Source organism: Castor canadensis, chromosome X, assembly GCF_047511655.1.
Source record: "Castor canadensis chromosome X, mCasCan1.hap1v2, whole genome shotgun sequence".
NCBI classification, from domain to species: Eukaryota; Metazoa; Chordata; class Mammalia; order Rodentia; family Castoridae; genus Castor; species Castor canadensis.
In genome coordinates this window covers 49,856,507-49,928,595 of record NC_133405.1, presented here as the reverse complement: position 1 = coordinate 49,928,595, position 72,089 = coordinate 49,856,507, and the positions used below count along the sequence as shown (strand labels likewise).

The window sequence follows — 72,089 nt, the reverse complement described above, 5'->3', positions numbered from 1 at the left end:
AGTGACGTCAGTGATGGGAAGAGAGGTTAAAGTGTTCTACCTATTGCTCTGGGTGACTATTCCGTGAATGATAGTTTTATGAATGTCCTTTTTATCAGCAGCTCTCTTCTGAATACTTCTTTTAATGGGCTAGATAGCAAAATCAATACTTGGAAATGATGGGGAGGAGGTTTTAAAAGACTTGAGGAAGGGAAGATGACATTTTAAAAAAACAGATACTGGAAACTGAAAAGAATAGGAAATACAGTGTTTCTCTTATTCTCTTTTATTAGTGCATATTAATTGTACAAAGTAGTGAGTTTTATTATGACATTTTCATACTTACATACATATATATGTGGCACTTTGATCATATTCCCCCCCACTAACCACATTTATCCCCCCCTTCCCCTTCCCCTTCCATTCCCATTCCCTAATATTCCCCCTTCTATTTTGTGTCTTTTTAAAAGACACAAAACATGTGATACTTATCTTTCTTTATTTGATTTATTTTGCTTAACATGATGATCTCCAGTTTCATCCACATTCCTGCAGACAATGTGATTTCATTCTTCTTAATGGCTGAGTAGTACTCCATTGTGTACATATACCACATTTTCTTTATTCATTCGTTCATTGATAGGCAGCTAGGCTGATTTATCTTATTCTTTTACAAAAACTTCTCACTTTTTCTAATTTATTATGATTTTCCTGCCATATTTAATTAACTTTAATATGCTACTTATATGTACTAATCCCAAATGCTTAAACTGTAATACTGTTTAATGTTTAAAAATACATTCTAAATTCAAAATTAACTCTTAATAAACCATATAATTATGACAATTGCCACAAAACATTACTTATTTATTATTTCATCTTTAGTTTAGTAAAGCTGAAATACTTCATAATTAGAAGAAAAGATATTGAGTGCATACAGGGATTTTATGATGGCCTTAATTATTTTTCCTTCAAATTTTTATATAGTTTCATTTATTTTCACAAAAATTAATCCATGAGATGAAGAGGAGGCAGTGGCAGGGATGGTAGGTGGTTTGGAGCTGCTGGGCCACCATTGTTTCCAGAAAGGGTTTGACTGAAGGAACCTCTGGAACAGCTAAGATAGAGCATCAATCAGAATCAAACTCTGCCACATCCTGGACCCCTAACCCATGGAAAGCCTCCCTACTCCATGCCATTTCTCCCTGCTGGCAGGTTCCAAAGCTGTTTGCATGAATCTGCAAAACAAACAGCTATAAGGCAATGCAACTGCCGCCTGGTGAAAACAACAAGACTGACCACCCTGCATGAACTGGCAGAGTTACCTCAGCTCCCAATTACAACTTGCCCTGTGGACAGAAGGAACCAATGACCATTCACAAGCCAGAACACATCAGCACTCCCACTTGGATGCCAATACCAGATTTGGAAGCCTAAGGAATAACTCCAGAACTTTTACAAACAGACTGAGCTTTTTGTTGTTCTGTACCTGGTGTTCTTGGGTTTTTTCTATATTATTAACATCATCATCACTATTTTCTTATCCCTATTCTTACTCACCTTCATTTTCCCTCAATTCCTGTGCTAAAATCCATTGTTCTACCTCCCAACTACTCTTTCTAATCCTTTTCATCCACTCTCTCCCTTGTCTTCACCTCCCACTACTGTCCTTCCCCAACCTGTCACCACACTACCCCTCCCTCCTACGCACTCACCACCTGCTGACTAGCCTACTGTACAAACTGTACACAACCCCAGCCCCCTGCAATCCCTGACACAAACACCCTCCACTACAACAACAAAAATACAACCAAACACACACAAGGGCCACAAAACCAAGCAGCCTCCATACCTTTTCCCCCACCCTCCACTTTTTCCTGCCCCCCTTTTTAGTGCCACCATCATCAATTACCCAAATTTCTATATCTAGCCTAATAACCATTACCCCGCCCCAACTCACACTGTTTATAGATATTATCACCAAGGGCTTTTCTATATAATATGTAAACAAGTGGTCTGGCATTGAACCTGGGAATTTGTTATTACTAAATTATACCTACAGGCCAGGGTCAGAAAGAGCACATCAACCTAGCTAACAAGAAGCCAGTCACAACACAAAATTAAATCAGGGGAAAGAAAACAGGCAATTTATACCACCAACCACCCTATCAAGAACATAGCTGCACAGTACCAAGTGGAGTAATAGGAATAAGAAGGGATGGAAACCACTCTCCTCAAAAAAATAATTCAATAGACAATTCAGTGAGAAATGAAGAAGATGGATACCCAGTTCTTGACCCCAACAAAACAATGATAAATGTCACTAAGAAGTCAGTGACACCCACAATAACACCATCAAAGAAGAAATCCTGAAAAAAATCACTGAGAAACTCATGGAAAAGATACTAGACCTGGTTAACCAGAATGTACAAGATGCACTCAAGAAATTTCAAGACACAAAAAATAAATAACATGAGAAGACACAGAAACAAATAAATGAACTCAGAGAGGATTTCAACAAATACCAAAGTGAAACAAAGGACAGTATAAAAAAGAGATATATGAAATAAAGAGGACAGCACAAATTGTAAAAGAGGAGTTGAACAAAGATGTGGAAAACCTCAGAAAAAAAAATCAAACAGAACTCCTGGAAATAAAAAGTCCCTTTAGTCAAACAAAAAACACAGTGGAAGGCCACTGCAGCAGACTAGAACAAGTGGAAGACAGAATCTCAGTGCTTGAAGCTAAAATAGAAACTAAAGAAAAAAACTGAAGAAATCTTACTCAAACAACTCAAGAACTGTGAAAGGAATATGCAAGAACTCGGTGACTCCATCAAAAGACCAAACCAACAATCATGGGCACTGAAGAAGGAGAAGAGGTGCAAGCCAAAGGGATACATAACATATTCAATAAAATAATAACAGAAAATTTCCAAAATCTTGAGAAAGTTTTGCCCATTCAGGTACAGGAAGCCTCCAGGACACCAAACAGACTTGACCAAAATTGTATATTATCATTAAAACAATAAGCATAGCAAACAGAGAAAAAATATTGAATGCTGTAAGAGAGAAAAAACAAATAACATATAAAGGTAAACTCATCAAAATAGCACCAGATTTCACAGCAGAAACCTTAAAATAAGAAGGGCATGGAGTGAGGTATTTCAGGCACTGAATGAAAATAATTTCAGCCTTAGGGTACTCTACCCAGAAAAACTATTATTCAAAATAGATGGAGCAATAAAAAATCTTCCATGATAAGCAGAAACTAAAACAATATATGACCACCAAGCCACCACTACAAAAGATTCTTCAAGGGATTCTGCACACAGAAGATGAAAGCAAACAAAACTATGAGAGGATGGGAAGTACTAACCACAGGAGAAGAAAAGACAAGGAATCAGAGAGTAACATTGATTCAGCTACACACAATTAAATCCTTATACAACAAAAACAACTAATGGCAGGAATCACCACATATCTATTAATATTGACACTGGATGTCAATGGGCTCAACTCCCCCATCAAAAGACACAGTTTGGCAAACTGGATTAAAAAGGAAGATCCAACAATCTGTGTTTACAAGAGACCCACCTTATTGACAGAAATAAACACTGGCTTAGGGTAAAAGGCTGGAAGAAGATTTACAAGCCCATGGCCCCTGAAAACAGGCAGGAGTAGCAATACTTACCTCAGACAAAGTAGACTTCAAACTTACATTGGTCAAACAACACAAAGAAGGACACTCATACTAATAAAAGAGGAAATATACCAAAAGGAAATAACAATTCTCAACCTATATGCACTTAATGTCAGTGCACCCAATTTCATCAAACATATACCAAAGGACTTAGAAGCACATATAGACAACAACACAGAGGTAATGGGAGACTTTAATACCCCTCTATTACCAATAGATGGGTCACCAAAATAAAAAAATCAACAAAGAAATTCTAGAATTAAATGACACCATAGATCAAATGAACCTAAATGATGTCTACAGAATATCCAACAACAGCACACTATACATTCTTCTCAGCAGCCCATGGAAATTTCTCCAAAATAGATCATTTCTTAGGGCACAAAGCAAGCCTTATCAAATATAAGAAAATAGAAATAATCCCATGCATTCTATCTGATCACAATGCATTAAAACTAGAATTCAACAACAAAAGCAATAGCAGAAAATACTCAAATAATTGGAGGCTGAGTAACATATTGATCAACGATCAGTGGGTCATAGAAGAAATAAGAGAGGAAATCAAAATGTTCCTGGAAGCTAATGAAAATGAAAATAGAACCTACCAAAACCTATGGGACACAGCAAAGGCAGTCCTAAGAGGAAAATTTATAGCCATGAGTGCATATATCAAAAGCATATATTAAAAGGACAGAAAAATTTCAAATAAACAACCTAATGCTACATCTCAAACTCCTAGAAAAGCAAGAGCAAGCAAATCCCAAAACAAGCGGAAGGTAATAAAATAGGGACGGGAATTTATGAAACAGAGACCAAAAAACCATTCAAAGAACAAATGAAGAAAAAGCTAGTCATTTGAAAAAAATAAACAAGATTAACAAACCTCTGGCAAATTGACTGAAATGAGGAGGGAAAAGACACAAATTAGTAAAATCAAAAACGAAAAAGGGGAGATAACAACAAACATGAAGGAAATCCAGGGAATCAGAGACTACTTTGAGAACCTATATTCCAATAAATTGGAAAATCTTGAAGAAATGGACAAATTTCTAGATACTTACGATCATCCAAAATTGAACCAAGAGGATATTAACCACCTAAACAGATCTATAACACATAATGAAATTGAAGCAGCAATAATGAATCTACCAAAAAAGAAAAGTCCAGGACCTGATGGATTCTCTGCTGAATTCTACCAGACCTTTAAAGAAGAACTAATACCAACACTCCTTAAACTTTTTCATGAAATAGAAAGGGAAGGAACACTGTCTAACTCATTCTATGAAGCCAGTATTACACTCATCCCAAAACCGGAGGACACATCCGAAAAAGAGAACTACAGGCCAATCCCCTTAATGAACATTGATGCAAAAATCCTCGAAAAAAATATAGCAAACTGAATCTAACAACATATCAGAAAGATCATTCAACATGACGGCTTTATCCCAGGGATGCAGGGGTGGCTCAAGACGTGCAAAACAATAAATGTAATACAGCACATTAATAGAAGCAAAGACAAAAACCTCTTGATCATCTCAATAGATCCAGAAAAAGTCTTTGATAAGATTCAACAGCATTTCATGATAAAAGCTCTAAGAAAACTAGGAATAGAAGGAATGTACCTCAACAATATAAAGGCAAAAATGACAAACCTATAGTCAACATCATACGTAATGGGGAAAAACTGAAACCATTTCCCCTAAAGTCAGGAACAAGACAAGGATGCCCATTCTCCCGACTCCTATTCAACATAGTCCTGGAATTCCTAGCCAAAGCAAAAAGGCAAGAAGAAGAAATAAAAGGAATAGGTGAAGAAATAGTCAAAGTATCCCTGTTTGCAGACGACATGATCCTATACCTCAAAGATCCAAAAAACTCCATACAAAAACTCCTAGACACCATAAACAGCTTCGACAATGTAGCAGGATACAAAACCAACTTACAAAAATCAGTAGCCTTTCTATATACCAACAATGAACAAATTGAGATAGAATTTAGGAAAACAATTCCATTTCCAATAGCCTCAAAAAAAATCAAATACCTAGGAATAAACTGAACAAAGGATGTAAATGACCTCTACAAGGAGAATTACAAACCACCAAAGAAAGAGATAGAAGAATACTACAGAAGATCAGAAGATCTCCCATGCTCATGGATTGGCAGAATCAACATAGTAAAAATGGCTATACTAACAAATGCAATCTGCATGTTCAATGCAATTCCCATCAAAGTCCCAATGACATTCATCACGGAGATTGAAAAATCAACCCTAAAGTTCATTTGGAAACACAAAAGACTCCAAATAGCCAAGGCAATACTGAGCAAAAAGAGCAATCCTGGAGGTATCACAATACCCGACTTCAAACTATACTGCAGAGTCATAGCAATTAAAACACCATGGTACTGGCACAAAAACAGATGTGAAGACCAGTGGAGGAGAATAGAAGACCTGGAAATGAGTCCACACAGCTATGCCTACATTTTGACAAAGGCACCAAAAACATATGATGGAGAAAAGACAGCCTTTTCATCAAATGTTGCTGCAAAAAGTGGATATCTGCTGGAGGAAAACTGAAACTAGATCCATGCCTATCACCCTGTACTAGTATCAACTCAAAGTGGATTAAGGTCTTTAACAATAGATCTGAAGCCTTGCAGTTAGTACAGGAAAAAGCAGGGAATACTCTGGAAGCAATAGGTATAGGCAAGGACTTCCTCAGTAGAACTCAAGTGACCCAGCAACTAAAGAGAAAGGATGAACAAATGGGACTACATGAAATTAAAAAGCTTCTGCACAGCAAAAGAAATGGTCTCTAAACTGAAGAGACCACCCACAGAGTGGGAGAAAATATTTGCCAGCTATACATCAGACAAAGGACTGATAACCAGAATATACAGGGAGCTCAAAAAACTATAATCTCCCAAAATTAATGAACCAGTAAAGAAGTCGGCAACTGAAATAAACAGAACTTTTTCAAAGGAAGAAGTCCAAATGGTCAAAAAAACACATGAAAAAATACTCACCATCTTTGGCCATAAAGGAAATGCAAATCAAAACCACACTAAGATTCCACCTCACCCCTGTTAGAATAGCACCACCACCAACAAATGCTGGTGAGGATGTGGTGGGAAAAGAATCCTCATACACTGCTGGTGGTGAGAAAGTAAGCTAGTAAATCCACTTTGGAAAACAATATGGAGGCTTCACCAAAAAACTAAACATAGATCTGCCATATGATCCAGCAATCCCACTCCTAGGGATATACCCAAAGGAATGTGAGTCAGGTTATTACAAAAGCACCTGCACACCCATGTTTGTTGCAACACTATTCTCCATAGCCAAACTATGGAAACAGCCAAGATGCCCCACTACTGGTGAATGGATTAAGAAAATGTGGTATGTATACACAATGGAATTGTGTATACACAATGAAATTTTGTCATTCACACGTAAATGGATGGAACTGGAGAACATCATCTTAAGCAAAGTTAGCCAGGCTCAGAAGGCCAAAAATCGCATGTTCTCCCTCATATGCAGATTATAGATCCAAAACAAATGCAGTAATATTATTGGACATGGGTCACACACTAAGGGGAAAACACGCACAGGGGGAATAGGGAAAGGGAAGGAAACCTAAAACTTGAAAGTGTTTGATTTGCCCACTGTAGAGAAGCTAATACAGTAATCTTCAACTGGCAGAGGCCATTATGGGAAGGTGACCTTGAAGTAGTGAAGAGGTCTGGTAGAGATGAATTAATGTGGGTTGTAATACACAAGTGCATGGGGGCAATGTTAGGAATCTCTCTGTATAGCTATCTTTATTTCAAACTAGCAAAAATGCAATTGTCTTTTATGTTTTCTCTTCAACAAAATCGGAGAACAAGAGGGCAGACTGTTTGTGGAGAAAGGTGCCCCAAACAATATATACACATGTAAGTTAATGTAAAAATGATAAAATAAAAAAATTAATTCATGTTGGTTGTACAAGTTAATGGGTCTCCCAGTGACATTTCCAGTATGCCTGTGTTGTACTTTAATCTATTCTCCATTCTGTACTACCCTTTATTGGCCAGTCTCTGTCCCCTCTTCCCTAATGGCACCTTTAATCTTTTTTCTTTTCTTCCTTTTGTTTAGTTTCCTATGAGAGAAAACCTGCAATGCTTGTCTATGTCTGGGTTATTTTGCTTACCATGATAATCTTCAGTTCCATCCATTTTCCTGCAGATGACATGATTTCATTCTAATTAATGGTTGAATAGGATTCCATTGCTCTATTTTATCATTCATCTGCTAGTGTTAAACTCTACATTTAAGAATTTTTAAAACATACACAGGTATTTGTTAGCTTCCTTTTTCATTCTTCCCAAGTCCCCCAAATAATTTTTTAAATATCAGAGAAAATGACTAGATTATAATCACAAAACAAAATATTAATGTTGATATTTAAAATTACTAGAAAATTATTACACTCTTAAACTTCGCTCAGAAGAGTTAAATGGGAAAAATTAATAGGTCTGCATAATTTTGCAATATCACCTAAGTTTTTATAATATGCACTACTTATAAATTTGTAAAAATTATTTATAATATGCACTACTTATAAATCTATGTTTATAATTGCATAGGTTCAAGTTTCAATGCAGATATGAAAAACTTCAGGTTCTGCAGATTGAACCTAGGTCTTTGTTTATACTAGGCAAACACTCTACCACTGAGCTACACTCCCAGACCTATACTGTTATCAGAGATAAAACATGGGCAGTATTGAGGTTTAAACTCAGGTCCTTGTGCTTGCTAAGTAGACATCCTACCACTTGAGCCACGCCCCCAGCCCTTTTTTGCTTTAGTTATTTTTTGAATAGTGTCGTGCGTTTTTGTCCAGAGCAGATCACAGTCTTCCTATTTACACCTCCCATGTAGCTGGGAGCACAGGCACATGCCACCACACCCCAGCCTTTTCAGTTGAGATGAGAGTCTTGCTAACTTTTTGCAAGGGGTGGCCTTGAACCGTGATCCTCCTTATCTTTGCCTCGCAAGTAGCCAGCATTACAGGTTCAAGCCACCACGTTCAGCGTGAAAATGTACTCTTTTTTAAAGAACTTTGAATCTACAAATACTAAATATAAATATATTGCAACTCTCAGTACAGGAAAAAATATTTTGTGTGTGTAGACAAAGAATGCACATTCAAGTAATATAGCAAAATGTAGTAAATTCTTATTTATAGGTGAATCTGAGTGAAGGGTATATGGATGTTCTTGACACTTTATTTATACTTGTAATGATTTTATAAGCTCATGATTATTTCTAAATAACCAGTTAAAATGAGGAAAACAATGTAGAGTTACACAATAAGTGGAAATTGACAGTGTACCTGGAAATGAATAACATGTCTTGGATAAAAGTGTGGGGAAATAGTGGTTGTTTATTCCCTTTTCAGGTTAAAAGCCAAAGCTATATACTGAGTTACAAATTTTTGTGAACAATAATTTCTTCTGAAAATTAGCCTTAAATATAACTAACTGCTGTTCCATTTGTTTTTCCATTCCTTGTGCAGAGTATGCGTTCTACTTCCTTGAATCCACAAGTATAGTCATCTGTCAGCATCCAGGGGCATTTTGGGGGAGCAGTACTGGGGTTTGAACTCAGGGCCTCATGCTTGCTAAGGCAGGTGCTCTCTACCACTCGAGGCACTCCATCAGCCCTTTTTTGTGTTAGGTATTTTTGAGACAGGATCTTGCTTCCACCACCACCACCCCCAAGCTGGCCTCCAACTGTGATCCTACTGATCTTAGCCTCCCAAGTAGCTAGGATTTCAGATGTCAGCCACTACACCCAGTCTCAAGTCCTTTATTTTTAACATGGTGCAATTTGCCTATAACCTCCCCTCCCACATAATTTAAATCATGTCTATTTTATAATACCAAATACCAGGCGAATACTCTGTAAATGATTATTATACTGTATTACTTAAGGAATAATAAAAGGAAAAGGCTGTACAGGTTCAGTACAAGTGCTGTTTTCCCCAAATGTTACCTATCCACAACTAGTTGGATACAAGTATGTATAACCTGCAGGTAGGGAAGGCTAATAGCACCATCCTAACACACCCAGATCTTCAGATGTGGATGCTCATCTGTAGCTTTAGACAATCACTTTCTGTTGACCTTGGTGGCCAAAGCTCTCAGATATCATATAGCCAACTACTGTTTTTCGTTTCTATGGCATTCCATGAGGAATTCTCATTGCTAGACACAATAGGTCATTATAAGGGACACATTTGGTTTAGTAAGAGGCGCAAGCGGAGGGCATTATCATCTATAGGGGGAGAATTGCAACACAGGTCATCCCAGAACTACTCAGAATTTCAGTGAAATGAATGGAATGAGTTGGTGGAGTGGCTCAAGTGGTAGAGCATCTGCATAGCAAGCATGAGGTCCTGAGTTCAAACCCCAGTACTGCCAAAAAAAGAATATATTAAATAAACTACAACAAAAAATCTATAAGCTTACCAATGTTGTATAAAAATAATATGATCAAGAAAAAATTTTAAAATTAAGATAAAAAAATGAATGCAACAATGTGATTCTGTTTGAGAAATCTCAGTTCTGACAGTAGTTATAACAGCAATACATAATACAAACTCATCAAATGTTCCAGTTGAAAGTAATTTTTATTATTGTTATTATTACCATCATTGGCATAAATTTCATTAGCACAAAACTAAATCCACTATTAAAAGAAAACAAAACACATCCAAAGGGCATGTGTCTTGTGACACTGAGTCAGTAACATTATTTTCATGTACAGGGGACAGCACCTGAGGATATTGACCATTATCACAGCTTTATAAATCAATTCAATAATTCACCAACATTACTGAGCACCTAGGCACAATGGAGGATTTAAAAATGCCTACAAGAATCCCTGTTTTCAAGAAGTTTACAGTGTAATGGGGGTACTGAAGAATAGCAAGAACACAGGGCCACATGGGATGAGTAACATAAAGGAATCAGTATCATTTTGGTATGCTATTAGAAAGGGGCCTTCCAAGAGACTAATGTCACATTCATTTGGGGGAAATAGAGAAGAGGCTCCATAGAGAACGTAGAATATGAGCCAGACTTTGAGGAAGTGGAAGGATTTTGGTAGACTAACCAAAAGAAGGAGACTGAAAGTGAAGAATTGTGTAGACCAAATTATGGCCATAGGTAAGTTCAGGGCATGTTTGGGGGAGAACAATAGTTCATTTTGGCTGGCATATGGCATTCACGTAAGTGGAAGTGGTGTGATGTGTTAAAAGTTATATGGGGGCCATATTTTCAATGGTTCTGAATGACAGGCTAAGATTTCTGATCTTTCTGTCATAGTAACTATGTTTAGTCACATCAATAAAATATACAATCAACTGTGAAGAGATATGGCCATTTCGCTTCCAGATTTCTTAGGGAAACTTAAGTGGTTTTTAAGCAATGTAATCACCTTGCTACAAAAAATGTCCCAGCAAATAACACCAAGAAAACTAAAGCAAAATTTTCTATTTTGCATATAATTAAATCTTAGCCTTAGTCTTTATTTTTTCCATCCAGGGAACACATTTTTTCTCACTCCCATCTCCAGCCTTGCCAGTTCTTGTGGCACCTCCATGAGTTGAAGCAAGCCAAATTTAGGGTTTCTAGTCATAGCTTCTACCCTGAAACTAGGACCTATACCCTGAAGTGAAAGTGATTGTGGCAGAGACTGTGAACAATGTTATGAAAATGTAGCCATATGAGAAGTTTTATGGAATCCCCATCATCAGAGTCAAAGAATAATTCTTCAAAATTAGAGTTTCACTCAGTTTGGTCTGGAGGATACCTGGAGAGATCCCAGACTCATAGTTCCTGTGTAAGGTCATCTTTTAAAGTATCTTCTTATTAAAGAATTCCTTAAAGGAATGACATTTCATCTGGATTACAAGTTAATAAAGGGCTCCTGGCTCTGAGGCTACTGAACCTGTGTATAGACTGTGGTGACTTTCTCTTTCTGAGCAAGGAATCCTGCTGGGCTTTCTCTGTGCCCAACATGCTGGTAGCTGGGAACTTTTCCTAGGCGATGACAGTTTACAGATGCTAAAGATTGTATTAGATAACCAAGCCAAAGAAGGAAGCTATGAAGAATCAACAAGGGAAGATTTAGCCCAAAGATAGCATGGCCACACTTCCTGAAGTTAGTCAGTCTTTCAGCTCTTTCTTGGAGTAAGACTTCCTCTGTAGGAAGTCATGGATAGCAGTAGTGAGGCCCCATGTCACACTGGACCTTATGATAACCAAGGAGCCTCCTCGGTAGATCAAGAGTACCTTTCGACCCCGAGTGTCCCACAAATCCCGGGCAGAGGCCCACAGGCTTGGCATTCTCTGCCAACCAATATGGGACTGCATATTGGCAACCAGAACAATCAGAGGATACAGAACTAGGCAGGTGATTGTTCCATTGACACTACCAGACACCAAGGCAGGAACCCAATGGGGCAGGCCCTGCTGAGCCAAGCCATCCTGGATGGGATCCTTGAAAGAGAAATAGAGAGCACTCCCCAGGCTGTTTCTGACAAGGACAGGCCAGAAACCACGATAATAGCCTAGTGACAACCGCCCCCAAAGCCCGTAAGAGTTGAATTCCTTGAGAATGCTGAAGGTGCTGGGGAAGCGAGCTTGCTTCCGACCATCCTGAAGCACATTTTGTACTCTTTCAAAGGGACTGAGTGCCACAGCTTCCACCACACCAGACATGAGCCCTGCAGCCCAGCGGTGTCCCAGGGGGTGTGGCCCAACAGGGGAGAGAGAACACAGCAGGCTATCATAAGTCCCAAACAATAGAGTCCCTTGCAGTGTCTTGGAGAGAAGAGGAGGGTAAATACCCCGGTAGAAGTATTGAGGACCTTCATGCCAAAGCTGCCTCATAGCCTCTGATACTGCCATAGCATGGATCTGCTGCCGGAACACAACCTTATAGATAGGAAAGGTCAGAAAAGTAGACATAAAGTTGGAAATGGCACCAAGGGTGTAGGCCTGGGAGTGCCAGCTTTTCTTTCCTGGAACCTCTGCTCGTGTCCTGTGCTGAAGCTCCTTCCCAGCAGAGTGGTTCTGCTCCCCCATGCTGAAGGTAATTGGATGCAGATGGAGCAAACTGGCAAGAGGGGGGAAAAAGAGGTTAGACTGACCATTTAAATCTGTTGGCAAGCATTTTCATTGCTTGGTTAGAAACAAAGCCCCAAGAAACTCAGCTAAACCCTTTGGACCTGTTTCTGAGAAACAGATACATCCTTAAGAAATTAAGAATTCATCAACCTTATGAAAATAAAGGCAGTTAGTTTCTCTTGAGTCACCTCTACAGTGTTTTGCTGACACAGAAAATATTCCAATATTCAAAGGATTTCAGCTGAAAAACATAAAACTGAGGAAGGCTCCAAAACCTATTGCATTTAACTTTCACAACATAAACATTTACATTTTATCAACTACTAGAGTAGTAAGTGGCTATGCTCTTTCCAAAATAATTTTTTCTTGTGGTGCTAGGAATTGAACCCAGGCCTCACACATGCTAGGCATGTCCACTGAGCCACATCACCAGCCCCACAAAAAAAATGTTTTTAAGCCAGGCGCTGGTGACTCATGTCTATAATTCTAGCTGCTTGGAAGGCAGAGATCAGGAGGATCACAAAGCCAGCCCAGGCAAATAGTTCAAAAGACTCCATCTTGAAAAAAAAACTAACACAAAACAGGGCTGGTGGAGTGGCTCAAGTGGTAGAGTGCCTGCCTAGCAAGCATGAGGCCCTGAGTTCAAACCCCCAGTACTGCCGAAAACAACTTTTTAAAATATTCAATAGTTGTAGTGTGATCCTTTCCCTAAAAGTTGGTAGTAAGTTTGGGAAGGGGAGACTTCCTGTTCCTGTCAGAATAGACATGAAATTGCCAGGTGCCGTGCCCATCCTGTTCGGTGTAGGATGTTCAGTGGCATGCATGACTTCTACTCACTTCATACTAATAATGCCAGTCCAAATCTACCCAATCTGAAAATCAAAAACTAAAAAAATCCAGACATGGCCACACATCCGCTGGACTGTAACTGCTCCAGGTTCAGAATCACAATATATAGGGAAAAGGCAGTGCAAAGACTCCAAACTATTGCTCCCATCCCAGAAAGGGACAGATGACACAGGCTGGGCTCTGAGGGAGGAGGAGAAGCCAGGTGCTACAAGATACCAGTGCAGCCTTTTCCGGGCTGCCACACCCAGAACCTGCCTTGGAGTGCTTCTTCTAGAATTGCCCTCCTCAGCTCTGCTTCCCCTGGCTTCTTTCCCTGTTCCATCCCTACCTCTACAATGTCACTTTACAACAGCCCTCTTCTCTGGAGCCACACTCATCCCTTGGTGGAGGAGCCCCCAGCAATCCATGTTGGCCTTAAGCCTCAGCCTCCTTAACCCTCAATGCCAGGGAGACTGGGAGGGCCTGCCTGCCTGCCCTGGACCCTTTAGCTGAAAACTTTCCAGGACCACAGGCTTAAGAAGCCCACTCCCTGCACCCCTCTAGGGGCAACTCCATCTCTCCAGGGCCAAAGGGGACCCTTCCTCCACATCCAGGCAGGAGGCAGCTCCACTCAGGCCCCAAAGTCACAGGGGCCCAGAGCATTCCTCAGCTCTCCTACTAAAGGTCTTTGCCAAGTCTCACCTGGACCACTGTGGTGAGATAAATGTTTATCTCCTCTTCTACCTCAGAGAGCAGTAATGTTCCACTTCCTCCCCACCTTTTTTATAAACGTATGTTCACTAACTCCATGAGGCAGGCTGATTTAACAGAAAGACAGTGGCTAAGATTTGGTGGACTAGCATTATAAGGACCAATTCTCTTATCAACTTTCTAGGTGATAGTTAGAAATTTACTGACATCCTGGAGCCCCATCTACTTTAGTTAGAAAATGAGCAGACAGGGGAAAATACTCTGTTGGATCCCCATAACTGTACAGCGTCTTAGGGGATGGATATGGGTGAATTCAGATCAATGGTTGATAGAAGAATTTCACTTTTGTACCAGTGATTATTTCTGCCCTTTATGCAAATAATTTTGAGGAATTAAAGGTGAACAATCATCTAGAAACACCTTACCTTAAATATCTCATTCAATATTTTATAAATCTAATGCTTTCTGTTTTATGGGGGAAGACAGTCCACTTTTTCCTGTATGTTTTTCTGTTAAGATGTTTTGGTGACAGAAAGATCTGAGACTGGATTCCGTCTTCACCACTCACTCAGCTGTATTACCTCAGGAGGACATTTGTATTCATTCAGTCTTGGATTCTTCAGCTACAGTTTGGGAACAACAGGGCCTGTCACAAAAGGTTGCTGCAAAAATTAATAACATAAAATGAGATAATGTGGTTGAGAATTCATGACTTCTTGGCCTTAATACAAAGTATCAAAAAATGATGTTTCCCAACCTCATTATCTGTCTCCATAGAGCACATGTTCCTGCGGGTCAATCTCAGGCCACCCAGAACAAACCCTGTGAAACATCAGAAACAATCTGTCCCATTAGCATGAAAAGTAGAATGGCCTGGAGTTGATTTTGAGCAGTTATCACCTACACCCTCTGATCTGCCTACTATGTCTACAACTCAGTCAAATGAGCCTGGGGGATTTCAGACTCCTTTGGTCAGTTTAGTGCAGGTGGGTATCCTGGGTGACCGTCCCAAGATCCAGTCCCACATTTGTCTGTTCATTTGAGACATCCTCAGTCACTAGTCCTTTGGTCAGCTCACAAACATACATCGATCATCTACTAAATCAATATGGATAAGTCACTGTGGAGTTGGAGATGAATAGGATTTGATACCTGCTCTCAAGGATTTGGGAATTTAGTAGGGGAGACAACTCAACAATGAGCTAACCTGTAGTAGAACACAAAATAAAGGGTACTATAATGAATGTCAAAGAAAGATGAGCAATTTATTCCGCCTGGGACAGGAAAAACTCAATGTTGGCAGGGATGTGGAGAAAAAAGAATTCTTACATGTTGGTGGTAGGAATGCAAATTAGTGTAGCTGCTATGGAAATAAGTATGAAGGTTTCTCAAAAAACTAAAAATAGATCTACTATATGATCCAAGCTATTCCATTCCTGGGTATGTATCTAAAGGAAATGAAATCAACATACCAAAAAGATACCTGTATGCCCAAGTTCATTGTAAGTGGCGCTATTCACAATGGTTAAGTTACAGTAGGTGCCCATCAACAGATAAATGGATAAAGAAAATGTGATATGTACACTAATACTTATAATAATTATTCAGTCACAACGAAGAATAAAATCCTGTCATTTGCAGTTAATGGATGGAAATTAAGGACATTAGGCTAGGTGACATTAGCCGGGTATAGAAAAATATGTGGAAAGGAAAGGAACTAAAAAAATTGACCCAGAAGTAGAATAGTAATTATTGGGGATTGGGAAGGGAAGGAGCCTGGAAGAAGAATAGCTGAATATGATCAATGTACGTTGTATGGTACAAGAAAATGTTACACTGTACCCAATTAATATGTACTATTAATATGTGCTAATAAAAAACTCACTGAGCAAGGGTATCTGAAATGATCCTTAAACAATGGACAGGCTTTTGTTAGGTGGAGGAATGAGGATGGTCATTCTAGGCTAAGGAGGAGAGCTAAGACACAAAGGCTTAAAAGTACGAGTGGTCCGTGGGGCTGGTGGCAGACAGTAAAAGAGAAGAGAGCACTGAGGCTGACAGAGAGGAGTCTGTATAGAATGAGAGCTACATGCTGCTTGCCTCCACTGCATTATGTTGTAGGGAATAGATATGGACTCTGGAGTCAGACACCCTGGATTTGAATTTTATTCTGCCACTTCCTAGCTTTATGACCTTGGCCAAGTCTCTTCACTTAACTGAGCCTCAGTATCATTATTTGTAAAATGATTATCATGACTATTATGACGGTTGCATGAGATAAAGTACCTGGAATGTAAGTTGTTCCATAAGTTTTATTAGTAGTTTATTTAAATACTAGCAATTAAAGTAATACTACAATGAAACTGTCCCAAAGACTACTACTAGTCTAACATACTGGTTCATCCGCAGAATGATTCTTTTTTTTTTCTTTCCTTCTTGCAGTGTTGGGGATCAAACCCAGGGCCTCACAGATGCTAGGCAACTGCTCTACCACTAAGCTACATTCTCGGCCCTACAGAATGCATTAAATTTTTTTCCTTTGGAAAACGGTAGAAAAGAATTTTCATGAGCTGCGGAGTTCAACAGTCCTGGGCTGGAGTCCTAATGGCTCTGCTTACAAGTTATGTGGCCTTACACAAATTACTTAACCTCTCTGAAACTCAATTTCCCTCTCTGCAAAATGGGAATAACAATGTCTATTTCAGCAGGATTGATGAGAAGCTTAAATGAAATGACAGACAGAAAGTTCCTGGCAGAGAGGAGGCAGGAGGCCAAAAAGTAGCTACTATTGTTTCATCTGAAAGCTCTATCTCCTAACTGTCCAGCTTTTAAGGTTTATTTGTTGAAAATGGAAAATGTGGTCTCATTAGAACCATCATTTGGAACACACATGAGGTCAGAGATAAGGGATGCTAGGTATCCAATTGAAGCCAGCTTGTAAATTTGCAAATGTCTCTCCCAATCCTGCTCTAAAGAGACTCTTATACTTTCTTCTAATGGCCTAACTCCTACACCCTTACACAATCCATTTCCTTTCATTATTTTTGTAAGAACTCTGAGATCTATTTTTAGTACTATTTCATCCCATCCCCAACAGGTCCAAGTGCAGACACCTAATGTGGCAATGAAGCCAATAAAAACCCAAAACAATGGTCTACTGAGCACTCAGCGTCAGGTACTGAGGAGAAGAAGCAAGAGTCTGAAGGAAACCCAAAACCTAGTGCCAGCCTCACCCCAGACTTGCCTTTTCTTTGCCTCCAACGCTGTCCACCTTTCACCACCACCACCCCACTGTTCCATCTCCAAGGGGAAGATCATAACTCTGAGATGGAAGGTGCTTCCTCTCCAAATTTGGATTGTTTACTCCAAGGAATTCTAGATATTGAGCTTGTAAATAAGGCAGAAAAGAGAGGTAAAGTACCTCAGCCAGCGGAAGAGGAACCCAACAGCAAAGAGCATCAGATTGTTCACTTGCTTCCAAGCATCAGGAGTCAAGAGCAAGCCCCACAGGGGTCTCCCAACCACAGTCTACTTACAGGAAGTAATACCTGCTCTCTAAGAACCAGAAGTCAGGGAAAATGGAGCAGGTTTTCTAGCCACTAGCTTCACGGCCCATTCACTCTGGACAGCCCTGCATGCCGTTTCCATGGAGTTGCTACTTCTCTGGGGCCAGTGATGCCAAATCCAGCAAAGTAGAAGTCCCCTGAAGAGCTCACAGAAGGGCAACCTAGCAACCTATCCTTGAGCCAGGAAATGAAAGAGCTATATCAGCGGCAGAGAGCTGTAGTGTAGAGAGTTAGGTCAAATGGTGTTTCACTTCTCACACTTCTTCCTCAAGCAGGAGTTGAAGGAAGAAGATGTTATGAAGAAAGGTTGTAGAGTAGTGGTTCTTAGCTGTTTTAGGACCACAGGCCATCTGAAAATCTTCAGAACTATGGACTCATTAAAATGCACAGCATTAAATCTTCTTTGAATACAATTTCAGTTATTCTTTGGGCAGGTACATAACCTTTAGCATGATGTGGTTTGTTCAGAACAGTGGTTCACAAGCCCTTCTACACCTCAGAATCAACTATAGCAACAGTTAAAACACAAATCACACTCCTGATCCTTAGTCCTAGTAAACAAAAATCCCCAGAGATGAGGCTCAGGAACCTGTATGTCTAACAAGCCCTCCAAAATGATTCCAAAGCAGATGTCCTGGTACCCATACTTTGGGTACTAGGAATGAGTTCTGCATTCAAAGACTCATTCCAAAGTTTGTCTCAGCCTTGTAATTATAGGCAAGTCATTTCACTGAGTGAAATCGCCTTTGGGATCATAATGGGCTGTAAAAACAATGTTATTTTATCGACGGGAAGCTTGTTGCAGAGTAAAAGCTAGTGTAAAATGGGAAAGAAAATTTCCTCGGTTTCCTCTTCTGTACAATGGGTACCATAAAGATTATCATCTTCTTCACTCACCCCTCCCCCCACTGCCTCCTCACTCCCTCGCCTCAGCACTACCATCACATCAAGACTGCTGCTGAGATGATTTGAGGCTACCTACATAAAAACGCCCTCCAGGTAGCTCAGCAGGGCAAAGAGCTGCCTAAAACAGAACAAGAGTAGGGTGAAAAATCGGATGCTGTTGGTAATTTGCTGTATGATACAGTGCAAGATGCCAGATCTCTCTGTGGTTCAGTTTCCTCATCTGTAAAATGGAGATATTAGTCCTTGCTCACTAATTCTATATAGCCCCAAATTGATCCTCCCATCCCCACTCTTAATCTGACCGTAGAGAGAAGTGTTTAAAGGGGACAGCCTTTGAAGTCAGACATAACGACTTGAGTATGAGCTCTGCTCTGCACTTGCTGATCATACTATCTGGGTGCTTATGCCCCCCCTTTCTGTTAAATGGGTACACCGCTTTTCACAAGGCTGCCAAAAAAAAAAAATGAAACGTCCGTGCAAACGCACTTCCACACCGAAAACGCTCAGTAAGTGCTTTTTTTCCCTTTCCCTTCCCCCTATACAAAGGTGAAGAACTCTCATTGTTCGTTTGCTTTCGGTCCCACCTCGTGTTTAAGGCATCCAGTCTTAAAGCTCAGAGGAGAGCCGAGGCGGAAGGCGATAGGAAGAAGAGAACCGAGAGGAAGCAGCAAACTCACGGGTGAAATGTAAATGGGCCGGGTCCGTGCGTCCAAGCTGCACTTGACGCCGCGCGGGCTCCCGCGCTGGTCTGCCGCAGCCCCCGTCAGCAAGCGCCCCCCTCTCGCAGGCATTAGCATCAGGGACTAGGCTGTGCGGGGAGGCCGCCCCCGCTTCCCTCTGATTGGCCGCCCAGCCCCTCTCGTCACACTCTTTTGTCTCAATGGGCAGAGGCTAAAAGCAGTGCCGCTGCTGGGCAGGCGGAGCTGGAGGGCGGGGGCAGCCTCTGCTGCCTTGGCAACCGCGCTACCTTCATTGCTACCCCTCGCTGGGCAGGCCGGTGAAGTGGCTCGCGCTTGGTTCGGCAGCTCCAGGTCGCTTAGCTGCCGGGGAGGCGCCATCCTTTCCCCCTGCAGGGCCCCAGGGATCAGAAGGCAAAACAGAGCTGTCAGCAAAGCCTGAGCATTTGCTGCCCACCTCCGGAGCTTAGGTAAAGAAAGAGGGAGCGATTGCGTGACGCGGAGGGTGGGGGTGTGTGGGGGGTGAAACCCCACCAGTTCTGGGCGTCTGCTGACTAGGAGAATTGGTAACTGCGAAGGCAGCGGCCTGGCTACACTGGGGAAGGAGGTGGGGTTCACCTAGATGCAGCCGACAGGTACGATTTGTTAGGACTGGGGAGGGGGCGTTTTCAGGAAGGTAGCAAGAGGCAGGGGTGAGAATTGAACCCCCTTTGCATCGCATCTCTTCCTGGGAAAAAATACGGAGGTGGAAGGGTATCCAACTTCTGTTCCTTTTCTCCGTGGCAGACCATCAAAGAAGATTCCAAATTTTGATTTTGTACGGCTGATTGCAGAGCTGGTAGGCCGATGATTACGCGGGCGAAATACATTGTGGGGGGGGGGGCACTTTGGTTTCTAATTGGAAGGTGGGAGAGGGAATTTTCCTCCTGGAAACAGTGAATGGGGGTGGGGTAGCGGATGACAGGAGAGTCTGCTTCTGACATTTGTAACCCTTCCCTACCATTCTGTTCCTTCCTTCTGCAGTGGCGCAGCCCAGACGCTCTAAACACCAGGATCTGCGACCCTGTGGAACCGAGGTCAATCATACTCAGAACGAGAGCTCTCACACGGAGGGGACACCTGTTGCAGAGGCTGGACGTGTTAGCTTTCCAAGTCTTGTAAGAATCTGAGAAATAACGGAAAAGTTTTGAGAAGGGGGTATAGTCGAGACCCAAGACCTTGAGGTTAATAGATATCTTACTTATTAACATAAAAACGTGAATTTACACTATCGTGCTCTATTTTGAAAGCCTCATAGCGGCCCCAAAGACTATTTCATGTAGAGTTCTATTTTTAGAATAAATTTATTTATTTATTTATTTAGGCGGTGGGGGTGAAAGTAAGTTTGAACTCAGGGCCTCACGCCTGCTAAGGCAGGTGCTCTGCCATATGGGCCACTCATTCTGCCCTTTTTGCATTAGTTATTTTTGAGACAGGATCTCACTTTAACGCTGGCCGGCCTGGGCTACAATCCTCCTGTTTGGGTTCCCCGGTGCTTAGCTAGGATGGCAGATGCGCAACAGAGAACCCAGCCATTGGTTGAGATGGGATCTCAAGAACTTTTTGCCAGGGCTGGCCTCCAAGTTATGATCCTCCCAGTCTTCCCCTCCCGACTAGCTAGGATAACAGCCTTGAGTCACCCAGCCAGATTTATTTTACCTGGAATTCTTCAGTTGCTGCCCCTCCTGAAGAACAAGCAGGGGTTACAGTCTATGTCTGGGGATAGATGTAGCTCTGAAAAACATTCTGCTGGCATAGGGACCTTATTGCTCCTAGAGGTGGGAATTGCCAGTCTCCTGCTGAGTATTTTTAGGGTAATGGACAAATGTAAATCATACTGCAGAAAATTCAAGAAGGTAGAGAAGGTGACAGCAGACTGGTTCCCTATAGCCCCACTCCATTATTAGTTATTAACATTCTCCTCCCTTTTACAGTCCCTACTGAAATATAAGGAAGACACAGCCCGGGAACACTGCTCTGAGGATTTCTGCAGATTTGGATTTTTTTTCCTGAAAAACCTGAGATACCCTACCATTGTCAATCATGGCTAGCATCCTTGCACATGTGCATAACAGCCGCCAACAGAATGCACCCTTACCACGTTGGGCCCATTCCCTGTTGAGGTCCCTGGGTCTGAGTCTTGGTCCTTTATTGTTCAACCTGGCAGAAAGAAACATGAAATTGTTCTCTGGGAGGGTGGTGCCAGCACAGGGGGAAGAAACGTTTGAAAATTGGCTTACTCAAGTCAATGGGGTCCTGCCAGATTGGAATATGTCAGAGGAGGAAAAGCTCAAATGCCTGATGAAAACCCTTAGGGGCCCTGCCCGGGAGATCATGCGTTTGCTCCAGGCTGCCAACCCCAACCTTAGTGTGACCGATTTTTTGCGAGCAATGAAACTGGTATTTGGGGAGTCTAAGAGCAGTGTGACCGCCCATGGTAAATTTTTTAACACCCTACAGGCAGAGGGGGAGAAAGCCTCCCTTTATGTGATCCGTTTGGAGGTGCAGCTCCAGAATGCTATCCAGGCAGGCGTCCTAGCTGAGAGAGATGCAAACCAGACTCGCCTGCATCAGCTCCTTGTAGGGGCTGAGCTGAGTAGGGACCTGCGCTGCAGGCTTAAGCATCTTCTCAGGATGTATGCAAATGAGCAGGAACGCCTTCCCAATTTCCTGGATTTAATCAGGATGGTAAGGGAGGAAGAGGATTGGGATGACACCTTTACTAAACGGAAGCGGCCCAAAAGATCTGAACCAGTAATGGAGCGAGCAGCCAGCCCTGTGGCGTTGCAGGGGTCCCCGCCTAGAGCAACCAGCAGTGTTGACTGCAATGTGATAGAGATAGATGATGCCCTGGATGACTCAGATGAGGATGTGATCCTAGTGGAGCCTGAGGACCCTCCACTCTCATCTTCAGGTGCCCCTTCCCTCAGAGGCAGGGCCAGATCTCAGGACCAAGTGCTGGTCATTGATTCCCCCAACAATTCCAGGGCTCAGTCTCCTTCCCCCAGTGGTAGTTCTGGGCCTATGAATAATAGTCCTGGGGATATGCATAGAGCCAGGAAGCGAAAACACACAGTGAACTGCTCCCATTGTGGTCAGGAAGGCCACTCAAAAGAAACCTGTGACAATGAGAGCAACAAGAACCAGGTTTTTGAGAATCTCATAGTCACTCTTCAGCTGTCAAATACAGAGGAGGAGTCGAAAGAGGTCTCTCAAAATCATGATAACCCTTCTGAGCCACAGTAAGGTGCTAGCCCCATCCCTTAAATGAACCCTTAACTGTATTCAGAATTTGATGTACAGGAAAACAGGGATGTGTATGTGTGTGAGTGTGTGGGGAAAGCTTCTAACTGAATGATTTAATCCAAAAGGTTTTCCTTTGGGAAGGAAAAGCAGTCTGTGTTCCAGCACAGTGGTGAATGATGGCCTGACCTCCTTCCTTGTTTCTTTCTCTCCTTACTTAAGGGTCTTTTCTCTGCGCGTCTTTAATGACTTTATTCTGTTTATGAAAGGAGCATCTCTACTAAATGCCACAAGAAAAATACAAAAGCTGAAGTACAAATTACCTAAAAATCACACCTTTGTATAACAACCATTGTCAGCCCTTAAGTGAATGTCCTAGATATTTCCTTGTACCTGTGTGCCCACATATATAATATATATATGCATATGTATAGATAAAAGTGATCAAATATAAGTGCTGTTCTATAATGTGTATTTTCATCAAAAATATATCTTGTGGACTTCAATGAATATATATTATATATAAGCATCTAATTTAATGTCTGTGTGTACTGTTACTTTTAGGAAAATAAAGGAAAAAATAAATCTAATTGTAGCAACTATAATATGGGGTGTCATACAGTGAGGTGGAATTTTTATCAGCCTAACTTACAGAAAGAAGCTGAAATGAGCTGAATCTCTCTCCAAGAGCCTCTTATCACAACTGACCTGTCTCCTAGATCATAGAACCAACATCTGCACCAGTAGTTAATAATGCCCCAATGTTCTCAAATGTATCCTGACAAGTCTGATCCTGGGGAGGCGCCAAAAATAGAATAATGGGTGTTTCCAGGGACTACATTCCAGAAAAAATTGGGAATGTGCTCTTGGCCTGAGATTGGAGGGTGATGACATCTGACCTCTGTCCTTGAGGTACATTAGTTCCTTGTAGGCTCATTAGTCCCTATCTTGAATAGAAAAGATGGGGAGATGGTTTCATTCAAGGCAAGGAGTACCATAAGATGAGTGCTGAACTGAGGACCCAAAGAACTTTTTCCACAAGGCAATAGGAACTGCCCTGGGCAGTAGAATTGTAGACTGCAGGTTTCATACAGAATCTTGGGCTTATGTGGCCTGGGGTGGGGAGGGGACAGGTGTTGGGACTCTGTTAGCCCACTCAAAAGGGACAGATGACACAGGCTGGGCTCTGAGGGAGGAGGAGAAGCCAGGTGCTACAAGATACCAGTGCAGCCTTTTCTGGGCTGCCACACCCAGAACCTGCCTTGGAGTGCTTCTTCTAGAATTGCCCTCCTCAGCTCTGCTTCCCCTGGCTTCTTTCCCTGTTCCATCCATACCTCTACAATGTCACTTTACAACAGCCCTCTTCTCTGGAGCCACACTCATCCCTTGGTGGAGGAGCCCCCAGCAATCCATGTTGGCCTTAAGCCTCAGCCTCCTTAACCCTCAATGCCAGGGAGACTGGGAGGGCCTGCCTGCCTGCCCTGGACCCTTTAGCTGAAAACTTTCCAGGACCACAGGCTTAAGAAGCCCACTCCCTGCACCCCTCTAGGGGCAACTCCATCTCTCCAGGGCCAAAGGGGACCCTTCCTCCACATCCAGGCAGGAGGCAGCTCCACTCAGGCCCCAAAGTCACAGGGGCCTCAACAATCTTAGAAGTTTATACCTCGTTATTCCTCTCCACCTCTCCCCAGTCAACCCTTGGATAAATGGTCTATGCTAGATTAAAATGTCATTCTGCTTCTCAATTTTCCTGCTCACCTTTTCTCAGTTTTACTGTATATAAATGCTATTGAATGATTACCCTTACTTATAATTTATGCTGTCATAATTTCATTCATAAATGAGGTAAAGTTAAAAAAAAAGTGTTATACCTACCACTGCTCTCCTTTTTGCTGGAGATAACTGAGGTTCAGTATAAATCACTGCTTTGAAAACCTGCTCTATAATTCTTTCCCTTTTATTCCTTCCCCATCCTCTTCTCTCTTGTGTAAACTTGATGTTGTCTGAGTTTTTATTTCACCAAAAATGAGGCAAAGCTGATACTTTCTATTTCACTTTGCATGACACTGGCTTTTCCATTATTCAACAAATATATACCAACCAGGCATAGTGATGCATGCCTATAATCCCAGGACTCAAGAGGCTGAGGCAGGAGGATCACAAGTTTGAGGTCAGCCTGGGCTATATAGCAAGACCCTGTCTCAAAAACAAGGAATTATATATTTTCTTTAACAGGAAGGCATGAAGACCTAGGCTGACTAGTGTGGTTAAGCGTGATTAAGTGAAAGAAGTGTTTTATGGAATTTTGTGTCATTTATAATTACCAGTTTTTTCTTTCCATTATTCCTTTGCCTTGTCAGGAGAAACTAGCCTTTGAATGACCTCCTTTTATGGTATTTCCTTCCTTCTTGATGCTATTTTCCCTTGTTTCTATGACACCAGTCCATAGCTTCCCCCTCCCAGATCCTTTTGGTGCCTACTTCTGAGTCTCCTTTTGTTTCCTGACCTTAATGTGGTAAAAATTAAACTCATCAGAATTGGTTTTCTTAAAGCTTATGTGCCAGGCTCAGCTAAACCCTTTAAATGCATTAGCTCTTTACTCCTCATAGAAACTCACTTAAGATAGGATTACTGTTAACATTCTGTTTCTGTTATGGTTTGGGTTTTAAATGTCCCACAAAGGCCCATATCTAAAGGCTTGGGCACTAGCTACTGGGTGATGGTGGAACCTTTAGGAGGTGGGACCTAGTTGATGGAAGTTAGGTTGTTGGGAGCATGCCCCTGATGGGAGTATTGTGATCAAATGTTGGACCAATATAAATCTTTCTTCCTTTGATGTTTTTCTCAGGTATTTTATCATAGCAATGGAAAGCTAACAGAATTTCTAATTTTCAATTATTTTAATTATTATTGACACATATTTCACATGAACAGGGTGGAAAGTTAGGAAGCTTATTTAGGGTTATGTAGGTATTTAATTGTGGAACCAAGGATGAGACATGGGACCAACTGAGCCCAGAGCCTGTGTCCCATATTTGTGTTAGTTCTCATATGCACAGCATCCTGTGATGTGTTGTTATATGGAGATGTATGAAAAAAGCGAGGTCTATAAACATTAGCCAACTGTCATAGCAGTAAGTGGTCATGTGCCACACAAAAGGATGGAGTCTTTAAGTGACACTTATTTGACAAAGGCTTTTCTACCTTTCTTTTTCTCTCTGTTTCTGTAATTCCTCCTGCTTCCTGGCAACCGTCCCCTCCTCCCCTTCTTAGCTGTATTATCCCGTTCAGTTCAAGTACCATGTTTCCAGTCTGGGTCTGTGTTTTGGTGCAAATGGTTATGAATTTAACATATGCAAGAGGAGACAGCTGCAGAAGTCAGTGAGGGGAAAGATGAATTACTCCTTTGGTGGTGCTGAAAAGAACATTATTACCTGACTGGAAAAATGATCAGTTTACTTTTCCTATGACATTATACATGCATTTCACTTAAGTTTCAGAAATAAATGTAGATTTTATATAATTGCATACTGATTCTTTAAAATATATTTTATTACCAAAACACAGACAGAATAAGTTCTAGTGTTCCACAGTACAGTGGAATGACTACAGGTAGCGATAAGCTGTTATATATTTTATTACCAGCAGAGAGGAGCACCAAGGATCCAAATACAAAGTGTCAAGGAGATGGAAACACTAATTATACTGATTTGATCAGGACATATTATATTCATGTACCTCATAACATGTACAATTGTTATGTGTTAATCAAAACTTTAAAAATGTCTAAAGTGATATAAATGCTAGCCATCCTGACTTGATCATTACATGTTATATAGATGTATTGTATATCCAAATATACCCCATAAATATGTATAGGTAAAATAATTCCAAAAACAAATTGTTATGAAAGGGATAAAAAGAATCAAATGTTCAAAAGCAACTCTTTTAAAAACTGAAGCAAAATACATTTTTATTAAATCTCTAGATTGAATAGCACTTTCTATGATTAAGAGTGATGATACGAAGTATAAGGGAAAAGATCAATAATTCAGAATACAGCATTAGCAGAAATAAACAAATAGCAAGCTGAGAAATGTTGGCAACAAAGAAAGAGAAAAGGGAGTGGGGTTGGCAACAGACAGAAATAACAACAGCAAACTTGTACTTAGATAGCAAATATTTATTAAAGTCTTACAAAGTACCAGACATATTCTGAGAGCTCTATATGGTTTTATATATTTCATTCTTACAGTGAACGTACAGATCAATCCTAATATCTCCACATTCTAAAACACTCTGAGGAAAAACCGAGAGAAGTACATAAAATATAAATATGTACCTTAAGTTTTTACAATGCAAGCCACCACAAAGATCAATCAACAAACACTTTTGTAAATCCCTGTGGGCCTCTGCTCAAGTACAAGCTCTTTCTTCTTCCCAAAAAGGAAGTCACACTCATGACAGGTTAGGCTGTAAACTTCTTGTTTTATTATATGGCTTTACCACTCAAATATGGATCCACAAACACTATAGTTTTGGTTTTGAACTTTATATAAATAGAATGATAATTATGTATTTTTCTGTATCTGGCTAATTTCCCTTACAGTTATGAGATTCAACTTTGTTTTACATAGCATTGGATTATCAATTTCAGTGTTATGCTACATTATATTCTAGCACCTTTCCACCTTTCTTAGCTGTTCTCCCCGCAAATCCCCCACCTCTTCACTTACCAGACACCTCTCCCACACATAAAGGCCTATCCCAACTTAGTTTGCTCTCGACAGTCGTTAGCACTCTGGACTCTGAATCCAGCACTCCACTCTAAAATTCCTCATGCAGGTGCAGAGACATGGTCTTCTGGGACTCATAAGTCAAAAGTCAGTTCAAAGGAAGGGTACCCATAGCTAAGCCAATTCCAGAGATGTCCAGATATAGAAAACTTCCATATGAATCCAGACTGGGGATACCCTGAGGATCTTTGGAAGGCTTGCCTCCAGGAAAATCCCCTTTAGGGACTGCATACAGGCCAGCAAAAACCCTGCTATATGTCCCAGCCATAACTCTCAGTCATCAGGTTTCCTAAATTTATGCTTATTCCCTTATCTCTGTTTCTGTATCTAATCACTTGAGACGTTAATCTTGTTGGTTTACCATCTTTTTAGAAAATGTACTTGTTCCCCCATTCTTCTCAGTTTGCAAGTTGATTACAACCTCGTGGCCTGGTGTGCTCACGTGCTGCTGGGTCTTCCCTCACAGCCACGGAATCCTGAGCTCTCTTCACACAACTTCACACTGCTGAGCTCTCTTCACACAACTTCACACTGCAGCAAGCGAAGGTCTCTGGTCTTAGGGAAAACTGACTGGGCCGGGGCCCTGGGTCTGTATGCCCATTTCTTTGAGTCTTTATCTGTGTTAATTTTGGTGGCCTTTGTAAAAGTACAATCTGACAAGGCCTTGCTTCACGATCCTAGTGTACTAAATGGCATCAGACAATTAAAATCATCTTACATCTTTTTAAAAAAACATATAGTTCTTTACTTTCCCCCAAAAAAGGAGTTTCTAATATTGTTTGTACCAGTTGCTCTAAAACACTACTCAGTTTTCTTGCACTGAGGGACTTTTTCCCCATTATTGACAACTAGCTTCCATCAGTCAAACTTACCTTAGTGTAGCTTGGATTTGGTCGTTAATTGTGTACTGGTTGCAAGGAGTTGGTACTGAGGTGTTTTAACACTCAGCAAATTGTCTTCCTTTATAATGTTATCTTTTTATGTTATATGTTGCTTTGATACCAGTCTCTTTTCCCAGTGGATGATAGTTCTACCTATGTTTTGTTTTTATTGGTAAACATATCTTCATTAAGAATTTTTGAAAAATCTCAAACACAATGAAAAAGTTCTTTTCATAACCCATTTGAAATTATTTACTACATTCTTTGTGTCCTGCCTAAATTAATCTCTTGCCAGATACAAAAACCAAGGTATTTTTCTAGTAACAGTGAGGAAACTGAGTTTAAACTAACTAAAAATTCTCTAAATGGTTCTAATACCTAATGTCCTGTATGTGTATCTAAATGTTATGAAACGATTTACAGAGTTGAAAGTGTATACATGTAAACAACTATAACACTTTTATCTAAGGTAATTCTATCTAATAAGGTCTTTGACATTTCTACTGTTTATGACAAATGCTAAGAGGTCTGTCCTTTAGGTCTGACATCTGTTTCTCTCAGCTAGATCAACATTGTATATATACATATATAATATGCAATTAAGCATTAAAACAGGTGCTATTTGGAATTACTGACACTGCCTTCCCCTAACTGGTGGGAAATCTAGTGCTTTTGATTTTGTTAGTACTGTCCACCTACTACTTTACCTAACCAAAATTCAAGGTTTCAACTGTGATGTTATTACTGTCTCCTTTATATGTTAGGTGTATTTGTGTTCTTCACATTCATAAGCCTTTTAAAAACAGAGTTGTAAAAAGACACTGTACCAACCTGTTGTCTTAGCCTTTTTTGCAAGTTTGTTCATATGTTCTTAATTGTAATGAGAGGTTTAGTAGTACTATATACAATAGAAGTAATTAGACTGCTATGTTAATTGCTAAACTGTTAACCATGGTTATTTTAGGTTTGCCATTACAGTTCTGATCCTACTGGAACATTTACAACAAGCCATGGAAAATGACTATGACAAGTACTCATCTATCAACCAAGTCAGACATTTTTAAGTATTGGGGTTGTTTTGTACTGTCCTTATAAAACTTATGACTGTTGGCTGTTGACATTTTACAACAACTTTAAGATGCCAGAACATCCTTTATAGGACAGACATGGACAGACAAAATTAGATTTAATTAAGCCCATCCTAAGAGCCATTTTTTATAAATCTCTTTGGTGCTTAATTTGACCAGAAAGGTCTCACTGGTACTGACTTCTTCTGATCTGTCTGGTGTACTACTTCCCCTCCAAAGTAGGCCCAAACTAGACTTTCTGGAAGAAAGCTACTCCTGGCTAAAAGGGACCAAATACCAAACTGATAAAATCTTCAGAAGCAACTGTTCAGAAAAAATAGCTTAAGAGGACTATAGTTTAAAAGGACTACACAAATGAGGGGACTTCCTCTGGATCTAGATGGAGTCAATTATGCCAGACCTCTAAAAGTAACCAAAGCCAAGAGGTCTAAAAAAGGGGTTCTTAAGCATATTCTTTCTGGTAAGACTTTGAGGCTTTTGGCTAAAGGCAAACTTATGCTTTTGGCCAGGGCCTTCTGTTTAAGCAGAGGCAATACAACTTTTTTTTTATAGTACTGGAGTTTGAACTCAGGGCCTTATACTTGCTAAGTAAGCACTCTACCACTTGCACCACTCCATCAGTATTGCCAAAAGAAAAAAAGAAAAGAAAATATGGCCATTTCTACTAGCTCCAGATACTTCATTTTAATAATTCATACTGTTGTTTATTCTCTCTTGTATTCTAATTTGTTATGGTATTTAACTTCTTCTTAGCAACACCATGAATCTTCTTTCTGTACAGGACTGACTCCTAATTGATGTTTACCCCCTAATTGTATTGGCACCTACCCCTAGTACACCTGGGTCCTAATATAAATATAGCGTCCAACAATCAGTCTTTAACTGCCCCACTACAGTGGCAGTCCAAACAAAGAGGGCCATTCAAGGGTTAGGGATAGCTATAGGTATAGCTACCTATAGGAAAAGTAACAAATAGACTGATGGTTGTCACTTTTCAAAATGAAAATTAGATCCTTTGACAGCTTAAAAAAGAAGATAGGCTTTGTCTTTTTCCTTGAAAAAAGGGTGTTCTTACATAGCTTATGTCTTAAATTTTTATATCCTTGTTATTAGACCTGGCAGGACCTTTTCTGGTGCTCCTACCAGTATTTACATTTGGGTCATACTTTCTAAACTTGTTGATCAGATTTATCTCTTCCAGAAAAAAAGCCTTTAGAATTCAAATTGTGATGTGACAGGGCTATCAATCTCTGGAGGTAGATAAGATTCCCATGAGTGATCTTGATCAGGCTGGACAAAGATTCAGACAATGGATGTCATCTGATGATTAAGTCCCCAGGTTCAGGAACTAGGTCGGGGGGGATGGATGACAATATTACTGCTAGGTAGGGTCTGCAGCCCCTTGTCAACTCTGAAGTAGATACTGAAGACAGACTGCCCTCTGTCAGCAACCCCCAAAATGAATTTTTTTAATATTGTCCCTTAGGGGGAAGTTGAGGCAGGCTAGGGAAAGTTTAGGACTTTAAAAATCATAAGGCCTGATTTAGAGCACCCCGCTGCCTCCCTGATCCATCCCTGCTAAGCCCAGAGAGCCCATTTCAATTGCAACTCCTTTGTTAAATTAGAGTAGAAATTTCCTACTGCATGGACATAGGGTACCTGAGAATTAGCACAGGTGTATGCATAAGTCCACCCAGATCTTCCTCCTAGCCCTAAGGCCACTGGAAATGGGAAGTGATGCAGATTTTCCCCCACCTCTAAGTTAAGGGTGACATAAAAATGACCTAAACTCATGCACATGGTGTCTCCATTCCACCTGGCAGAGACCCCACCTGTAATTCCTTTTACCCTTTCCTATAATAAAACTGTTTCCCTCACTACATCCACGTGTTCTACTTGAATTCTTCCTCATCAGAGTGCAAGAACCAAGGATTTTATGCTGTAGTCATCAGTGACTACAGCAATACCACTCTCTTTCTACAATTATATTACCATCGCTCCAAACTCTGAGCATACTTATAGATGGATTACCCAAACCCTCCCAAACCTTTCACACGGAATTTCTTTAAACTCAGTAGCCTTAGACTACTCTCCCCCATAGAGAATAAATTTATGAGCTAACCAAATAATTCCTCTCACAGCAGGAACTGTCTTTGCTTTAGGAAGACACTGTAGGATACTTGCATAGTTGGGGAGGGTAGAGGCTCTCTGCACCAAGCTAAGGTGGCCTAAGTCTCAACGAAGACAGTAGGGCTTGGGGATGTAGCTCAGTGGTATAGCATATGTCTAGTATGCACCTAGGTCCTAGTTCCCTGGGTTTGATTCCTAGCACCTGAAAAAATGCACAAAAATGAATAGAAGAGCTCAAATCCCCTGCAGGAAGATAACTCAAAAACTCTGGAGGGTAGCTGTTAAGCCAAGGAGGTGGGGGAGCCCAAGGGCCAGGCAGGAGATGGAATAGAAAAGAAACTTGAGGGAAATTGTCCCAATTTATTTTTGTATAGTACACTGACTGGTTATATCATTTACGGGTTGGCCTTTTAAAAAATAATTTCTTACAGGGTGCTGGTAGCTCATGCCTATAATCCTAGCTACTTGGGAAGCGACGATCAGGAGGATCGCAGTTGGAGGACAGAATAGTTCATAAGAAACCATCTCTAAAATAACAAGAGCAAAATGCACTGGAGATGTGGCTCAAGCTGTAGAATGTCTGCATTGCAAGCATGAAGCCTTGAGTTCAAATCTCAATCTCACTAAAAAATAAATAATTATTATTTCTTTTGCTGGGTGTAGTAGTGCACACTTGTAATCCCAGCAGTCTGGAGGCTGAAGGAAAAAGCTCTCAAGTTCAAGTCCAGCCTGGGCTACATACATAGAACCTGTTTCAAAAAACATTTTAACCTTACTTAGTATAACACACAATCAATTAAAAAGAAACAGCTTTCATGCACAGAAGATGAAAAGGTAAATATGAAAGTTCCCCAGCTCCTTGTCATTCAATTTGCTGTGTATTCTTCCAAATCTGCTTTTATATAAACAGACATATTTCTGATTCTTTTTCTATAAAAGTTGGGTCATGGCTCTGAGATTCTCCCTATGCTGTCTTCTGTGCTGGAATGAACTCTTTTCATTGTCCCAAACTATAGCAAGATCTTACTACCTGCCCTGTGAGAGTGGCTCTTTGAACTAACTTCTTGATTTCTATCAAATTGCCCTCAATGAAGGGTAGAAATTATAGTTTCACCTCCCTACATTTATACGGTGATATTACTAAGAGCTATTGCTTATGGTGTTCCTACTCTGTCAGGCAGTCTCCTTGGTGCTTCAGTTGAATTTTCATCTCCATTCTTCACAATAACCCCTTGGAAGTCAGTCCCACTATTATTGCACGTGAGTTCACAGATGAGAACTCAAGAGGACCAAAAGGCGAAGAGTGAAAAAGGAGGAAAATAAACATGTCAAAGGCAAGACTCAAACCTGTACTGTCTCTTTAAATCTTCACAATCACCTAAGGAGAGAGTTGTTATCACAAATGAGAAAACTGAGGCTGCAGAACTCAGAGACCAAGGAGCATTCCTGCTGGGATTTCAAAAGTACATCTATTCCTGCAAAACTGGTAAAAGCAAGCAATCAAAGATTTTTAAAAAATGGAAAGACATACAGTGTTCGTTGATTACAGTACTCAATATAGTGAAGATGTCAATACCTTCCAAAGTAATTCCTATTAAAACCCCAACAAGATTCCTCATCGATATTGCAAGTTTGTTCTAAAAGTTATGAGGAAAAGCAAAGGAACTAGAATAGCTATAACAATTTTGAAAGAAAATAAACTGGTAAGAATCAGTTTATCAGATGATAAAATTTATTATATGACTCCACTAACTTCAGAATATGATATTGGAGGAGGGATAGACACAAGGCAGAGGAAATTAGTAGAGAACCCAGAAACAGCCAATAGAAATACATAAAACTGACTTTTGACAAAGATGTACAAATTCAATAGAATGATAGCTTTTCTAGAAATTGATACTAGAACAAATGCTCAACCATGAATTAAAAAAACTGAACTTCAACCTGAACCTCATACCATCTATAAAAATTAACTCAAAATGGATCATGAACATGAATATAAAAATATAAAACCATGAAACATTTAGAAAAATGTAAGAAAAAAATTTGGGGACTCAGGTCTTGCTGAAAAGTTCTTAGATAAGGCACTAAAAGATATGACATACATACAATAAAAATATAAATTAGACTTTACCAAAATTAAAAACTTTTGTTTTATAAAATACCCTGTTAAGAGAGTGAAAAAACAAGTTCTCCCACTATAGAATGGGAGAACATACTTGCAATCCACATATACAACAAAGGACTGGTATCTAGAATATATAAACAACTCTCAGAATTCAACAGCAAAAAAGATTCAGTTGGAACAAGAGCAAAAAATATGAACAGAATTTCAGTGAAGAGAATACACAGATGGCAAAGACATTAAAAGGTTTTCGAAATCATTAGCCATTAGAGAAGTGCAAATTAAAACCACTATCCTATGTATTATTATATACCCCAGAGAATGGCTAAAATTTTAAAAAAGGCAATTCCAAGTGTTAGCAAAGGAAATTGGATCTTACATACAATGCTGTTGGAAATGTGTAACAGTAAGGATCTTGAAATCATTCTAGTAGGTTCTGATAAGACTAAACATGCTCTTATCATATGACCCCCACAAGGGAATATTTGTCTCAGAGAAATGAAAACTTGTTTGTGTGGACATACAAAAATCTGCATGTGAATGTTCACAGCAACCTTATCTGTAATAGCAGAACTAGGTAACACTCCAAATGTCCTTCAGTTAGTGATTGGATACACAAATTCTGGTACCTATCCAATGGAATTTGGATAAACAAATTCTGGTACCTATCCAATGGAATACTAGTTAGCAATAAAAAGAGCAAGCTATTGATATATACAACAGTCCAGAAGGACCTCAAGAGCATTACACTTAGTGAAAAAGTCAATTCCAAAAGGTTACATAGTATAGTATTGTTTGCATGACATTCTCAAAATTACAAAATTTTTAGAGATCAAGAACAGATTAACTGGCGGTACAGTTCAAGCAGGAGAGCACCTGCTTTGTAAGCACAAAGCCCCACTCCCACTCCCCCCTTCAAAAAAAAAGAACAGATTAATCATTGCCAGGATATAAGGATGGGGCAGAACAAGGGAGGTGATTGAGCAGCTTTAAATCTTGACTGTGGTGGTAATTACACAAGTCTATCTATACACTCAGGATAAAATGGCATAGAACTTCGCACACACACGAATGCATATCAAAATGGTGAAAAATGAATAAGGTCTATAATCTAGTTAGCAATATTGTACCAACGTCATTTTCTTGGATTTGATATTGTGCTACAATTACATAATATACCACAAGGGGAAGCTTGGAGATGGGTACATGGGACTCTTGTACTACTTTTACAATATCCTATGACTCTATATAGTTATTTTAAAATATTTTTAAAAGTACTGGAGTTTGAACTCAGGATCTTGCACTTGCTAGGCAGCTGCTCTACTACTTGAGCCACATCCCTGGCCCTAAAATATTTTTTAAACAAGCTAGAATGTGACTCCCGAGTTGCAGAAAGTGACCTCAGTGAATTGCATTACTAGAATTGTTCTTTCTGAGTTAGCTGCTTTCTATGCATAGCTAGAGTAGTTTAAAAATTCTTCCACCTTTTGGCAGGTATTGTACACAGGTGTGATGAAAGGAAGTCTACAAACGCTTCCTTTTCAATTGCTGATAGTTTATGACAGATTTAAAAATAAAATTATATACACATGGTAAAAATATTAATATTCTAGACCCTACAGAGTTTTTGCTTTTATATGGTACAGATCTACCAAAATTTATATTAGTCATATTAAAACTGAAAATTTAAAAATATTTATTAACTTATTTAAAATAACAATAATCCCACTACCAATTAACATAAATAGAATTTTTTATCTGCATTTTCCAAAACAAAAAAATTTAGATATGTGTTACAATTTTTCAAATCTCTTTAATGTCTACCTTTAATTCAAGACAGGCAGATTCACATATCTACTTCTGCATTTAATGTTGTAATATGTTATTTTGGTTGGAGTTTATTTTTTTAAATTCTTTTGGTGGTACTGGGGCTTGAACTCAGGGGGCCTCATGCTTGCTTTGCTTGCTAGGCAGGCGCTCTACCACTTGAGCCACTCTTCCAGCTCTTGGTTGGAGTATATGAAGAAAATCTAACTTCACAGACATACATAGTTTTTTTTTTTTTTTTTTTTTTTTTTTCTTTTTTTTTTTTTCATTTTTCTTTTATTATTCATGTGTGCATACAAGGCTTGGTTCATTTCTCCCCCCTGCTCCCACCCCCTCCCTTACCACCCACTCCGCTCCCTCCCGCTCCCCCCCTCAATACCCAGCAGAAACTATTTTGCCCTTATCTCTAATTTTGTTGTAGAGAGAGTATAAGCAATAATAGGAAGGAACAAGGGGTTTTGCTGGTTGAGATAAGGATAGCTATACAGGGCATTGACTCACATTGATTTCCTGTGTGTGGGTGTTACCTTCTAGGTTAATTCTTTTTGATCTAACCTTTTCTCTAGTTCCTGGTCCCCTTTTCCTATTGGCCTCAGTTGCTTTAAGGTATCTGCTTTAGTTTCTCTGCGTTAAGGGCAACAAATGCTAGCTAGTTTTTTAGGTGTCTTACCTATCCTCACCCCTCCCTTGTGTGCTCTCGCTTTTATCATGTGCTCATAGTCCAATCCCCTTGTTGTGTTTGCCCTTGATCTAATGTCCACATATGAGGGAGAACATACGATTTTTGGTCTTTTGAGCCAGGCTAACCTCACTCAGAATGATGTTCTCCAATTCCATCCATTTACCAGCGAATGATAACATTTCGTTCTTCTTCATGGCTGCATAAAATTCCATTGTGTATAGATACCACATTTTCTTAATCCATTCGTCAGTGGTGGGACATCTTGGCTGTTTCCATAACTTGGCTATTGTGAATAGTGCCGCAATAAACATGGATGTGCAGGTGCCTCTGGAGTAACAGTCTTTTGGGTATATCCCCAAGAGTGGTATTGCTGGATCAAATGGTAGATCGATGTCCATCTTTTTAAGTAGCCTCCAAATTTTTTTCCAGAGTGGTTGTACTAGTCTACATTCCCACCAACAGTGTAAAAGGGTTCCTTTTTCCCCGCATCCTCGCCAACACCTGTTGTTGGTGGTGTTGCTGATGATGGCTATTCTAACAGGGGTGAGGTGGAATCTTAGTGTGGTTTTAATTTGCATTTCCTTTATTGCTAGAGATGGTGAGCATTTTTTCATGTGTTTTCTGGCCATTTGAATTTCTTCTTTTGAGAAAGTTCTGTTTAGTTCACATGCCCATTTCTTTATTGGTTCATTAGTTTTGGGAGAATTTAGTTTTTTAAGTTCCCTGTATATTCTGGTTATCAGTCCTTTGTCTGATGTATAATTGGCAAATATTTTCTCCCACTCTGTGGGTGTTCTCTTCAGTTTAGAGACCATTTCTTTTGATGAACAGAAGCTTTTTAGTTTTATGAGGTCCCATTTATCTATGCTATCTCTTAGTTGCTGTGCTGCTGGGGTTTCATTGAGAAAGTTCTTACCTATACCTACTAACTCCAGAGTATTTCCTACTCTTTCTTGTATCAACTTAAGAGTTTGGGGTCTGATATTAAGATCCTTGATCCATTTTGAGTTAATCTTGGTATAGGGTGATATACATGGATTTAGTTTCAGTTTTTTGCAGACTGCTAACCAGTTTTCCCAGCAGTTTTTGTTGAAGAGGCTGCTATTTCTCCATCACATACATAGTTTTTAAAAAGAGTTTTCAGAAACCTTGAAAGGGTTCCAAGTGTCTCCAAGGGTCATCAGACCACACTTTGAGAACTACTGTATTAAACAGACATTGAAATATTTACAAATAAAATGTTAGGCTACCTACAATTTGCATTCTAGTCTCCAAAACACACCTATGTCTTGCTATATACAGTGATTCTCATTATTTGTGGTTGTTATGCTCTCTAAGTTGCCTTGAGCAATAAATTGGCAAATAGTAAGTCAGTGCTCTTAGTGGAAATATAGGGTAGGTTTCTGTGAGCCTCTGATGTCATTCCCTTAAAATGATCAGTACATAAACTTGCTGTGTGTTCTTTTGTTTAAAAACATCTTATTGCATATATCTTTCTTAAAATGACAAATTATGTGCAATATTTCTTTATAACAAAACACTAGGAAAGAAGGTCTTAACAATTTCCTGATCTTGGGTAACGTAACCGTAGATTTCTTTGATTTTCATCATGGTAACAATGCTGTCCAGTATGCTTTTTGAAATCAGTCATCCTCTCACGAAACTACAAATTTAGCTGCCTTGCCATAGTCTCATCACACACTAAAGAGTTATTTTAGCACTTTCCAGATCAGCCTCACATATAAGATTGGCAAATTTCCTCTTCCCTTTCCTTGATGTACCATATTGATTCATTAACACTCTACTCACAGCTGATAACATTATAATTCATGTTGGAATAAAATTTACGTAATGCATGTATTTTCTCCAAAAGGCACACTATAGCCTTCTGGCACTTAGGAATGCTAGAAAACACTTTAATACTATGGTTAGAGGCCATTAAAACAGTGAAATTAGTAACAAATGGCACAAAATATGGCATTAAATAGACCACAAAAAGGACAGAGATGAAACAAGAAAGGCACTGTGTCTCCTTGCCCTCCCTCAGTTGGAAACATTGAGTGCCTGCCACTTTGTACATGTCCATGAATGATCATGAAAGTGCTGCAAGTACAGATTGTGGGATTTACAGATAAATTTTTATCAAGTAGGTGAATGTGCAAATATTAAATCTGTGAATAATTAGTATCAGCTACATACACATATACATATACATGTGCATATGTGCTGTTTTAAATGACCAGCAGAAATTGTTAACTGTTGAAGCTGGATAATGGGTATATGGAGATTCATTATACCAGTCTAATTTTGTGTATGGTTGTGATTCCACTTTTCCTTGATGTAGCTTTTCCTTACCAGAATGTGGGAGTCTGTAGCTGTTAGAGGTGAAGTCAAAGTGACTTTATGGTGCTAGCAGCCATCCACTACAAACCCAAACCTTCTGAGGGGTTATTAATCCAAAATTCACTCCCTGTTGTAAAGATACCATCATAAGATCAATAGCTCTTTCTCTTGGAAATAAGTTTTAGGAAATTATCCCAGAGACAACTGAACTAAACCCTCTATTATTTTGAGAGGTAACTGATCCCAGCCAGACCAGTTCACTCTGTGGATACATGTATGACTTTAGCAGAAGTTTACTTGATTCTAGTCCAAGGATGTGGGTTGCAGTCACTTTCTAAGTTAGTAATCCAGACAGACTCTCAGTCAACCATTCTTGAGTGATCCACTAGTTTCCAGCTAAATTTCATATATTCTCTGGACTCTAGTATGTGAGAAAGCTTGCCATTTTAAAGATCCAGAGGAGAGCAGACATGTCCTACTTTTGAGGCTGAATGTCCCACCACTCTAGTTTCCAAGATCAGTCTCTACAAGTTTGGATGTCATTTTTTCCCTTATCAGAAACTTCATGCATCAGCTATCTCCTCCCTCTTCTGCACCTTGAATTTTCTTTTTCCTAGTTCTTCCCCATCAACACATGCACATTCCCAAGTCTCCACCTTTACAAAAATTATCCCTCAGTTTCATGTCCCCCTCTGGCTGCCATCAGAACATTCCCTTTACAAGCCTATTGGAAGTATAACATGCACTTACAGTCTCACTACTTCAGTACTGAATGTTCCAGGTTGTGGAATAAATCATTCCCAAAATTGGTGCTTCAAACAGTAATTTTATTATGCCCATGATTGTGTGGCCAAGACTCACTGTGTAATTCTTCTGCTTCTTGTGGCAGCTACTAGGGTTATTTAGTGGTATACAGCTGGTTGGCTAGGTTGGTCAGGAGGGTCCAAGATGGCTTCCTTAATAAGCCTGGAAACTTGGTAAGGATATATGCAAATCTGGGCTTAGCTGGCTCTCTTTCCATGTCACGTCAGGACTCCTCCACTTGTTCTCGTTAGTAAAGTAGTCAGATTTCTTACATGGTTGTTGAGGACTGCAAAAAGCCAAGGCAAAAGTTGCAAGCCTTTTTACAACCTACCCTTGTAAATCAAGCAGCATCACTTCTTTGCATTTTTTCAGTTAAAATTATTTACAGGGTCCACCAGATTCAAGAGTAGGAGATTACACGGCAGAAGAGTTACTGGGAAAAATGACTGACGGGGGCTACATGTTACAGTCTATCACCCCCACGCACTCCTTAAACTACTGCAATGTGGTCGACTCCCTGCCACTACATCGAAACTGCAAACTGTAAAGATAGACCTTTTAGTTGTTAGATCTAAGAGATGCTTTTCAGTAATTTTTTTTTCTGAATTAGACCCAATCAACCACTAACTTCTTGAAACTCTCCTCCTGACAGGTGTATACCACCTTTCCTGGTTTACTCTTTATTTCCCTGCCTGTGTCTCCATCTCCCAAAGTGAACCATTTTCTCATTGCCAGTGTGAGCAAGTTTGCTGATCTGACTAGGAGTGACTGGGGATTAGAAGAAAGACACAAAGACAGACAATAGAGAAAAGCTGGGATTGGGTGGGTCTGATGCTCCTGATGAGAGACACCGGCCCCTCTGCATCCAAGCACATTTGTTTATACAGCACATATGTGGAAGTCAAGTTAGGTTCTCATGGGCCAAGTCAAATAGGCAGCAGGAACAAGGACGCTATGGTAAGTTGCTTTTCTACTCTGACTGTCCTTGTGTGTTTCCCACACAAGGCCATGCCTTCACAGCTCAAAGGTCCTTGACATAGTCATGCTTATATAAAGGTTTCTTCTTGGTCCATTCAGTTACTGGTCTCCCACATCTCCTCCCTCTTTATTTCTTAAATGTTCCCGGTGTAGACTGGTGCTTAATTCAAGGAACTATCTCTGGACTGCTCGGCATCCAACTGAAAAGGTACAAAAGCAGATTAGTAGCAAGACTCCTATTCCTATGAGGTACAAGAAGGAATGTTTAAGGACATTAAATGGATTAAAACCTTGTAGCTCATCCAATACAATTTTTGCCATTTCGGCAGGAGAGATGATCCAATCATATGCTCTCTGCATTGTCAATATCCGTTGCCTGAGGTGTTGTAAATTTAAAGTATCATTGCTGTTTTCCCAGGCCCCCATCACATGAGCTTTAACGCTCTGCCAGGGATACTCCAACTCATTGCAGGGAGCAGCAGGGATACAGATGTGCTGGAAGCCCGCATGACATAGGAGGTCCTGTCTGAATTTTATGGTTTGTAGTTCTAGCGAGGAGAGCCGTCTCCAGGGTGTTTAGGCGAACATCAATTTTTTCATCTATAGACACTTGTTGTTGAAGGGCATAGGTGACATTCTGGGTGAGTGTGTTAACATAGTGAGCATTTTGTATGCTTTGAGACAAAGCTATGGATGCTGTGGCCATAGTGGCCTACAACCCTCTTTTCTCTTACCAACAGGCTTTTTACTTCCTTTATAACCTGTAGACCTTTGTCATGGTACCAAGGACCTGTAAAATTACTGGGTACCAGAAGATGTGGTATATGTCTTACCATTAAGATCATTTTGCCCTTGTTGTAGGTACTGGTACAGGCTGTTAGATTACAAGTTAGGCAATTTGTCTTGTATATGGAGCCATTTTTTGTAATGTTTAGATCCCTCATGACTACAGCAAAAGGATGTTGTACACAGGCTTAGAGGCCTTTTTTCTCTGCCCCACCACCTCCAAGTTTGTCCAAAGACCAACTAGTCAAGTTGAGTAACTCCGTGAAGCAGTCAGTTTCCATATATCTGTTTGGATGTTCCCTCCATTGGGGCCTACCATAGGGGTGGTCCAGTATCCAGTCACATTGGTTTCTTGGCTAGCATTTCTGGGCCAATAGACAACAGTGGCTACACTGAGGTTAAAGGATGTACTATGAGGGAACAGGCATTGCTCCCATGGGGCCTCCTTGCCAGGATGATGTTGGATCTGTTTGGCACGACACCTGGAAAAGTGAGGCCGGTGTGTGGCATTGTACTGTTCAGTGGCATTGAAGCCCAGGAATTCTAATTTTTCATGTATATAATGGGTGCCGTTGCACAAAAGGGTGCTCCTCCAAGTAGGCACTGTAGGAAGGCACCGTTGTAGTGAGCTTAAGCATGATGGCACTGAAGTGGATTGCCCTGTGGAATTACAGGAACTGAAGGTGGGAGTCATGTGCCCATTAGAGTGGCCTCCCACCAACTCTGAATCATTGGTGTAAACCAGTACATTTGGTCCTTTCCATGTTACTGCGTGAAGCACTGGTGGATGAGGTATAAATGTTCAATGTTGTTGGATCTGGGCCATTGAGCCACTTACCTGTAGGGTGATGATTGCTAACATGGCCAGGAAAAAGGCCATGGAGTTGTCTGTCAGCCCTGCACCACTGATCATGTCACCTGCCATCCATGTCAGGCACTTGATTTGTTCCCAACTGGGTAGGCCTGCAGTCTAGGCCCCTCGGGACAGGTGGTTCCTGGTCCTCCCCCAAGGTGGTGGCAGGGTCTGCATTATCAGCAGGTGCAGCCTCAACAGGTGTCCTCCTCCCTCCTGGCCATCCAGCCTCAACAGCCTCCCTGGGCTGGGGTCCGTCAGGCTCAGCCTCTTCATCCAGGGTATGAGTGGGTCTTTAAGGCTTCATGAAGCAAGATGGCACCCACACTGGCTGGCCAGCACCTTTGGAGAAAACACAAGCATGCCCTCAGACCCACATTAGCACCAGGCTAGGGCCCACCCATATACCCTGTAACACATCTTTCCAAAAAACCTGGGGTAAGGTCGCTTTGTTGGACTCAGCCCAGTGCTTTTCTGCTGGGGTAATTCCCTGATCTGTACAATTTAAAAAATTTAGGGTGTAAAGGGCTTTATTGAGAATGGTGGCAAGAGGGAGAGTATCTCCCCCTTTTTGTTTTTCTAATTGTAATTTTAAGGTGTGGCGGGCTCGTTCCACAATGGCTTGGATTATACAGAATGCCAGTAGAATGGAATATCTCATATGACTGGCAAAACACATGAAAAGCAGCCAATGTGTACCCGAGCCCATTGTCTGTTTTGATCTGATTATGTTTACCCATAATAGCAAAAGTAGCCAGGCAGTGGGCGATTACATGCTTGGTGGCCTCACTGCTGCAGGCAGAGGCATATATGAAACTGGAATAAGTATCAATGGTGATCTGTACAAAGCTAAGGCCCCCAAAGGATGGTATATGAGTTATATCCATCAACCAAATGCTTCTTGGCTGGAGGCCATGAGGATTGATCACCTCTAGTGGAAGGAGGGAGGTGTTGTGCACAGGTTTGGCAGGTTTTAACAATTTGTTGGGCCTGTTCTCTGGTAAGATGGAACTGTTTGTGAAAGGCATTTGAGTTTTGATGACAGAGCACATGGCTCTGAACAGCCTGTGTGACAGTAGAACCAGGAGTACAGGGGTTAACATGTCCCAAAAAGCAAGGAGAAGCCAACTCATCCGCATTTTGGTTGCCCTCAGCAAGAGGACCAAGTAGACCAGAGTGAGAGCTAGGTGTCCCACAAAGTAGGGGGTTGGCAAACCTGTAAATAGTCTGCAACTGGCAAAACAGATGGAATAGTTCCTAATTATTGGTATGGCCGATTTACACAGTTTCAATGGCACACAGTACTCCTGCAACATAGGCACATAAGTATAAACAGTAATAGACTCAGTGGGAAAATCATGGCAGGCCATGATGACGGCCTGTAGCTCAGCATGCTACAAACAAAAAAATGTTTGTTTAACCTTATGGTCCTTTGTAGAATAATAAGCTGCCATCCCTTTCCCTGATGCATCTGTGAACAGAGTAAGAACACCAGGGATAGGGTCCTCCTGTATCCAATGTGGAAACACAAAGGAATGGGTTGATACAAAATGTAGGACCTTGGAAGTGGGAAAATGTTCATTTAACTGCACAAGGAAGTTAGCCAGCGCATTTTGCCATGTTTCTGAAAACTGCCAAAGCCAATTTTGTTGCTCCTTAGAAAATGGGATTGTAATGGAGCCTGGTTCCTGTCCCACAAGCTGTACACACCCAGACGTCCCTGTCCAACTATCCTGACCACCAACTCATGATAGGGAGCGATCACCCTTGGTGGGGAGTGCCCAAGATGAATCTATTCTAATATTCCCTGTTGTTGCCAAAGGGCCCCAGTAGGGATGCCGGGAGAAGATAATACTAACAGTTGTAATGATTGGTGTGGATCCCATTGGTTTAGTTGCACTTGTTGAATGGCCTTTTCTACCCTTTGTAGGGTCTGTCATCCCTCTAGGGTTAGTTGTCTGGGAGATGAGGGATTGCTATCTCCTTTAAGTATGTTAAAGAGAGGAGAAAGTTCTGAGGTGGTCAACTTTAGAGCAGGCTGTTGCCAATTGATGTCCCCCAAAAGTTTTTGAAAATCATTTAAGGTTTTTAAAGTGTCTTTATGAATTTCCATCCTTTGAGGGCAGATAGTATGCCCTTCTATGAGGTGGCTGAGGTAAGAAAATGGAGACTGTCATTGTATCTTTTCTGAAGCAATAACAGGCAGGCAGGGTATGTAGCAACTGTGCCAATATCTTATGTAAAATTATTTCACTCTGGTGACTGACCAGAATATCGTCCATATAAGGAATGATATAAGCTTTTGAAAATGTCTTTTAGGGGGCTTCGAGGGCTGCAGCAACAAATTCTTGGCACATAGCAGGACTACTGGCTATCCCTTGTGGCAAGACTTTCCAATGGTATCTTTTGTACGGGACCTGGTGATTTGTAGAGGGCAAAGAGAAAGCGAAGTTTTCCCTATCTCTGGATGGAGTGGGAAAGTAAAAAAAGCAGTCTTTAAGGTCTATAATATACAAATGATTTTGTAAGGGAATGGCTGTAGAAGGGAGCCCCGGCTGGAGGGCACCCATGGGCTGCATCACCTTATTGACTGCTCTCAGGTCTTGTAATGCCATTTGCCAGATTTCTTTTTAATTACAAATATGGGGGTATTCCAAGGGCTGTGAGTGACCTCAATATGTCCTGTTTGTAGCTGTTTCTCAACCAACACCTGGGCTGCAGCCAATTTTTCTCCTGTCAGGGGCCACTGGTCCACCCAGACAGGCTCATTAGTCAGCCATGTAATCCGAGTGGCTGTCCTCTCTGGGGGCAATCATTTTTGTTTGACCCTCCTGAAAAGATTGATTAGAGGAGTAACCCAATTCGATGCACTCGGAGTGTCCTTCATTATCAACAGGGGATAACCTTCCCTATTGGGTCTTTCCCAGTCCCCTTCGGGGATCAAAGACCTGTTGGAGAATCATGTGGGAGACCACACTATTGGGGCTTCAGAGTACGGCTCCCATCCCTTGTAAAACATCTCTTCCCCATAGGTTTACTGGGAGGTCTTTTAAGACATCTGGTGCAAAAAACCGAGTGTCCCTCTTCATCCTGCCACTTAATTGTGGCAGCATTCTGTAGGGGGGCCCTGGCTGACCCCACCCTGCCCCCTGCAGCTCTGCCACAGCCTGTGTGCAGGGCCACACAGAGGCCAGTGGCAAGAAGTAGTCACCAAGATGTCTGTGCCAGTGTCTAGCAGATCCAGGAATCTTTTGCCATTTAGGAATAAGGTCATTTCTGGTCTCTCAGCAGTAACCCGTTGGACCCAATAAGCATGATCTGAATGTCCAAACCCTTTATCTCCTCGAGGGGTAGGTGTTAACACTTTGCCTTTCTTTATATTAGGAAAAAGGACCAATTGAGCTATTTTATCAGTTGGGGCTATTGCAACAAATGTTTGAGGGGCTTGAGCCAATATCTTAATTTCTCCTGAATAATCTTGGTCAATTATACCTGGGTGAATTTGCAAACCCTGGAGAGTCATACTGCGTCTAATATCAATCCCACAGTGTCTTTAAGAAGCGGGCCATGAATACCTGTAGGGATGGCCTGGATACCCATTTCAGGGGTTAAGATATATCAGGCAGAGGGACTGAGGTCCAGTCCTGTGCCTTCTGGGGTGGCCCAAAAGAGGTCCTCAATGGTGGTAAACCTGGAGTCTTGTGAACCAAGATTACCCCTACTGTTTGTTGGGGCCGGGGCTGGCCCCAACGGAAGTTTCCCTCTCCTGTAGGGTGAGGCCCTCAACATCAGTCTGGAAACGACACTCATTTGCCCAGTGCCTCCCTCTATAGCACCGCGAGAAGACCCCAGGGGGTAGGGCCCTGGAGCCAGGGAAGGATGACACTATTCCGGTCCCACCAGATGGGGGTCTTTTTCCCTTGTGACATTCCTTGGCAAAGTATCCCAGCTGCCTGCAGGAAAAGCAGGCACCTTTGCACCCCTTTTTGGAGAGATGGATAACCTCTTTTAGGGCAGCAGCAAGAGCTGCCTCTTGAATATGGTGAGCCACTGTATCAGCGCAAATTCTGATCATCTCCTGGATTGAGGTCTTTTTCCTGTGTGGGCGCAATGCCTCCCTGCAATATTTGTTGACATTTTCAAAGACTAATTGTCAGACCAGCATTAATCCTGTTTCCAAATCTGCCACTGTTCTCCCAGTGGTTTGCACAAGTCAGATCACTTGAGTCCTGGACGGTCTCATCAGGACCCTGGAGGATCTTTCTGATTTCTTGAGACTTTTCTCCCTTAGTTGCCTACTAAGCCGCACATGGCGGCAATCGTAATTTGTTGATAGGCCTGAACAGGATAGTGTAGTTGTCTATGCCCTCAAATGGACCCTTACCCAAACAGCATGTCTGAAGTTATTTGAACACTGTGGGCTGCATTTTGGGCCACTTGTTCAACACATAACTAAGTGTAGCTAATTTTCCACGATAAATAATCCCTCAGGCTCAAACAAGCCTTGGCTATCCCTATCCAGTCCTCAGGTGGCAAAGCCATATCTCCTACCACACTTTGTAACATCTGAACACTAAAAGGGGCTGTGGGACCATACATGGTGCATGCCTGTTTAAGTTCTTTTAAGGTCTTAAATGATATCTGTTCATGGTATCTGACAGGCACCTGTGGGTTGTTGGGATCAAGTCTCTCAAACACTGGGTAGGCACAGAAACCTGGCAAATCCTTCCCGCATATTTGTGCCTGTAACAAGGCTTTTTGTAAGGGGCTGCCAGTCTTTCCAGACCCCCAGGATCACAGAAGATCCCCTAACTGGAGGGTCTCATTCAGATGGTGAGCCAAGGCATCTTCATATTCACCTCCCTCTGAAATGGAGTTGGGGTCAGCATCCGAGTCCTCTACCTTGTGATGTTTAAATGCAGGCATTGTCTCAGGGGGCGGCGGAGTGGACAGTACTGTCATGGTTCCCTTTTTAATGGTTAAGGTCTCATAATTACTGGGATGAGTCGCTTTGGAAAAGCTCCCTGCTCCCCCAGGTTCTGACACAGAGGTGGAGAACATCAGTTTATGTATAGGAGTTGGATCTAAACAGTCCCGAATCTGGCTCCACAAACCAAAAGCAATGACATACCATCAGCCCCTCAGCCATGTAGCAGCCTTGGAGCTTTTCTCCCACCTTTTGCCAGGTATCAAGATTTACAGTGCCCTCCTCTGGAAATGAAGGACATGTGTCCTGGACATAAGTCCAAAAATTGTATAAGCTGAGGTGACCTAACTTTGCTTCCTCTAGTCTTAAGCATTGCCTTTTGCATTTGTACACCTGACTATTATCTTTTTGCACTTATGTATTGGTCATTCCTCAATGTGTATCTCTATCCCAGACTTCTTTCCAGTCCTCCAGATTCTGAAGTAATCTGTCTAGATGCCTCACGAATACTTCAAATACAGCCAAAGATGAGTTTATCTCCTCCCTTAAACTTGTTCTCTTTCTCGTCTTTTCTATCCTGTATTTACCATCCATCCATACGCTCAAAACAGAAATTTGGGAGTCCTCTTTAACTCTCTCCTCACCTGCATATACTATGTCACTAATTCCGGACCACTCAATCTGTTAAGAAGCTTAACAATTTATCACCTCTTTTCTATTCTAGATAACATGTCTGGCAGAGGACTGGGTAAGGATCTTGGTCATTTATAGAAATTAGTTTACTAAAATGAACTCAAATACTGCTTTTGTTGCAGTACTGGGGTTTGAACTCAGGGCCTTGAGCTCTGTAAGGAGGTGTTCCACCACATGATCCATATCCCCAAGTCCTTTTTCTTTTAGGTATTTTTTTAATAGGATCTTACATTTATGCCCAGGAAGGAAGGGTGGGCTGGACTATGATCCTCCTATTTATGCCTTCCTTATAGCTGGGATGAAAGGCATGCACCACTGCACCCTGCTTTTTTATTAGTTGAGATGGGATCTTGTGAACTTTTTGCCTGGGTTGGCCTAAAACCACAACCCTCTTGATCTCTGCCTCTTGAGTAGCTAGGATTGCAGGTGTGAGCCACAGTGCCTGGCTCAAATAATGCTTTTTTTTAAAATCAGAAACAATCCAGAATATTAGAACAGGATATTTGATCAATGAAGCCCCTCATGGGGAGGGTCACTCAAGATGGTGGCAATGGGATTCTACCTGTGTAGGGTGAGGTTATTTCAGTTCATGGAGACCCCTAAATGGATGATTATCAAGTTTCTTATACCTCCAAAAACATGTCATTGGAAAATGTCATCACCTTTATCATGATAATAAAAACTGTCATCTTCAAGTCACATCATTTTGATCAAACATCCAGATCTGTTTTTTTTTATTGAAAGAGCACAGATTTATTAAGCAGAGAGGCTGGGTCTCAGAGAGACTGAGCCAAACATCCAGATCTTGCATACAAACCTTTACTGCACCACTGAACAGTAAACCAGTAGTGACGGATTACATTTAATGACCAAGTAGCTCCTATCAAGTCTACCTTCAGATAAAACAACTAACTACTTTGGACAAAATATTAAAAACAACTACCTGAAAGTATTAACAAACAACCCCAAAGCAGCAGAAACTGAGAGAACCAACACTTAAAGAATCAGAACTAGATGAGATTCCCATTTTAAGGCTTTTAGACACAGGGTAGGCCCCAGTCAGTGCCCTAATGGGTGGCTAAAATTGAACCTTACTGTCTTGAAGACTAGAGAATTGAATTCAGGGTTTCCACAGTAGTTGGAAAGTGTGGGGCAAAATCCTGGAATGGAGAGAGCCTAATAAGTAGAGCCCTAAATTCTGAGTATAAACTGCCTAAATCTGGTCAACCTCTGAATTAAATATCAGTGGGGGCATCTCCAAACAATCTAAAAACGGCTAAAAGAGCTGGATAGAGTTCAGTTGCTACCTACCACAAGAGAGACTAAGTATGGAGCTTAAGTTCAGTCCAGTTACTGCTTGCTAAAACAAATACAAAAAAATCAATACTCTCTATAGGGATATAATGGTATCCAGATGCTCTAGAACATAACCTCTACAATGTCCAGGAGACAAGTCAAAATGAATGGATATACACAGGAAACAGGAAAATGTGACCTATACTGAAGAAGAAAGGCAATGAATGAAGATTGGCTCCATGATGGCCACCAACATATCTGTAATCACACAATCCGTACCTGCAGCACTTTCACGGTCATTCATGGACCTGTACAAAGTGGCAGAAAAAACTGAGTTACCAGGCACTCAATGTTTCCAACTAAGGGTGAGTAAGGGGACACACTGCCTTTCTTGTTTCAGTTCTTATGCTGTAAGTGTCCTTTTCCTGGCCTATTTAATGCCACATTTTGTGCCTTCTGTTATTGATTTCACTGTTTCAATGGCCCCTAACCGTAGTATTAAAGTGTTTTCTAGCATTCCTAAGTGCCAGAAGGCAGTAGTGTGCCTTTTGGAGAAAATACATGCATTAGATACATTTTATTCCACCATGAATTATGTTATCAGCTATGAGTAGAGTGTTAATGAATCAATATGGTACATCAAGAAAAAGAAAGAGGAAATTTCTTAGCAGGAATTGTACAATGGGGTTTCATTGTGATATTTACATCATGACATAATATACTTGATCAAATTCACCCCCTCTGATACTGTTTAACCCTTTCCCCTCTTTTCCAACAGTTTTAGTGGGTTTCATTATGCTATATAAAATGCCCCTTGATCAAACTCACTCCCATCACCCTCACCTTTCCCCCTTACTCCTCCCACTGGTTCTCCACCTCTCCAAGCAGTACCCTTTTTTATAATCATAAGAATTTTTAAGCAGCTACTAACCATGCCCAAGGACAAAGAGGAACATATGTTCACAATGAATAGCAACCAGTTGCCCTACAACCATGTAAAGATGGCCAGCCTGTGGATACAGGCAGCCAGTTAAAAGTCTAGAAGAGACTGGGCATGGCAAGCCTGGCCAGAGCCTAGAGCAGTCCCTGACATTCCTTTTGTTCAGATTGTCATTGTTTTCAGGTAGACTACTGAAAGTCTCATACTTTTCTCTCTCTGCTTCTGGTTACTGTTCACTATGATTCATCACATATACACATTCAGATCCTAAACATGTCTACATTGATTCCAGAATTACCTTTTAGAACACAGCTTTAATTAGGACTTTATTGATTGTAAGTAACAGAAATACAACTTAAAATTGGGAAAAAGAGGGAATCTATTGGAAGTCTTATATGGGTAAGCCTCAAGGACAAGAAGACCAGAGACTTGAATGCTGTTAGGAATGTCTCAACTGCTTATTCTGAAAATCGCATTTTTAAAAAACAAGTTTTCTCCCTGTGGCTGCAAAAAGGCCACCGCAAGTTTCTGACCATATTTCTCCCAGTTGTGACACACAAAAGTGGGACACAATATTTTCCCCCAATTAAGTTAGTAAGAAAAACAGTGAAAGAGAATGATTCTGATTGTCCTAACCTAGATCATATGGCCACATCTCACCAATCAAATTAACCATGGCCAGGGAGACAGGGTACTATGATTGGAAGACCCTTCTAGAACTGCATGGCTAAGAGAGGCATACATCAAAATAAACAAACAATAAAAGTCTAATACATTCCTTATATTCTCTACTTCAATTGGTGACAATAGCTTCTTCCATGCCATTCCAGAATCCTGGAATCTCTCTTATATCAGAGACTACTATCTCCCCCTTGATACCTGTTCTCTTCCTCTACCTGGCATTTTGATGCTTGAAACATGTGGAGATGAGACAGCAAATCCCTCAGGAAAGAGAAATGAATCTTTATCCTGTTTAACCCACTGTTATTTTAGCTGCCTTGTAAGTTACTGCTGAACCTAATCCTAACTGACAACCCCCTCACTTCCCACATCTAATCAAGGCAGAACAATACAGACTTTAAGAGAGTGGGTTAGAACCAAACCCCTGGAATTAGAATGTAGGCTCTGCCACTTACTAGTTCTGTTCAGAGTATGTCTGTATCTCTATGCAAATGTTTCATCACGCAAAAAAATGACATTAATGATACTTACCCATCTCATAAGATGGTTGTGAGGATTTAGGAAGATAATTCACGAATATACTTAGAATAGTGACTGATACATAATTTAATGAGTGGTAGCTATGGTTTTCAGGGCCTACCAATTTTATCTACTGAAGATCTTGAAAAACTATATCTTCTTTCACAGCCCAAGTGACATGTCATTTCAATAAGCCCTGTCTCCAGTTCCATTTCACCACAGAATTCCCCATGCTGCCCCAGCCTGACCTTTCACAACATCCCAATCTGAACAGGTCACTCCTATTTGAAACCTCTCAAGGACTCATCCTTATGGACAAAGTGAAAACCATAACTCCTTAGCTTGATAATCAAGGCCTTTTTGGATAAGGACCTAACTGGCTTCTGGGCTCACCTCCTACCACTCCCCTACAACACCCAACACCCCAGCCACACTGACCTAGTCTATCACCTCCCTGTCACTAAAGTGTCACCCATTCCCAGTCTCTCCCTCCTGAATTCTTCTCCTTTGGCAGCAATGATACCACTGCCTCCTACTTTTCTTACAACTTCCCTGGATACTCCTTTTCTCTTTCTCACTCTTTTATTGTTGTTTTTGGGAACACATTGTGACATTTACAAAAATTCTTACACTATATAATAGGTGAATTCACCCCCTCCATCATTCTCCTTTATCTCCCCCCCCATTTCCGGAATACTTTGAACAGGTTTCACTTTTCCATTTACATATATGTGTACATAATATTTCCACCATATTCGCTCTCCTACACTGTTATATCTTCCCCCTCTCACTGGCACCAACCCCTCAGACAGGACCTGTTTTGCCTTCCTGATTTCCATTTTTGTTTAAGATAGATATACAGGGAGTTTCATCATGACGTTTCCACGTATTATAACACGAATTGGTTCATCCCCTATTTTCCTTCTTTCTACCTTAGTCCTCTTATGGTGAGTTCAACAGGTTTAAAAATTCTATATTCATTCCTGTATAGAAAGTACATCACCCATATTCACCTTTTTTACTTCCTTCTTTTACCCTCTCCCTCCTGTTGGTGTCCTCTTACTTACCGTGACCTGTGTTTCATTCTTATTTTTCATTGTTTAGGTGTCTGTTCATTGGCCAGTGGAATTTTTGCCTGTACATGTATTGTAACCCCACTCCACTGCACTCCCTCACCCTTCCCCCCCCTTATTCTGTGTTGTTTTCACTCTTTAATTCTGCTGTAAGTGTAAGGGTTCTCCAGAGTTCTATCCTTCGACTATATCCTGTTTAACTGCATGTCCTGTCCCTGAGCGATGGTATTAACTTTTAAGCCCCATGTTTGTGTTCAGGATTCCTAGATATTCACTCCTGACCTGTCTCCTGAGTTTTGGTTTCCCTCCCCCATCCTGAGAGATCACATCACCTCAACCTCAGCATGGCAGAAACTGAACTCATCTTTCCCATCTCAAACTTGTTTTCTTTGCTCCAAATCTGCTGATTATACCATTATCACCCAAAGCCTGAGACTCTTTATTATCTAAAAAATTGCCAAATCATGCCAATTTACACCCTTAGTAACTCTCAATGCTATCTTTTCATGCTCACTGCCATTGCCCTAGTTCTGACCCTCATTCTCTCTAGAATGGACTCTGTGATAGTCTTCTCCCTGCCTCCAGTCTACCATGCCTCCAAATCAACCAGCAACCTTTACTTACCTCCAGTGAAAATCTTATGTCACTGACCTGCTGTAAAATCTTCACTGACTCCCACTGTCCAATGAGACAAAACTAGTTGGTTCCCTACTAGGTACCAGTAGCTATGTTAAGAAATTCAATATTGACCATGAAATGGTCCCTCCCTTTTAATGAATTTACCATATAGGAAGACAGATACATAAACACACACTAATAACATGTGATAAGTCCTGTGATAGATATACTCACAGACCATTATAGAAGCACATGGGTGAGATCCTTGGGGACAAGGACTATGTCTTCCTAATCTAACCCCAACATCTGGTACCAGGTTTGATTAACTAGAGAATTCTATTTGGATAGTGAACAGGTGATCTGATTCTCTTTACCTAAAATGGCTTGCAGCTCACACATGAAATGAATGCAATCTATAAACCTTGTCATAATTTTGATTTTTAAAATGAGACAACCAGGTAAATTTGAACACTGGCAAGATATATGAGGATGTTAAGGAATCATTATGGGTGTTTTAGTGTCATGATATTACCATTGTGTTAAAAAGTCCTTATCTTTTAGAACTACTTAAGAAAGTATTTTTAAGTGAAATAATGCAATGAAATATTGTTTGGGAGTAGTCTGAAAATAATCCAGTAGTGTTGGATGAAGTAGTATAGCTGAAACAATACTAACGTCTATGATAAATATTGCTAGTGATGGATAAAACAAATGACAAAACTAATTTCTCAATGTTTTATAGCAATCAAGTGAAATGATTATATAAAATGTCTGCTTATAGCACATGATGTCTCAAAAAATGTCTTGCTTCTTTCCTCATCCCTTTAAATCCATCCCCATGGAATCAGAGCAGAAGAAACAGACTACAGTGGTGTGGAAATTAGAATTCTAACATCTGAAGAACTGGAAATATTCTGAGCATCGCTTTTCTTTTCTGCCTGGTTAGGATGGAGCAGGTAGAGCACCAAATGGCTCCCAAAGCAGCCTTGGGCAGGAATGGCAGTGCTCAAAATCCAGCAGAAAAAAGGGAAAGAAATCATAACCTGAACTTTCATAGACAGGACAGAAAATAATGATTTAGACATAAATATGGCCTCTTTGCTGGAATAGAGCTGGTCTTTTCCTCTGCTGCTTGAATCTCTCTGCAATGTCGCCACCTGGTGACTATCAATCATCACTTCACTTAATTTGCTTTGAGAACTCTGAGGGCACGTAAGTTCTGGAAGGTAACAATTTCCTTTGTGGTGCAGAAGCTTTTTATTTTGATGCAGTCCCATGTGCCGATACTTGTTCTTATTTCCTGAACTACTGGAGTTCCATTTAGAAAGCTGTTGCCTATGCCTAAATCTTTAAGTGTTTTTCCTGTTTTCCTCTAGTAGTTTCAAAGTTTTAGGTCTTACAATTAGAATTGATTTTTATAAAGGGTGAAAGACAGGGATCTAGTTTCCGTCTTCTCCATGTAGATAACCAGCTTTCTTCAACTAATCAACTTTTACTCATTCTTGTAAGACCAAGTCAAAACTCATGCCTTCTGCAGGAAGCCTTCCCTAACCTATCCATTTCCCCTAACACTGGTCTTTCCTAAATTCTTTATAAAGGAGTCCAAGTCCAATAAATTGCTAGGGAACTCAGTCAATAGGATAGGGGGTTGGTGGCCCATCACTGGGAAGAAACTTGGCTCAGCAATATATCCAGATGTTTTCAGATGTCTAATGACATACAAATAGTTTGGTAGGGGCAAAAATAACATGGTCTCACTGGTGCCTGCATACTCACTCACTGGCCTACTCATGAACACAGTCCAACCTCAGCTCCAAGACAGTCTTCTAAGGATTGTGAAGACACAGGGGGAGGCCACTTCAAGCATTTTTTTTTTGTTAGTCCAAATCCTGCCTATTGCTAAGAAGCTCTGACCCAAATACCCACAACAGGGCAAGATTATTACTTTAGAGACCTATTGCACACTAAATAGAATAAAAATCTATGCATAGGGACTTTCAGAATGACAGAGTAATAACATCCCCAAATGTGCTTCTCAAAAACAGCAATGAGCTGGGCATAGTGGTACACACTTATAATCCCAGCATTCAGGAGGCTAAGATGGGAGGATCATGAGTTTGAGGCCAGTCTGGGTTACATAGCAAGACCCTGTATCAAAAACATAAAACCAAATACACAAAATAAAAAACAAAACCAAAAACACAAGATAAAAAACAGTGATGGCAAGTGCCAGAGATGTAGCTCAGTGTAAGAGTGCTTACATAGCTGCACAAGACCTGGGGTTCAATCCCCAGTACCCACAAAAAGACTCCACCAATGACAATATTGGCAAAAAGTGTTAAAATCAACTTTTTTTTAATACTCTGGAAATTACCCAAAAGCTTGAAATAATCTCAGTACCATTTGTTCAAGAAAATAATTGAATCACAGTAAGAGCACTGATTCTTGTGGCCTTTTAACTTTCCTTATTCCTATACACCTCTTCCCTGCTCAGTCTTGAAAAGCCAGTAAGCTGTGAATACTAGATTCTGGTATCCACATGGAAAAGGAAGTTGGATTCCTATTTCATGCCATAAACCAAAATTACCTCAAAGTAGGACACATATATTAATATGAGATAAAAATATTAAACTCTTAGAAGACAACAGATGTAAATCTTCATAGCAGAAACTTACATGAATTTTTATAATTAATGAAACAAGAGACAGTTTATACTTTAGCCTATAACCATGAGGTCAGTTGGTGGCTGTATTCAACATTTATAATCAATAATTTTGAGTGTTCACTGACTAAACAATTCCAGTGATAGTACTAGAACATCCGGTTTTACTTACAGATAGAATGAGTTACCCACAAAAGCTACTGATGTGTATGAAATATAAAATATGATATGGGCATGGCAGCACGTCTGTAATTTCAGCACTCAGGAGACTGAAGCAGGAGGATCTTGAGTTAGAAGCTATATAGGCCTATGTAACCTGGATTACATAGGGAGACACTGTCTCAAAGAGCCAAAAAATGTGAATAGAATTTTACCAGATTAAAGGAATGCATGTTCCATATATGTCATTGGAAATAATAATTGTGCAAGCATTTGAAATTTAGTCACCTTTCCTGGCTGTTAGTTTTAATCAAAATGTTCAGTTAAAGAAATAATTAAATACTTCAAGATCTTATTTTAAAATGAGGTACAATTATCTACAGATGGTTCAGTTAGTATACTGGATAACTTCTCTTTCCACGTTTTCCTTGACTGTCTACTTCTCTCTACTAGGTAGTGTCTGGACTCCCAAGAGCCCCTCATCAGGATAGGTAAATGCTTTGTCTAATAGTCTATTTGCCGTCTATCGACCACTTGCCTTCCTTGCCCCTTTTACTCCCTTCCCTTTATTAACCAAACTGCCCACCACTGTATGGGTTACTATTACTTTATAAAAAACTATCTAAAACTTAGTAGGGTAAAATGTTTGTTTTGCTTTCAGATTCTGTGGTTCAAGAATAGAGACATGGCACAACACGGATGGCTCATTTTTCTGTTCCATTATGTCTGGGGTCTCAGTTGGGAAGAGTAGATAGGTGTGAACTATAAGAATTTAGAGGCGTTTTCATTGACAGGCTATTTATTGATTTATGTGTGCAAATAGCTGGTACCTCAGCTAAAGCATTGATTAGAGAACCTACAGGTGGCCTCACCATGGGCTTAAGCTTCCTCACAGCTTAGCAACCTCAGAATAATCAGACTTCTTACATGGCAGTTCGAGGCTCTAAAGACTAATGTCCCTGCAGTAAGGCAGAAGCTGCATTGCCTCTTATTGCCTAGCCTCAGAGATTGGTCTTAATGTCCCCTATTCTACTGGTAAGTACGAAGTCTGCCAAAATTCAAAGCAGAAGGCACATTTGATCTCTTCAATGGAATAGTGGCAAGGTCACATTACAGAAGAGTGCGGGATGAAAGGTAGTGTTGTGGTTATCTTTAAAAAATACAATCTTCCCACATACTTCTCTTAAGTATACTTTGATCTGATTTCTTTTAATGAAAAACCACCCCAAGACACTAATATTTAAAAATGAGGATCCTAAACTCTGTTAGAGGGTAATCAGATGCTTTCATCCACATCCAGTTTTTCTGTTCAGCACATCTGACCACTTCTCTGTCAATGGCTTCTGACAGAGAAGGAGTTTGATCTCCTATAGGCTGCTGGACACAACACTAACCATTCTGAAGAGATATACAACCACTGGTATATGAGAGCTGGCCTGGCCCCCATAGCTAGATCTTCATGTTCTTCCAATGAACATAAATAATTTCATTGACAACCAACATCATACAAGGCAAGAATGTGACCATACTGAAAAGAAAGAAAGCAAAACTGCTGAATAACGTCCAAAGAGACGAAACACAAACTTTGTCCAAATCACCCAAATGACCAAACATTCTCCTACCATGGCCAAAATAGTGACTATGGCTACTTTACTGACTAACCTTGTAGATAAGATTCATTAAGACACCCAACCACAGATTATTTCTACTTTCTAACACAATCTAATCCAGAGCAAAGCCTCACTTCTTTAAATCCTTCCCCAAGTCATCTGACATAGATTCAAATCCTCTAAGTTCTTTCTGACACCTTCTTGATGCACTGTAGTTCCCCATGGTGTGCAATCTCCCTCTACGCATGTAATCAACCCCACCTGTTCAACGACAAGTGTCCTGGTGGTCTTTGGCTAGAAGGCACTGACAGCTCCTCTAAGGACCTTAAACTTAGAGAACACATTTCTGGCCAAGGCCCTGAACTCCAGTTTATAGACTTTGGATTTGGTTCTTTTACACTGCAGTTTTGCAAAACAATTCTACAAATTCCTTAGACCACCAGCAGCTATTAAAATGACCTACAGTTAAAAAATATATATTTATATGAGATCTCATCCTGTTTTTTTCTCAATACCTTATCAAATGCACAAGGTTATTCTGATAATAGTGGCAAGAGCTGCCCTAATCCCCAGCAGTCACAGGACCTAAGGCAACTCAGCTTCCAGCATCAGGATGCTTATGTCTCTGCTATGGGATACCCAGGACATCTGGCTCATCAGGAATTCTAGAACATATTTCTGCCACTGCCATCTCCTCCTCCAAGTGACTTTTTAAATTTTTTCTAATCTTATTTTGCAAAGGAAAATGTGATATTTAATAATTACCTTCTACCCTCCTTTAGAGTTCTCTCTTTATCCTCAGAAAATAATAGTCCTGGGCTAGGGATGCAACTCAATGGTAGAGCACTTGTTTAGCATGCTTAAGGCTCTGGGTTCATCCCCAGCACTGTGAGAAAAAAATTCTAAATAAAGCTCTGAATTCAGTGTGGTAGGTAAGTGATAGATCAGAAACCTCATTACACTTCTAGTTAGACATACATATTTAAAGTTATGTAAGGAATTACCCTAAACAATTACCTTGGATTGGAAACAAACCCATCTGAACTTGAGTTCTGGAATAATCATGTATTTGTTGTTATGACACACGTGGTCCAAAATTCACTTTGGTATCCATCTGTCTTCTCACAGGATCCCTGAGATATTGAATATTCATGCACCACAAAATCATTAGTACTTAGAAATCTTTTAGGATATAGAACTTCAGAGCCCCAATCATTGTAGGTTTATCTCCTAATATTTCATGCAAAATATTGCATAACCACACTGATTATAGGACTAGTGTGGATTAGGTAGAGATGAGAACAGCATAGAGGGGAGAAATCAGTGCAGGAACAAAAGGGAGAGTACAACCAATCATGTGTGAAATTTGATTAATTTTCAAGAGATGTGTTGTGTATGTGTCCCCTGCTTACTGTTTTGGATATCTCAGAAATCTGTTATTTTTTAAATATCCCAGGCACTGGCCATCCTGTTACTGGAGCATTCAGCCACAAAGTGTGCCTCTGGGTCCAAATGCGTGCCCACATTAAGGGAAAAAAATGATTTACAATTTGGCCAAAACTGGGAGAGGGAAACCTCTCAATCTGTCTCTTACAGAAAGGATGAAGCAAAAACCAAGAAATATGCATCTGTAGACTTAGCTGTGGGCCCAAGTAACCGAACTGGGAGATAAGTCCTTTTCTTGGTGCTAGGACTAGAGCTCTAAGGGCAGGGCATTTTGACTCCCAGGATGGCATTTTCTGTAGGGATCCTAATTCGCAGGCCACCTTACAATCCTCTACAAAGACTCAGAATAGGCCAGTTTGGATTTTTTTTCTCTTGTTATATGTTTCTGTGTGTTTGGTTTGGGGTTTCACTTGTTTGTTTTGTAATTTACCTGGGGTCAAACTGGGGAGACAGTCTTGACCAGGAGTCTAGAATAATTGGTGACATTTCTGAAAATGCGTTCTGGCCATTTTCAGGCTGATGGGAGTGTTTGAAGGGTGGGTATAACTGAACCCTCCAAGAGACTGTTCAGGGCCAAGTTCTAAAAGGTGGCTTCAAATTAAGCCCTAGCACAACAGCATTTCTGATTCTGTCTGTGCTCTAGAGTAAATGAAATGTTTACTTCTCTAGAGAGAGGGATTTTATTAAGGGTAGGGAAAAACTATCTACCATACCTTCTCAATTCTAACTCCTTATACCAATCTTTCTCTGTTAACTAGATTGTCATTGTCTATTTTTAACTTCAAACATAATTTATTACCAGAAATTAGGAAGGCCCCATTTTTTGTTGTTGATGACACAAGTGGGGGTATAAATTCCACTATAAATAACTAGCTACTTAAATGATAACTCGGCAGGGGATTTAAAAAGAAAACAGCAACTTTGTGTTTTTTTAATTCTTATGGTTCAAGGCATTCAGAAACAAATGAAGAAAAACAGTTTTGTTCAGAAAGATCATCTTTGCTCCACCATCCAAAACATACAACAACAAAAACAACATTTTATTAAAGACAAACAAGACCTGAAACTGTAACACTCTTAGACAAAAATGTAGGAGAAATCCTATATGACACTGGTCCAGGGCAAGAGGGTTTCTTGGGTTTTTTTGGCGGTGGGGGAGGGGGAGATTTGAATTTGACCCTAAAAGCAACAAAAGCAAAACAAAACAAAACATAAATAGACAAATGGGATTACATCAGACTAAGATGCTTCTGCACAATATGGAAAAAACAGAGTAAACAGACAACCTACAGATTAGGAGAAAATATGTGCAAGTCACACATCTAATAAGGGGTTGCTATCAAAATACATAAATAATAAGAAGACAACCCAATTTAAAAATGAGAAGAGGCCCTGAATGGACATTTCTTGAAGACAAATGAATAGAAATGTGAAAAAATGCTTAGCATTACTAACCATTAGGGAAATGCAAATTGAAACCTCAGTGATCCATGTTGGAATGGCTATTACCAAAAAGATGAGGTATGAGGGTATGGCTCAGTGGAAGAGCACTGAGTAATATGTGCAAGGCTCTGGGTTTGATTCTCAGCGCCACAAGAAAAAAAAATAGGGCCAGGTGCAGGGGCTTGTGCCTGTTATCTTAGCTATTTGTGAGGAGGGTATTGGGAGGATGGTTACAGGGCAGCCCAGAAAAAAGTTTCGAGAGACAGCATCTCAACCAATAAAATGGTGAAGTGTGCCTGTCATCCCAGCTACACAGACATGCATAAAAAGAAGATCATAGTCCAGGTTGGCCAGGGCATAAATGTGAGACCCTATTTGAAAAATAAGCAAAGCAAAAAGGGCTGGGGGTGTGGTTCAAGTGGTAGAGTGCCTGCCTAGCAAGTTTAGTTCAAACACAGCACAAAAAAAAAAAAGAAAGAAAGGTAAGTGTTGGAGAAGATGTGGAGAAAAAGGCACCCATTTACATAGTTGATGTGAATGTAAATTAGTACAGCCATTATGAAAAACCTTATAGCAGTTCCTCAAAAAATTTAAACAATTACCATATGACCCAGCAATCCCATCTTTTTGGCAACACTGGAGTTCGAACCCAGGACCTCAAACATGCTAAGTAAGCCCTCTACTACCTAACTACATCCCCAGTTTTTCCATATCTAAAGTATTTGAAATCAGTATGTTTAAGAAATATATGCATCCCCAAATTCATTGCAACAGTACTCACAATAGCCAAATTAAATAACCAAAGTGTCCATCACATTGGACAAAACAAATGTGGTACAGATACTCAATGGAATACTCTTCAACCTTAAAAAACATCAATTTTATCATTTGCAAAAATATGAATGAAACCTGGATGAAATGTAATAAACCAGGCACAGGACAAACACTGCATGTTCTCATATACAGGTGAAATATCAAACAATCACACACTCATAGAAGTAGAGAATAGGGCTAGAAGTGAGCACCTGCCTAGCAAACACAAAGTCCTGAGTTCAAACCCCAGTACTGCCAAAAAAAAAAAAAAAGAGAGAGAGAGAGAGTGACAGAGAGTAGAATGTTGGTTACCAGAGGCTGGAGGATGAGGGGAATGGAGAGATGCTGGTCAAAGCAGGCAAAATTTCACTTAGAAAAGGAGTGTTTACCTGAGACCTCTTGCATATCACAGTGACTACAGTTAATAATAGCATATTGTATATTTCAAAGTTGCTAAGACTAATTGTATTTCCTCCCATACAATGAGATCGATATGTTAATAGATTGACTTAATCATTCTACATTGTGTACATAATATCACTTTGAACCCCAAAACGTATAATTTATCAATATACATAAAATACAAATAAAAATATAAAAAAGCTTTCTAGGCAGTGTGTAAACATGATCTATTTGATTTCACATCTACTATGATTTAATTCAGATCTGACCATCAGATCTGACCTCCCTTACAGGAAATGTCCTTTTGTAACTGGCCCTAGGAATTAGGATCCCTGTAGGAAATCCCCAGGAGTGAAAATGGCCAAGAGCCCTGCTGTTTGGCACCAGAATTAAGACTTATTTCCCAGTAATGATACTTCAGCCCACAGTGAAATCTACAGATGCATATTTCCTAGCTTTTGTTTTATCTCTTCTCTTAAGTTGTAACACTGCTTATAGGCAAGGCAGAGACAGACTGAAGATTTTTCTCTCCACAGTTTTGACAAAAAAAAAAAATTGCAAATAAATTCATTTTCCCCATATACATAATTTTCTTTTTTCTTAATATGGTCAAGCATTTGGACCTAAACCAGAGTGGTAGAGGGCTCCAGTAACACTTTAAGTTTTACTTAAGTCAGCTGTTTAGACCAGCAGTTCTCCAAGTGTGGCCCCAAGGCCAGTAGTATTAGCCTCTTCTGGGAAACTGTTAGAAATGTAAATTCTGGGACCCACTCCAAACCAACTGAAAAAACAACCCTGTGGATGGAACCCAGCAATCTGTTTTAAGAAGGTCTCCAGCTGATTGTGATGCGCAAAGAAGTTTGACTATCAATCACTTGGATTGCCTGCTATAGTGTTGTTAGCAAAGTAGCAGGTTTGATTCAAAGCATTAAAAAGATTGCTTAGGGTTTCTGGTGGGTGCACGATTCCCTGCTGTGAACTGAGTTTGCTGGAAAACCAAAGAACTAGCACAGAAGTATTTCAAATGCTCAGGCCAGAGAGCCCATGAGTCCTGCATTACTGTCCTACCAAGAGATTATAGGGTGCAAGTGCAAGTACACCTTGCTGTCAGGTACTATTGTCCCAGAGGGGTCTAGGGGATTGTAAACGCAAATACTCTCAACAGGAATAAAGTAGTTTGGGCCTGAGTGTTACCTAGTTCTCCAAGTAACTGCATCTTACCTAAACAGGGAGGAAAAGTGCCTAGAGGAAAACTTCAGGAAATTATGCCCTTATTTTATCTTCAAAATGTTAAATCATATAAAAAGCTGTCTCAGACCCGCAACAACATGGCAGTTCGGTGGTGCCCAGTAGGTTTTTGTAACACAAAAGGTACTTATCTCTAACTCCTTGTATTGTAAATGCCTGTGTTCAGATGCAGATAACAACTGGCTGGCTGTATAGGATGAGAATAAAGCCTAATTCTTTACCTCACCCAGAGCCTCTAACGCAGTACTCAGAACACAACAGGTACAGCACCCAGCATTTGTAAAACAGATCAACCATCCCACCAGTAAAAGAATCTGAAACTAGGGGGCCCAGATCACGCCATAAAATCATCCCGTAGAGATAAGACTCCGGTGTGTTGGTGCTAGGCCGACAACACGTTTTGGCCGATTTTCCTCCTTTCATCAGTTCGCCGCCCTCCCATATCATGTCTGTCCCAACCATAAATAAGCAAAAGATTCACCTATCTCAATGTCAACACACAACATAGTTAACATCTCCCCAATCCTACAGTTAAGCTACCAATTCTTGCCGCCAGGTTGGTTCGTCACTTCCCCCTACTTCCGATCCCCTCTCACTTTCGTTCCCCTCTCAGCACAACTGGTAGCCATACTTATCAGGCCTTCCGCTGGTAAAAGCGCCACAAACCTCTGCCTCGTACGCTCTCCTGTGGCCGACCGCCCTTGCTTTGCGGCTTCAGAGAGCAGCGGCAGTAGCGGTGGCTGGACTTTCACCTGCCGGTAAACCTTACTTAAGGTCGACCATGATAGAGAAGCACACCACTTATTTCCCATGCGCCCATGGGCGACGTACAACGGAGCCCCACAATCCTCTTCGCCTGACCCTCCTTCCGCTCTAGTATTAACCCAATCGAGTGTAAGTCAGTTGGCATGGACTTGGTTTTGTACACAATCTTTTTAAGATTAAAAAAAGTATAAAAGACCAGGATCTACCCATTTAGTCATCTGTTAAACATTTTCTCAATTTGTGTTGTAGGCTAACTTGCAAGCTTATCAGTCATTCTAAAAAAAGGACTTAATTTACTCGTTAGGTGAACAGTTTATGATGATGTCTTTAAGATGCAGGACCAACCCAAACTCTCACCGTGCAGTTTCTGACCTGTTCTCCTCGAACCCATAACTCTTTCTAACCTCCGTTCCCCAGCTTTTGGTTCATACCTGAGTTTGGGAGCATAAGAGCAAGGTGTTGGATATACAAATTACAGTTGTTGGTTTTGATGGAATCGTCCCCTAACCTAAGACCTTCTGGCTAATAAATGATAAGTGACTAACAAATGATCTATGGATCAGACACTATGATAGTGCTTTAATTTTGTTGTTTAATTCTCACATTTATTGTAGTTAAATGTGTTGTCCTTTCCTCCCCTTCCTCTTACTTTTTGTTTTCCTTGTGGTGCTGGTGATTGAACCCAAGCCCTCTACCACTGAGTCACATCCCCAGCTTCTTCCCTTGTTTTTCAAAAAAGTGGATAAGAGACCTGGCCCAGTGGCTCATGCCAGTAAGACTAGCTATACCTAAGGATTGCTGGTGGAGGCTAGTCTGGGCAATTAGTGAGACCCGCATCTAAACCAATAGCTGAGTGCAGTAGTTTCTGCTTGTCATCTCAGCTAGCCCAAAGCACAAATAGGAGGATCAGGTCCTGGCTGGCTTGGGCAACAAACAGGACCCTACCCTAAGAATAACGAAAGCAAAAAGAGCTGAGGGTGTGGATCAAGTGGTAGAGCACCTCCCTGGCAAGCACAAGGCCCTCAGTTCAAAACTCAGTACCACAAAAAAAAGCAGATAAGAAAACTCATTACAGCGGGGCGCTGGTGGCTCGTGCCTGTAATCCTTGCTACTCAGGAGCAGAGATCAGGAGGATCACAGTCCAAAGCTAGCCCTGGGGCAAAAAGTTTTTGAGACCCTATCTCGAAAAAACCCATCACAAAAAAGGGGAGCTGGTGGAGTGGCTCAAGCTCAAGCAGAAAGAACTGCCTAGCAAGTGTGAGGCCTGGAATTCAAACCCCAGTGCCGTCAAAAAAAAAAAGAAAGAAAAAGAAAAAACTCATTGTAATCAGCAGATAAATTAAGACCTTGTCCGTGGTCACAAAGCTAATAACGACAGAGCCAAGAGTTAAACTCAGATATGTCTTGGTATCTCTCAAATATCACTGAGAAAAAGGCCATAAATTGTTTTCAAGAGCCTCCCACATCTCCCCCTCTCACCTCTGAGTTGCTTCAATATCCATTCAGGTCAGGGAGACTGGGTTCTCATCAGAAGCATTAGGGCAGCCACCATCAAAACACTCATCTCTTGCTTGAAGGCTGGCAGCAAAGGAGATGACGAAAATAGCAATGGTCATAACCAGCCCATAACTGTCCTGTATTGTGCCACACAGACTCCAGTATTGCCTGTTTTAATTGAGGCTACTGCAGAGAAAAGTGTAAGATCCTTACCTTACTCCACCATTGTACAAAGCTTGGATATGATCAAAATTTTTGCTTATTTTCAAACAGTACCAAGAGACTCTTAATATGCTTTTCTGACCAGCCAAAGTAGTAGTGGTAATTTCCATATTAGCAGTCTCTAGGGTCAAACATTACTGCCTCAGCCTCAGGAGAACAGGGAAATCCCCTCTTTCCCAGATTAAAAAAACAGGAATTTCCTCATTCTCAGAGTCTACAGTAACCAGGATCTCCTTATTCTTGCTTTACACTCACCCCCTCTTACTTAGCAACTTATGCTTAGGCAGTCCACAGTGATCTTTTTCAGGGAAAGACTGGTGATGGTGAAGGGACAGAGGAGGAAGAAGACAAGAACCCACATTTGCTGAAGACCAATGAAGCACACTGCCTTTTTCCCACCTGTGTAAGGCTTTTGTGGTGCCCTGACTTTCTTCTTCACTCCCTCTTGGCATTTCAGAGCTCATTGGCCTACACACCCAGGAAATCCTCTGGGTTTGAATTGTAGATGAATAATCTTGTTTTTTCTCCCCAATGCCCAACAACACCATATGTGTCTGGGCTTGGCCACTCTGAAGTGACTAAATTTAGAAAGGAAAAGGACAGAGATAGCACAGGAAGGCTTACTATTTAATTTTTCCCATTATTTCTAATTTTAAAATAGAAACATTGTCAAACTATGTTTGACAATGTTCAGTTCCAGAGGCCAAGAAAGGCAAAAATCCTGGTGCCAACAAAGTGTTGGCAGAGGAAAGAGAAGCTGACAAGGATGTCTCTAAGCCCAGTAGAAATGAACAAAGGGAGGAAATTGGTCTCATACTGAACAAGAGACTGTGCCCTTACAGCTCCTTTTACCCTAAACCCCATAGCCTCATTCCAGAGACTTCATCTGCCTTTAATTCTCCTAACCAACCCAGTTCTTTCACCTCTTACCCTGATCACAGAATCTACCACCAGCTGCTACTGCTTAGTAAAAGGGTAAAAGGGGTAGGTAAGGGAGAGGATATTCCTAAATCCAATATCAGAAATGGAGATGTGTTCCTAGTAGCCCTAGCTGTACTTATATTTTTAGACACAATGTCATATAGTTTAAATGTTCAGGTTCTGCAGTGCTTTTTTTTGCAGTATTTGGTGTTTGAACTCAGGGCCTTAGGCTTGCTAGGTAGGCTCAGTTGAGTCACTCCTTCAGCCCTCTGCAGTGCTTTTTGCAATATGTTTCAGGTATGATTGTTGAGGGCTATTTTAGGGCCCTCACACATATATATGACAATGTTTTTATACTGCAGTATATATACACTGCTGGAGACTAGTTCATGTCCCTTTACAAGACAGACCCATCCTCCAGCAGTTGTAGGTATTAACTATGAAGTTTAGCTGTTTCCATCTGTGGAGAATTGCACACTGTGAGAAGAGCTTTCATGCTGCAAGCTTGCTATACAACCTCCGCACCCCACACACAACCCTGTGACCTGCAGCCAGTGACTGTCTGATGAGGAGGCTATAAGGCACAAGGTCACTTTGCCTTAAGATTGACCAATCTCAGAGTAAATCCTACTTCAGAGCCCATACTGGGATCGTGTGAAAGCTGATTTCCAGCTGGCTTAGTTGAGGCTCTGCTTCTAGGGAACCCTATCTAGGACCCATGCTTATCTCCTGGTTGTCAATGGTCTATGTAAAGAGGGCCCTACATAAGCCCCCTATTGTTGGCAGAGCAGCCATATCTATCTCTGAGGAAGTCAGGAGCAAGTTAAGTACAAGTGGATAGAGTCCCTTAAATCAAACTTAGACCTATGCTCTAACTCACATGAAAACAAGACCAAGCCAATTCTTAATATTTCCAGTCTTGGTGACACCAACATACTACATGCTGTCAAATTAGAAATGAATACATATTAATCTTTATTGTAATTCTCACTACAGAGTGTGAAGAGTTCTTATTAGAAAGAGGCACTTGTTTAAAAATTTGATTGCCTTACAATTCTTTTGTGATAGGTATTTTTGTTATAATAGCTTGAATCCTAAATTTATTTATCAGCTGCGAGTTGTTTTATTTCTGGTAAATTGAACCACTCGTTATTGAAGAGAGTCTAAGAATGAGCCTGAGGGATACCTGATAGGAATGCCCTGGCTAATCTAGAAGTGTTACAAAAACAATACAGATCTCCAGTTTACAAATAATAGAAATAAACCCTCAATCTAATGTGGCAGTACATACTTTTAATCCCAGCACTCAGGAAGCTAAAGCAGGAGGATTTTGAGTTCAAGGCCACCTTGCACTAAATATCGAGACTTGTCTCAAAAAAACCCTCAAATATACACCCTAAATTAATAATTCTGCCACGAGTCAGAAGATACACTCCTCATCAGGAACACCAGTCAAAATATTGTAGAAGTGTACAGTTACTGGGTACGACTGATGTTAAGTTTGAAAACAATTGAGAAAGTGCAGGTTGAAAATTACTAAGTGTGAAACATAATATCCATATCCTAGGCAAGGATGAATAAGAAGGCAATGCAAAATGTTCTTTCAACTTAGCAGCTTCATAAACACCACTATTTCATTCTCCCCCACCAGGCATACCTGCCTACATACACATATATACAGACAAAAATTTGATGCTTGGGCCCACCCAACAACTTTTCTTCTTCTTCTTCTTTTTCTTCTTCTTCTTCTTCTTCTTCTTCTTCTTCTTCTTCTTCTTCTTCTTCTTCTTCTTCTTCTTCTTCTTCTTCTTCTCCTCCTCCTCCTCCTCCTCCTCCTCCTCCTCCTCCTCCTCCTCCTCCTCCTCCTCCTCCTCCTCCTCCTCCTCCTCCTCCTCCTCCTCCTCCTCCTCCTTCTTCTTCTTCTTCTTCTTCTTCTTCTCTTTCTTCTTTCTTCTTCTTCTTCCTTCTCTTCTTTTTTTTTTTTTTTTTGGTGGGATTGGGGTTTAAACTCAAGGGTTCACATTTGCAAAGCAAGCACTCTACCACATGGGTCAAACCTCAAGTCCATTTTTCTCTGGTTATTTAGAGATGGGATCTTGTGAACTATTTGCTCAGGCTGGCCTCAAACCATGATCCTCCTGATCTCAGCCTCCCAAATAGCTAGGATTATAGGCATAGGCCACAGGCGCCTGCTCCCCCCCAACAATTTCTACCCACACACAGACTATATTTAGTCACATGTGCACCCCTATGAAATGTAGGCTGTAAATGAAGTGTTTTTCTTAGGTCTTGGTTCACATATATCTCCAGGCAAATCAGACTTCCTTTACTTAGAAGGAGTAGGAAGAAAGACTATGTGATGGACAATCAGCAATCTGCCACATTTGTTGCAATATATTAAATTGTAAAATTCTAGGAGATGTGGAGTATGTCTCATTCATTTTATATTTCCAGGATTTAGCACAGTACAGTGCATGACATAACAGTTATTTACTATTTATTTCCTCATCTATGCTATGGAGGATTTTTCTGTGAAATCTGGATAGAAAAGAGTCTATGTTTTGCCAGAATACTTTTATATACTTTATGTTGATTTTATTGTGTCCTTAATTAGTTAAGAAAACTTTTTTTCATTTATGAGGGAACTATTTTTTTTGCTGGTGCTGGGAATGGAACCCAGCATCTTGTACATGTAAGGAAAGTGCTCTAACCGTTGAGCTACATCTGGCAGCCCCAGAGCTATGGTTCCTTTTTTTTTGTGGTACTGTGGTTTGAATTCAGGGTCTCACCCAGGCTTGCTAAGCAGGCACTCCATCACCCCTTTTTTGTGTTGGATAATTTTGAGATAGGGTCTCACAAACTATTTGCCCAAGCAATCCTCCTGATCTCTGCCTCCTGAGTAGCTAAGATTACAAGCATGAGCCATGGGTGCCCAGCAAGCTATTTAAGTGCATAATCTATGTTTATTTTTAAGTGTTTTTTATGTAGTTCCAAATGAGTAGCCAACTATTGTTTGTCATCACCAACTATCCTATTTTCAATGTTCAAATATCCTGACAACTTTTTACTTCCTAAAATTGAATCCTGAATATAAAATGAAATAAAATAACTTTATAGCTATCTTTTGCAACTAAAAACTATCTTTGAGATTTTCAGAGGCCCTTGGACAAAGACTTACTATTTTACCTTATCAAAAAAGAGGTGGTGGAAACAATTGTTTTTTAGTTGATGTTACTATTGTGTCTGCATGGGGAAACATTGTTAAAACAAATGAGATGGTCAGCCTTAGAAATGTTAAATGCATGTGGGCTCAATGTTCTTAATATCAAAACTTCAGAAATCATCTGCTATGTGGGAGGCTCCTAGAGAGTTCTCAAAGTTCTTGCTCCCCATGAGGTTTCTATTTATCTGAGCCTGGTGCTGTTTTGCAGGGCAGTATTAGGCAACTACAGCATGATTTCAGTTGATATTTAAATGTTTATTAAGACACAACCTTGAATCTAGCATATTTTAGTCCAGCAGTTATTTCATCTGCTATGTGGGAGGCTCCTAGAGAGTTCTCAAAGTTCTTGCTCCCCATGAGGTTTCTATTTATCTGAGCCTGGTGCTGTTTTGCAGGGCAGTATTAGGCAACTACAGCATGATTTCAGTTGTTATTTAAATGTTTATTAAGACACAACCTTGAATCTAGCATATTTTAGTCCAGCAGTTATTTCAGGCCCTGAGAAATGTGAACTGGCCAGAATTTGCTCTTGCGTTTCAGCATGCTTATAAGAGAGTCTTGTGAGAATTCCACTTTCCCAACACTTTCTTCTTTCAAACTACTGCAAGCTTTCATTTGTATGGCAAGCCATGAAGTATGAGGACAGCCTCATTTATTTTCTCACTAGCTGTTAACGATTAAAGTAGTATTACCTTGTGCCAGCTTGATTGTGAAAACAGACTCAAATAAGCATCATAATTACATGGGAGCAGTTTATCATGTGATTATCCAGATATTCCAGAATATGCTTAAAATTATATGCAAAAGTAAAAAAAAGTGCTTGCAGAAAACGCCGATTCTATCATTAGACTCCAGTTTGAAGCCAGGCACTGGTGGCTCATGCCTGTAATCCTAGCTATGCAGGAGGCAGAGATTAGGAGGATTGAGGTTCAAAGTCAGCCCTGGGCAAATAGTTTGAGAGACCCTATCTCAAAAAAAAAAAAAAAAAAAAACACCGCAAAGAAAATGCCTGGTGAAGTGACTCAAGTGGTAGAGCACCTGCCTAGCAAGTGTGAAGACCTGAGTTCAAACCCCAATGCCACCAAAAAAAAAAAAAAAAAGATTTCAGTTTGAAAAATACCCACTTTTCTTTTCCTTGGAGGTAATGAGGTTTGAACTCAGGGCTTTTTTTCTGTTGAGATGGGGTCTTGCAAACTTTTTTTCTCAGGCTGGCCTGGAACCATGATCCTTCCAATCTCAGCCTCCCAAGTAGCTTGGAATGATAGGCACACACCACTGCGCCCAGCTATTTTTCAGATAGGGTCTCCAGAACTTTTTGCTGGGGCTAGTCTCAAACTGCAATCCTCCCAATCTCAGCCTCCCAAGTAGCTAGAATTACAGGATGACACCCGGCTAACGGCTAACCCACCTCTTATAATATGTATAAAACAGATACATATTTAGGTTCACACCATATTGTTAGCTTCCAACTAATAGTTTCTGGTGCTATCACCTGAGTACCAAACATTGTCATGTAACACTTAACTCTTGTTTCGTTTGGACAATTCGATTCTTGTTTCTGCCACATTAGACCTCACTAGCCCTAGACCCTTGGGGATTGGTGCATTGGGGATCATAGGTCAAACCATCACCATCTGTCCACAATTTTTACACTGGTCTGTACCATTAATGAATAATTGATTTTGAAAGTCATATTCCCAATGCAATGTAGCATCTTTCAATCGAAATGAAAGAAAACACTCAAGATCATCAGGTAACTAAATAACTGAAGCAAGAGAATACAACCAGCATTCCTTATCTGCAGGCTCCACATCCTGGGATTCAGCCACTGTGAATGGAAAATATTTGAAAAATGTATCTGTACCATACACGTACAGATTTGTCTGGTCATTATTCTTCAAACAATACAGCATAACAACTATTTTCATGGTATTAGCTATTACATGTAATGTAGAGATGATTTAAAGTATATGGGGAAATGTATGTTATATGCAAAATGCTATGCCATTTTATATAAGGGACTTGAGCATCCACGGATTTCCCTATCTTTGGGGTCCTGGAATCAATACTTCGTGGGTACTCAGGATTGACTACATGTATTTTAAAGGAGTGCCGGGTGCTGGTGGCTCATGTCTGTAATCCTAGCTACTCAGGAGGCAGAGATCAGGAGGATTGCGGTTTGAAGCCAACCTGGGCAAATAGTTCATGAGACCCTAGCTTGAAAAAAAATCCCAAAAAAAGGCTGGTGGAGTGGCTCAAGGTGTAGGCACTGAGTTCAAATCCCAGAACCACAAAAAAAAAAAAAAGAAAGGAGTAGAGTGATGCAGGAGTTGTTTTCATTATAAGTTGCATTGGTAGGGCACAGCCCAGGTTAACACTGAGTGGTCTGTTTGTGTGACGAATCTTCACATTTCTTGCCACTTTCTCCTCTTTATCCTGTGTTCTTTCACTTTTCACATTTATTACATCTGGGATCTCTATTTCCCTCGAGGATCAATGGAATGAGGTTTTCCATAAGCCAATTGTCTTTAATGCAAAGTATTGTCTTTATTGAAAATTATGCCATCATTTTATATGAAAACAAATGCTTCCTTTCATAAAATAGTAGTGGGTTATTTTAAAAACTGTGTTCATAAGAATTTGATGATGTTGGGTTTTCCTCTGAATACAAGTAAAAAAATTATGCATCCAAGATCTGGAACAGTTTGCCTAGAACATGGAGAAAACAGAAGTAATGGGAGGGGAGGAACAGTATGTGGCACCTAATAAATTGACCAAGTTAAGGTTCATAACAATTTCAGTGGGAGTGG

General features: G+C 40.6%; 2 protein-coding genes and 1 long non-coding RNA gene across 5 annotated transcripts; 1 reads left to right on the top strand and 2 right to left on the bottom strand.

Moving 5' to 3' along the window:
• Positions 1 to 10,344: 10,344 nt before the first annotated feature.
• On the bottom strand, positions 10,345 to 19,753 carry Slc25a53 (solute carrier family 25 member 53). Of its 2 annotated transcripts, none has more exons than XM_074062590.1 (3): positions 19,547 to 19,753; positions 14,823 to 15,059; positions 10,345 to 12,847 (listed from the first exon to the last, which is right to left on the bottom strand). In XM_074062590.1, the coding sequence occupies exons 2-3, from the start codon at positions 14,834 to 14,836 to the stop codon at positions 11,896 to 11,898; spliced, it is 966 nt and encodes a 321-aa protein (XP_073918691.1). In that variant the 5' UTR covers positions 14,837 to 15,059; positions 19,547 to 19,753; the 3' UTR covers positions 10,345 to 11,895. The 2 variants fall into 2 exon arrangements, with proteins under 2 accessions (XP_073918691.1, XP_073918690.1); XM_074062589.1 differs by having other exon boundaries at positions 14,979 to 15,059.
• A 71-nt stretch (positions 19,754 to 19,824) lies between these two features.
• Positions 19,825 to 23,362, top strand: Zcchc18 (zinc finger CCHC-type containing 18). Of its 2 annotated transcripts, none has more exons than XM_074062588.1 (4): positions 19,825 to 20,016; positions 20,333 to 20,384; positions 20,570 to 20,769; positions 21,520 to 23,362. In XM_074062588.1, exon 4 carries the CDS (start codon positions 21,629 to 21,631, stop codon positions 22,829 to 22,831), a length of 1,203 nt encoding a protein of 400 aa, XP_073918689.1. In that variant the 5' UTR covers positions 19,825 to 20,016; positions 20,333 to 20,384; positions 20,570 to 20,769; positions 21,520 to 21,628; the 3' UTR covers positions 22,832 to 23,362. The 2 variants fall into 2 exon arrangements, with proteins under 2 accessions (XP_073918689.1, XP_020029511.1); XM_020173922.2 differs by having other exon boundaries at positions 19,826 to 20,016; positions 20,570 to 20,703.
• Positions 23,363 to 36,886: 13,524 nt separating this feature from the next.
• Positions 36,887 to 63,480, bottom strand: LOC141419905 (uncharacterized). Its single transcript, XR_012444636.1, has 3 exons — positions 63,318 to 63,480; positions 42,107 to 42,463; positions 36,887 to 40,682 (listed from the first exon to the last, which is right to left on the bottom strand). It is a non-coding gene; the product is annotated as an uncharacterized lncRNA (long non-coding RNA).
• Positions 63,481 to 72,089: the final 8,609 nt, after the last annotated feature.

Coding starts and splice junctions, on each gene's coding strand:
- Zcchc18 (XM_074062588.1), top strand. CDS start 21,629: ATGGCTAGCATCCTTGCACATGTGCATAACAGCCGCCAACAGAATGCA.
- Slc25a53 (XM_074062589.1), bottom strand. CDS start 15,001: ATGAATACAAATGTCCTCCTGAG. Junction 12,848..14,978: donor AATACAAATGTCCTCCTGAG/GTAATACAGCTG, acceptor CCCTCTTGCCAG/TTTGCTCCATCTGCATCCAA.